This window comes from Mytilus galloprovincialis, chromosome 4, assembly GCF_965363235.1.
Source record: "Mytilus galloprovincialis chromosome 4, xbMytGall1.hap1.1, whole genome shotgun sequence".
In the NCBI taxonomy this organism is placed as follows: Eukaryota; Metazoa; Mollusca; class Bivalvia; order Mytilida; family Mytilidae; genus Mytilus; species Mytilus galloprovincialis.
In genome coordinates, this window is record NC_134841.1 from 40,499,616 (window position 1) to 40,557,900 (window position 58,285).

Below are 58,285 nucleotides of genomic sequence, written 5' to 3' on the forward strand. Positions count from 1 at the left end.
AACGAGTGTGATAAAACGCAATTTATAGGAGATTCGAAAAGAGTGAAAATGAACCAAAATGATAACTCCAATTCCGAAATAAATGAAGTCCAATGCAATACAAATGATAATACAATTGAAGACATTGTTGAAAAGGACATGATAATTGCGGTTTTGACCGACGATGTCGATTATGAGTATTATCTCTTAAAAGTAATTGCGGTTTTGACCGACGATGTCGATTATGAGTATTATCTCTTAAAATTGTCAAAAATACCACACATTATAAAAAAAAATATTTCAGATGACTGGGGTTGTTCATTTAACCAAGATTCTAAAGTTGTGAAAGGACTATATTACGAAAGGATAAAAGATCAACCGTTTATTTTTAAACTTGTGAAGCGTAGAACAGCGATTTGCTATTCATCTGCAATACGGTTCATTTGTGCTGAAATTGAAGAAGACGGTAAAATTGTTGTACCTGAGGAGTTACACCTCGATATTATACAAAGCATGTAAACATATCAGATGAATATAATTATTTTTTCACGCAATCATTCTCTTCCTTGATTTAATTACTCCGTTGTAAACAAAAGAAGTCTTTTTCATTAAAATCCGTTCACTTATCATCACATCCCCTCCCCCCCCCCCCCCCCACCAAAAAAAAAACGTTTAAAAAAAGATAAAAGATAAAAGCACAAAACACAAAAACTATGTTATTTAAGCAACAGGAATTACTTCCTCCCTTCCCTCTCTTCTTAAATTTAAACGGGCGACCAACGCATTATATAATATACTATAGGCACTATTTTCTCAACCAAATACCTATTTTGTATTGTTTATTTTTGCTTGCGTAACTACCAGTAGGAAACATTTCATACATATTCAAGACTTTGACGTATCCATATCGATCAAAATGATTACAAATAAAACGAACAAATTATACTCGATTACCGACGTAAAACGTCAAATTTTGACGTTACCAATTGGGACGCAATATCGTGCTTTACGTCACTACTATTAGCTTGTAAACTCAACCAGTTGATATCATTGTAGCAATAAAAGCATTTGTTAAACTTTTTTCCCTTAAATGTAATAAAGATAATTAAATGATTTCTACATGCATATCTTAGTCATATTCAAAATTGTTCTACAAAACCAAAATATGTTCTTATTTTGGCGCATTTTTGCAACTGTCCCAAGTTAGAAGTCTCTAGCCTTCGTTGGTTTTCAAATTGTATAATTTTTAATTTTAGTTCATTTATATTTTTTTGTAGTTTTGTGTGATGTTACGTTCATTTTCACAGAACGTGTACACATTTGTGTTTAGGTGCCTGCTGAAACTCGCCTCCGGGTGCGGCATTTTCTCGATGTGTTGAAGAGACATATTGGTGGACTTCGTCTGTTTTTCTGCTCTTTGGTCGGGTTGTTTTTTTTTTTTGTTGACACATTCACCATTTTCATTGTAAGCATTCAGACTGATAACATCGTTGTTCCAATGAAATTATTTCTCATCGAGACAATTTGTTTTTCATGTAAGTTTCAAACTATTGACACCACAGGGCCTATGTCACTGCTGGTGGACGTTTCGTCCCCGAGATTATAACCAGCCTAGTACTCATCACTTCGTTGTTGACATGAATATCAATTATATGGTCCTTTTTATAAACTAACTGTTCACAAAAGTATGAATTATTCGAAACACTAAGATGTTTCTCATCCCAGACATAAATTACCTCAGCCGTATTTAGCACAACTTTTTAGAATTTTGGGTCCTGCGTGCTCTTCAACTTTATACTTGTTTGGCTTTATAACTGTTTTTGATCTATGCGTCATTGATGAGTCTTCTGTAGACGAAACGCGCGTCTAGCGTATTAAATTATACGCCTGGTACCTTTGATAACTATTTACACCACTGGATCGATGCGTTTCGTCCCCGAGAGTATCACAATCCAAGTTCAACACGTCGTTGTTGACATGAATATCAATTATATGGTCTTTTTTATATAAATTAACTGTTCACAAAAGTATGAATAAATAAAGGCAACAGTAGTATACCGCTGTTCGAGAGTCATAAATCGATTGAGAGAAAACAAATCTGCGTTACACTGTAAAACTGAGGTAAACACATCAACTGTAAGATGAAAGGCAACGAAACAACAGAAACCCTTTATGCAATAAAAAACCAAAACGACAATGCAACTCTCACAGAAACGAACTATAAGATAATAAATGTCATTTTCCTTACTTGGTACTGGACATTTTAAGAACAAAATGGTGTGTTGAACCTGGTTTTGCGGCTAGTCAAACCTCGCGCTTTTATGGCATGAATATAATTATTCGAAATATTAAGGATTTTCTTACCCGAGGCATATATTACCTTAGCCGTGTTTGGCCCAACGTTTTGGAATTTTGGGTCCTCAATGCTCTTCAACTTGAAACTATTTTTGATCTGAGCGTCACTGATAAGTCTTATATATAGACGAAACGCGCGGCTGGCGTATCAAATTATACGTCTGGTACCTTTGATAACTATTTTCATTTGTGCAATTGAGTTTCTGTCGACCTCACGCTTATTGCAGATACTTTATTTCAACCAACTATCTAGTGTATTTAACATGTGCATTGGTTTAGAGCCATTACGGGGGTCAACTCTCCCTGAGGGATTTGTAACCTTGAATTTAGTAAGTTCTAAAATTTAGAGAAGTCCTTCAACTCATCTATGTTTGATTAAGATATACAAGGAGCATTTTTAAGAGTTTCTGTACTGATTTTCTCGACCTTTTCAATTTAATTATTTTTCAAATGAAATATTTTTACAGTATGATAAGAACAGGTTGGACTGGAGCAAGTAGCTTTCAACATATTTGGTGGTTGAACGACCGTTAAAACAATCATATCACAAACCATAGTAACTTTTCGAAGTGTAAAGTGATAATGTATTTTTAAGTCTGTAAAACCTTTTATTGTAATAAATTGTTTCTTATCAGTTTACAAATATATAAATATAATAACTTCTGAAAATATTAGTTTTTTTGTCACAAAACATACATGCTTCATTACACAACAATAAAAAAGATAATATCATACATTTTCACATAAATGCTGACTTTGTTTCATGTAAAAGCTATACAATACGACATTTATACAAAATGTTCAACATTCATTTGATACAATCAATGCTAAACATTTATCAGCTTAAAGCAAAAATATTACATTTGAATAAAGAAGTTTCAAATCTGAGGTTACGATCAAAGTCATTCACACTTTAAAACACAGGGCATTCACAGTGTGAAAAATCGTCTGTTGAATATCAAGTTTTAGGAAATTTTACACTAAACAAAAAACAAAAGAAAAATATTACTACAAGTTTCAAAAATGTGTCATATATTTTACTTTTTAAAAGTTGTAATATAAAAAACAAATCGCCTTAAAATTATAGAATTTAAAACTCCTTTCTAATTGATCATATTTTCTCTTAAACATTTAAAATATCTATAAAATGAAACGTCACGAAGGTGACATTTACTAGTTGTTAGCATTCAAAAAGGATTATTAAAAAGCTCAGTTTAAATTAACAGAATAAAAGTATAATGTTACCAAAGATCCCGAATAAAATCTTGATTCTTAAATGGGGGAACTTAAGAAACTTGGCTTCAACTTGAGAAAAGAGTTAAATATGTCTACTATAAGAATAAATACTGCAAAAGGAATATCATAAATTTAAAACAACCTTGGAATTTTCTTCTTGGTGATTTTGCCGCATGCAAAAAGCACACATATACTAACGAAAATACAAATAAATGATGACGAATAATTGTATAAATAGTTACCTACCATATCAATATATTAATTTATAGAAACTGGAATATTCAATGTATACTTTTTCGATTTATTTCATCCTAAACGATTTGCATATCCGAACCCGTAGTTTTTTTATCCGAGTTGGTCCAGTAAAATCGGCAGACGTTATTCAATAATATATATAAAACAAAACGCCATATGACATATTACTTTAGCATCTTTGTTTGTATTGCCCGATGTAGAGCCCTCTTTTTTTTTCTTATATTGTGTATATCAAATATAAATTTATATGATAAGAAAGCTTTAAATAAGCTAATTGTTTTAGTCAATATTACGGCTTAAAAATACAAATTCCCACATACATTTTATGGTTTATGTCATTTGAAGTAATATCTCTTTTTTTTTCAAATACCAATATACCGTGGGGCGCAAATAAAATCAAATGTATAATGGAAAAATAGGATAGAAATGGTCCCTTGAAATGGAACTTTATGTCATATATTTTTTTTTCTTAGGTTTCTGTTTCATAATATTCCTACAAAATATAATAACTATTGTTATATAATTTGTTTTCCGTTTCGAGGCTATTGTTTTATAAATTAATTTATATTATATTATATTAACTTAAATATTAAGAAATACATATAGAGTAATGAATAAATGTTATTTATGAACAATTCAAAATGTCAAAAATAGCAATTTGGATATTATTCATTACCAATACATTAAAAATGCAACACATACAATCACATGCAATGATAGAAAAACATGATGTGGTTAACTTCAAATAAAAATATGTGAGTACACAATTTTAAGGTGGTCATAAGATTTAACATTTTTCCTGATTTTACAAAAATAATATTGAATACAGTACATTAAAAAACCCATTTGATTTTCGAGAAAAAAATATATATGGTTACATTTTGGTGTTTATTTAAAAACATGTCAAGTCTTTGGTAATAATGAAAGACAAAGCAGAACAAAACAATTTGATTGTAACATCACATTAAAGTACAACTCAGAAAATCTGGACAAGTTGTACAAACAATGTCTAAATACAGAAAATACGAACGTTTCTCACAAAATACTATGTAATTTACAGTTTGTTATCCTTGCATAGTATCCTGAATAATGTAGATCACAACTCATGCCATTGTTTTCAAATGAAATCTCAGGTACGAACATACTCGGATTTACTTCAAGCTAAAACAAAAAGTACATGTATTATTATATCGTGTAAAATATAATAGATGAGATATGAATTGTATGTTTGTAAACTAAAGGTTCATTAGATGGAAATCCATGATACAAAAATCTTTTTTAAATCGACTATTTCCAGCGAAATATTTCCTAAATCAAAAAACCAAAAAAGATATTGAAAATGAAAATAACGACAAAAATGTTATCTGAAAATGTTGAAATAAAAAAAATCACAATCTTTAAGTAAAAGTTGGTCTTTGATTAGTGAAATACACTTGAACAGCGGTACATGTATTCAATTTTAAATAAATATAGATAGTCTGAATAATTACTAATCAGTTGTTTGTGTCTTTGTGTGGGTTTTTTTTTTTAATTATTTTTGTGTGTTTGTTGTCTCATTAACCCAATACAACACATATCTTTTTATTCACATCAAAAATTATGTTTGCTATTCACAGATAAAAAAGAGTGCAGAGTATGCACTAAACTCTACGATAATTTCAAAAATCAGAAGTTTGACTTGTTTTCATTTTGTTCAAAGAACTTTTAATACAAGAGAACATAAATTTCTTTCACATTTTTATCTTGATTTTAATAATTAAAAACCCAATATGAAGAAATGTCGTTATATTGAAAGCTGACTAAGCTAATTAAAAACCATAAAAGAAAAAAAAGAAATTATCTTTCAATCTCATTGCGTAATTGTTAGAGAGTAAAATAGGAAGAAAACATTATCTTAAAAGAGTGCACGGATCAAAGTGACTACAAAGCTGTATGCAGATCAAGATTGTTTTTTTATCCCTGACCTGAAGACCTATATATGTGTTTTAAAAGACAGAAGATAGTGCCCACAAAACAAAATTTAAATGAAATTGTTCGTTACGTGCAAGATCATTTCGATTTTAAACTACGCTACCATTATTAAGATTGAATTTGAAACCGTTTGACTCATTGCATGACTTTGTCAAACCGTGTATCTCTTTTACAGAATATTATATTATATTTAAATGATATAGGTCACGTTGTGCTCATAATAGTCTTTCCTTTTTCTAGTGCAAAGTACAAACCAAATTAAAATATTTTTTGCGTCGTTTGCAATGTCAGCAATTAGGTTAAAGACTGTAATTTTAATTCATACAGAGGGAAATATAAAGCCACTATTTTGAAAATTACAGATATTTGAACATATTGTTTACTGTCAATAATACTTTTGAAAGGGAAAACTACAAAATGTCTTTTTAAGACATAAAAGACAAACCAAAAAAATAACATATTGTGTTTCATATCTGATTTATGATACCGACAGTTTGAAACATTAGAGTATCAGAGACATTATATGAATGCTTCTCGCATTTTTTTATGCATTGTGTTGATATGGGCACTTTTCTATAATATTTTTTTTTGTTTTATAGTTTTCTGCAAAAAAAAAAACGACCCACATACTAATCCTTAACTATTAGGTGACGTATAGTGGTTAATTTCTGTGTCATTTGTTGGTCTCTTGTGGAGAGTTGTCTCATTGGCAATCATACCACATCTTATTTTTATAGTAAGTATAAAAGTACTTAGTAATACCTTAAATTTAAAATTTCCTGGTTTTAAGTCAGTAATATCTATCCATTGGCAGTCTATATCAGCCATATAGTTATCTGAACATCCTACTGATATACCTACAAAATAAACAAATATTTTAGAGATAGTTGCTTGATTGTTGCATGCTTAATGTTCAGTGGTAAATATTTCATGCCTATTCAGGACAAAAAGCTATAGACAAGTCTGAAAAGTAGAATGACAGAGATTCAGTGTGTGTAATTTAGACGATCACCAAAATATAATGGTATGTTTGATTGGAACCTAAATTTTGACTTTTAATACTATGGACCTACAAAATACTTGTTGGAAAGATTCTTTGTATAATTGTTACTGCAAGGTTTTTCGTTAATTGTTATTGGAGCTTATTTTAAAAAAAGATATTTCATAATGACTGTAAACACGAGAGTGACATACAGCTCAAACATTTCCCTTCACCAAGGTATTTAGAATTACGAATATGTCAAAGTACACGTATGTTCTGCATTTAAAAACATTTTCCAAAGTTTTGAAATATTCCCCATCTTTCAATTAAATAACGTCCCTGGATGTACAACAATAAAACAATTACCTTGTTCGCCATATCCTTGGCAACTAAATTTAGGATGTACACCTCTGTCGCAGGCAGAATCTTCTAAACAAAAACTAGCCTTTAATCCTTCTGCTACGCGATTACCATTCAAATCAGTGATGTCATAATGAGCAAATATTTCCATACTATGGTAATGCCTATAACCAAGACGTAAAATGGTTAATGTAGAGTTTTAACAAAATAACATAATCCACAGTATCATTCTTAAACTATGCTTATTTTTTTCAATTTTTAGAATATTTTGTGTTGCTTTATATTTTTGTTTACCGTGTAAATTTTGTTTGTCTTTTTTCTTGAGAACATCTTGTTGACATGCTTTCTTCGATTTTCATTTGTTTATTACCCCATGATATTTTAAAATTCCATTAACCATGTAACACATATGTATTACACATAAATTACTACTCTCTGTTAAAAACATTTTTTTGGCGAGTTTTAAATCGTTTCATTTAGTTATTTTCCTCATTGATGCACATAGAGCATCTTATTTTATTCACCTTTTATGAATATATATTTATGGAAAAGTGTCACAGCTTAAGATAGAGTCAAATCTGCTTAAGAGACCACCTGTATTAAACAAAAATCAAAGAGCAGATTGCTCTGAGGGATACGATTGCCATTGTTTTCATTGACACATGTATACATGTTGCTGGATAATATGAGGGTTTGGATGGAGTTAAATGATCAAAAAATAATGCCCTTAAAAAAGAATATTAGAGAATAACGGGCAAAAAAATTGAAGATTAGAGAAAAAAGGCGTTAATTTTTTGAAGATTAGAGAAAAAAGGGGTTATTTTTTTTAAGATTAGAGAAAAATGGGGTGAAAATTAAATGCTTACAGAATAACAGACACCCCCCCCCCAGACCCTCATAATATTATTTTCAAATTTTCAAAACTAATTCAACTGCACATGTGTAATCTGATAGACTGAATAGTTACAAAATAGCCAATCCCGGTTAAAAGTGTATTAACAATGTACTTCGTATCTTATCACCTATTTTCCTACGTTAATTCTAGGAGGAACCCCATTCCTAACTCTTTAAATATTTAATTTCCTTTGGGTTAGTGATCATGACTCCTTTCCGTACACATTCCTCGATTTGAATTGCGATCGTTTTCATATAATACGACGTTTATCGACAGAACGAATTAATTTTTCTCACCGTGTTGATTCAGAATTCACGGAAGTGACTTCCGGAAGGGAGACAACTCGAAACGATACTATGGAAGACCCCATTTCGCCTGAAGGGGTGTTGGTAAACCTTTACGATGTGGACTACATTTATTTTAACTAAAATGATGCATATGATTTAAAATTATGCAACAACAATTACCCTCAATAGCAGACATACATAGAAAGGATCCTATGAGTTATAAATTAATCAATTGAGTGGGGAATCCAGAGCAACCATTTAACCTAGTACCCCTTGAAGTCAAGAAAATTATACACATGCGCATTATTACCTAAACAAACCCTGTAGTAAGAGCGTATATTAAACGTAAATGGTTCTCTATTTTTTATGGAAGTCCAATATCAAATATCAGTTTAATAACGGTATATAAGTAAAAATCCACTTCAGTTCTTATATAAAGTTCTCAGTGGATATGAGCGTCACTGATGAGTCTTATGTAGACGAAACGCCCGTCTGGCGTACAAAATTATAATCCTGGTACATTTGATAACTACTTATATGACAGAAATAGATTTATCGGAATTCAGAGAACTCTCGCATTTTTATCACAACTGGGGAATTCCCTCTGACGTGTTTCTAAATTTATAAAAACACTAAATGTGAATACTGCTTGATTCTGATTTTCCGTGTTGCTAAAAACACGCATATAAGTCAAGGGAAATATCAAACATGAAGATTATGAAAAAAAAAACATTATAGGAAAGTGTTTTAAGTTCAATCCCTTTGTTTGTTTTTACCTTTTAAACCAAGACAATCATAAGAAGCGGAGATGGTCCTTAATGATTAGAATAAAACGGTTGACGTGAGGGCATTGTCCTGAGCCACTGGTATAAGTATACAAATTGCTTGAAAGCAATCGTATCCTAAAAAGCTGTGTTAAAAGACCATTTATTTTAAGTCCGTTTTTACTATTTCATATAGCTTGAACCTGAAGTAAAAGACCACTTTTTTTTATCTCCCTTGAGTAATCTCTTAAGAGCATACAATAAAGTTTCAGGGGAGGTGATGACTTTGCTAACGTAAATTGTTATTTTCGCGACGTCAAACTATGACTTATTGGGAAAAGATTCAGTTTTGGACTGAATTTTATCATTCAAACTTATCTAACTTGAAAACGAGTTCATGGACCCCAAATGCCATTTGGTTTGATTACGTAAGAAGATTATGTGTGTCAATTTTCATGAAAACGTAAATACGTTAAAAACGTGCATTTTTTTTAAATTTGATAAATATGCAACAAAAAATGACGTTTTTCTTCTACATTCGTGTTCATTTGATAAATATTAGTTATTTGAAAAACAAATTGCACAAATTTAAAGGACATTTATATGAAACAAAATTTACAAATAATTTAACAATAAAAAAGCTTGTGTTTATCTAAACGTTAAAAACAAAAAAAGTTATGTACTTCTGTCGAACGTCCACAAATCCGAATTTTGACCTCATTTCCCTCAAAAGTAGCACATGAAGGTATATTTTTTATTACATATTTAATCCAGCAAAAAATAGGTCAGCAAAATTTCAATATGGGGTCGGGCATACGATACAGGATCATACAGTTACACGGGAGGTAATGACGTTGCTAACGTAAATTGTTATTTTCGAGACGTCAAACTATGACTTATCTGGAAAAGAATCAGTTTTCGACTAATGAAAATACATTTTTTTTACATTCGTGAACATTTGATAAATATATAAAATTTGGACCGTATTTTACTCCAAAAGTAGCACATGAAGATATATTTTTTTTATTACATATTTGATTTAATCAGGTAAAAAAAAAGCCTATATGCAAATTGTCGGCAAAATTAAAATATGTGATCAAAACTGTATCGTATACCCTTAAAACAGGTTTTACTGTACTTACATATGACATGCATGCCATTCCCAATCAGCACGAGTACTTGTTGGTTTGAATTCAGCTGTCCCTTTATTTTTAACAACGCTGGAAAATCTTAAAAGTCTTCGTGTGCTTGTTCTCCAACCTAAAAAGTTAAACAATAATAGTTTATGTATAATTGTTTCAAAGGGCCAATGCTTTCTTTTTAACCTACGACAATTTTGGACTCGGAGGGGTCTTTGTGAAAAGCTACAGTAACTTACATAAGCTTAATAGTGCCTAGTAGGGTCTATATATGCTACATAATTTGCATTTTTTTAATACCCACCGTGCGAGGGCTGTATAGCCAGTGAAGGTCGTTAAAATCTTCCATTATCATTTTTTTACCAGGAATGTATTTTTACGAGCACTCATTATTCTCTTACTTTATTCACCATTGATATAAAAACAAATTAAAATAAAATTTTAAAAAAAATATTGTACCCCCCCCCCCCTAAACCTGTACCAAATAGAACATATGTATATGAAAGTTGGTGAATTGGTATCATATGTTTTAATCACTTTAATCATGAAGGAGGAGTTGATGGATTGATTGTTTGGTTTTTGACATATTGTCATTATTTGATACATGACTTTTGAAAATACATACGTGAACTAGTTCTTTTTATTTCATAAGCTGATTTAGCTAAACAATTTTCTTCCATAGCACATGTTAAATAATACATGTGCCTGTCTTGTAGAAACGAGGTTGTTTCTACCATATATGTGCTGGGCTCAAGGTCTGGCAAGTCTGTCAATGGTAAATAGATCTCATAAAACCACGATAGTACAAAGGTTACAGAGAAGTTAAAACAATAATATACATAATAACAAAAATAGAAATGCATTAAAATGCATAAAATTTCGGATGAGATAACATATTTATGAATATACAAAATATATATATATACTTATACAGTCAAATGTGAAAGTTAAAATTGTATAAAGAAATACTTTTTGTGTACAAGTATGATAAATAAATTATCGTTGTTAAGAAGGAGTGAGCTTACTGTTAATACATCGTATAAAATTGCAGAGGTTTCTTAGTGTCTTTGGTTATTTTGAATTAAACAGTGTGTTGAATTTGATAATGTCATGTCTGGGTATTAGTTAATAGGTAATAGAACAGTTAAGTAACAATCCACTTTCAAAAACGTCTTTTTCTAATAAATATTCATAAATTTCAATCAAAAACTTTAATTAAATGTTGACTGCATATTAATTATTATCATTACTTTTCATGATGTTCAAAATATAACATTTTCCAGATGGTGTCTTGGCAACCTTTTGATATTTTACAGTATAAAAAAAATGTAGGTACGAAGCGGATGTATCCTTAATTGGCCTTGACTTATGCGTTTTGGTTCGAACCATTTTGCAGCAGTAAAATTGCCATATGTTAAGAGTTTGCATCTAAATTTGGTACTAATATTATATAGATGTCATATTCCCATTTATTTTTGCAGAAGTAAAATACATATGGTTATATCTGGCATTATTATTTTGATATGAATTTGTTGGGTATGATTTTTAATCCCATATAGCAATGAAAATAGAAATTATATAACAAGGCAAAGCGATTGTTTGATAACATATTGGTTTCACTCCAAACGGTGCTTCCAAGCCAAGGTTTTTAGTTGTGTTCTGTTTTGCCAATGGTTAACTTTTGTCGTATGCTTGTCGACTATATGAGTTTTGATTGTTCCTCTTTTGTGCACATTCGTAGGACATGAATAACAAATAATATTCTGTTGCATTGAAAGGTCTTTAAAAAATGAGTCCGTTTAATTTCACAAGAAATCATTAAATCAAAATTTACTTTTAGAGCAAACAATAGCAGCAACAGCATCCGACCGGCCACACTGTACCATGCCATTGTGTTCTTCCCAAGTACAATGACCTAAGGTCTTCTCTGTTCCTTTACATCTTACACGGGAGTAATATTTCTTCTGATATTTTCCTCCAAATTGAGATGTCTGTTAACAAAGTAATAAATGTTTAAAAAGTTCTTTAACAAAAGGCAAAATCAAAACCTCAAACACAACAAATAATAGGAAATCAAGTTCCATATTCCATACTAGGTAGATGCATTTCCTTTTCGCAGTTGGAAAATCGATAACAAGATATTTTTTCGACGTTCTTCATGAGGACTTTCAGTAGACTTTTTTCAAAGTCAATTTATTTTAAATTTTAGAATTTAGCTCTTTTCTCACTTTTCTTTATTGCGATTTTATTTTCTTTTGTTTCTTGTGTAAGAACAATTATACATTTTGTACCTTAGCGGCTTGCAATGCATATCCTACTCCAAACTGTCTGCATGCTACCATTGCTTCCCTTATTGACCAGTGGTCACCACAGATAACACCCCATACATCTTGATCCGGTGGTAATACTTCAATTCTTCCGTCATTGTTGTGTCTGCCTCCAGATAACTTGACCTGTACCCTCTAAACAAAACGAAACAAATAAATAAAAAAATGCTACGGTTTGAAAATAAAAGTGTATACTTCAACATCTATCTATATGTACTAAGATACTAGTAGTTAGATTGGTAGACATTGGAAGGGAAAGGAATACTCTAATTACACAAGATACTTCTAAAACAGGCGTCATTTAAAAGCAAGCTAAAAGATGCACGTAGGTCAAAGGCGTCGACAATGGAGGTTCTTTTATATTCTCTGATAAGACGAATTCTAACACAAAATGTAAACAGGTTCATTAAATAAGAACACAGTTCACACACCCAAACGTAAGGGCATTGTTACAATTGTCTGTTGGTACATGAAAGGACGTGTTTGAATTCACGTAGTATCAATTGGTTCATTTGTAATGTAATGTAAGTCATGCATTCTGAATTATTTCAAAGGAACTGTAATTGATTACATAACTAATCAATTGTTACAAACAGTGTATCATGTTTCTTTCTGCGCATTTCTTAATTTTTTGCATAGCAAGCATTCACCTCCTGGTATACCAATATAGTTGTAGTATGTAATATATTGTTACGATCTAAGCAATATGTACATTATATCATGGGTCACAACAGTAGAAAAACAGGTTACATTTATTTCTGGTAATTGTATTGCGTGAGTCCTATTATAATGATGTAGGTTCAAATGTTCTTGTATCTGTTTATAAATAGCTCTAATAATATTTAATATCAATAAAATATCTACTGTAAATAGTTATCAACTATAACTTTCTCGATTAGTCTTAATTAATCCGGATCGATAACACTCAAAATGTTGACAGCGAGTGAAACTCAGGAGTAGAAAAATCAAAATGAATTTCAGCTAGCCAAAGGTTGAAGGTTTTTTTTTAAATGATTATACACTTTTTAAATATATGTAATAAACCCTCCAGGTATATGATCTGCCTACCCCTCCAGAGAAAATGAGTTCATCCCGATTTTTTATGGGGTGTGTGTTGCTCAGTCTATAGTTTTCATCTAGTGTTTTGTAGAAAGTTGTTGTTTGTCTTTAGTCTTTGTCATCTTTTTTTCCTGATTTTGTCGTTCTCTTCGACTTATCGGTTTTTATTCTCCCTGTGGTATATTTCACCTCAATTTACACCACTGCATGAATGGTACATTCAGAAAGTTTATACTTATATCACCTTTTTGAAACATATATATATATACTGAATCTCGCCTAATTTTTACTGTGAAAATAAATGCTCTATGAGAGTTGTCTGTATACTTTTGTTTTTCATGTAAATCTTTATTACATACATGTATAAAACATTTTTGAAACATAGATACTGAATCTAGACTTGATTTTTCTGTGAAAATAAAATATATTTGAGAGTTCTCTACTTTCTTTTTTCTAACAAAACATCTAAATGATTGCTCTGCTATTTTTAGCTTTGACATTGACAAGTTATAAATGTAAAAAGGGGTATGGAGGATATGGATACAAGCAATAAACTTTAAAACATGCAAGGAACCATGCAATTTTAGGATAAATAAACATATAAGAGCTATAAAACTAAACGGACGCGTGTCCATCATTTTTGTTGTTTCTCTGGGAAAGTTTTTGTCGTTATATAATACCTTATGTCTGTTGTCAGCTCTGTTACCATGCCCATGACGGTGTGCATGAAAGCCGCTAGGAAGTCCAGTGTTTACAGAACTGGTACCAATTCTCTCATTTACGTTATTTCCTTGGTTTGTGTTACCACCTTCAGGTACATTTACCAGTGTCCTACTTGGACTGTTGTCCAATGATACGAAAGGATCGTCATCTTGCGCAATTTGCCTCGGGTTGGACTGTCTATTCTGTTGACGAATAGGGGCTGGTGTTGTTGCCGATTGTCCCAAAATTTGTCGACGCATGTTGATGTATTCACCTCTGGTATATTTTGTCGGTCGTTCGCCTGGTTTTGAAATCATGAACTTTCCATCTCTTAATTTCAACACCCATAAAACAACCTCCCTGTCCAATACCCATGAACCAACAGACAAAGCTGGTAATCCATCTGCTCTATCGTTTATAGTGGATTGTCGTGTAACACGTCCTTGTGTTGTTCGTATTACACTTGTTGGTTTGGTTGTTGTCTTAGTGGTAGTTGTCGGGGTGGTTGTTGGTTTAGGAGTAGTAGTTGAAGTCGTTGGCCTTTTTGTTGTTGTCGTCATCGGTTTTTGTGTAGATGTTTTCTGTGTGGTTGGTAACGGAGAGGTCTGCTAAGGAATGAAGACAACCATGCAGTTATATAAATTATGCTATAAGTATAGGATTTATAATTGACAGAATGGAAAGCAGAAAAAGCTAGGAACAGAAAGAGATCGTTCATTGATCATTACTGTAAATTCAGAAATTATTGTGATGTTTTTATTATTGCAAAAAAGGTGACAGGGTTATAATCGCAATAATTCAAAGTCGCATTTTTAAGTCTTTTATATTTATAAAACAGAATTTTTCTCGGAATCTCAAAATTGCAATAATAAATGCACGCAATAATTCTAAATAAACAGTATATATTTTCAGTTCGAAACAAATGTTTAAATGTAGGTACGAGTATATATATTTTTAGATCTACTGCTACCTTCATATTTAACAGATTTTAAAAAAGGCATCCTAAAGGTTATCGTACGGCCTTTACCAATGAACAAAACCTATACCGAATAGTCAGCTATAAAATGTCTCGAAATGACAAATTTAAAACAATTCAAACGGGCCTATTTTATCAACTGTATAATTTGATATGTTGCAATGCTTCGGAAATGAATGGGTTTGAATGTGTATATACAGCTAAACTTTATTTTATCCAGTTCAAACGTTAACGCAGTGCTCTAATACTATAATAAGGCAAGCTTTGCATGCATGAGAATAATGGGAAAAGCTAACCTAAAAACTACATTCATGCGACATGCACTGTTAAATGATCATTCTTTCAATGCTATAAATATTTTAGATATTTAAGGGGGTACAGAACACCTAAGAAAAGATAACTCTTACTCATAGTCTGATTCATTGCTACGTTTTAAAATTATGTGCAATATGCAAGCTTTTAAAAGATCATGATCAGAATGTTTACATTATTGCTAAGACCAGCTGTACACCCTTTGCTATTCATTTAATCTTTTAATTCATTTAAAGTTACTCATTTTCCATAAATGAATCTTCAATGAGACATAATAGGGAAATTTCAAAGTGAAATAAATTTACCAAAAGAAAACCAGGACATCAGAAAAGGAGGGAAACAGAAAGAGAAAGGACCATAACTGTTTTCGTTTTTTACTTGGCAATGCCTAGGTCTTAAATAAAATGAAATAAAGTACAAAAATTCAAAAGTCTACGGATTCTACCATTTTATTTTAGGGGGGAGGGGGGGGGGGCTAGGATTTAAAATTTTGTCCTGTTTTTTTTTGTATAGTTGTAATATCATCATTATTGTCCTGCAATTTTTATTTTTCATTCTTTACGGACCTGCAATTTTCATTAGTTTACTGAAATTGTTTTCATAAATTGTCATCCTGCTTGTTATGCCAAATTACTGATCCTGCCTTTGTTTGTTCAAAAGCCTTTCTTGCCTTTTTTCAAATTTCATCCACGCCCCCTTCCTCAGGCTCAAATGAGGGTGGATAGAACCTTTATCGGGACTCCGGGATCGAGTGTTTTTAAGGTAGAGATTTAGGGACTGACACTTTCGAGATCCGGAAATTCTTTTTTTCGAATCTCGGGATGTCGGGATTTAAATTTATTTAAATTCGGGACCTCGGGATTTCGTGTTTTTAAGCCGGGTTTTCAGGATCAGGACCCCTCCTACCCCTCTCTCAAATGGTAGCTCCCTCTGACAATAAAATTTTAACCAAATAAATAAGAATCCCTGGACAATTACACAATGCTTATGTTCGTAGATCTTCTTATCAAATTGATTAAATCAAAACTGAATTGACTCCACAATACTTTTTTTTTTAAACGAAACATGTAGTTTTTAAAGAAATACGCCATGGCTTTAGAAATACATGTTAGTTAGTAATGTAAAAAAGATTAAGAATAATTTATAATTTTATAACTGCTGTCATATTTTTAAAAGTGCAATTGAATATTTTATTGCATGATTTATATTTCATGTAAAAAGTTAGAAGATAACCATAGGGATAATCAACCACCAGTGCATCATTCACATGTCACGGAACAAGGCAAAAATAAGAAAAAAAAACGTCCGATTCAGTCCAAAAAACACTACACATATTTTTACTTTCTTAATTCATCTGAATAAAAAAAATATATCTTTCTAGTATGTTTTTCCAACCTATCCTGACAGGTATAGAAGATTAACGGGTGTCTTCTATTGCGTCCGCAATTTTAGGAAAAGTAAAGTCTATATTTAGAATCATAGTTGAAATTGAAACTACACATGTATGATATAAATAGAACATGCCATTTTCGCCTTGTCAATTTAAATTTCGAAGGGATAGCAAAATTTGTTATTGTCTTTTGTTGTGCTTTTGTTATGTTAACTTGTGTATCTTTCCGAATTTTTTTTATCAAATGCAATTTTGAAATAAATATAAAAAAGGAAGTGTGGTGTCATTGCAAGTGACAAGTGAAAATGTTTCTTCTCAAGTCTCAATTCAAGATTATTACTGAATAGAGTAATCATTCTCTATAATAATAAGGGGCCCCAAAAATAATGTGAAACTTGTAACTGCCGTGCTTTTAACTAAAAACCAGTTGTATCTAATTTTCATAACCTCTGCAGAAATACTAAAAAAATTCTATGGTTAACGAACTTGATTTAACAGTATAATGATTTTGCACAGTCAGCTCTATTTCATCTCTCATGATCCGTGGTTCTTTGCACCAATGGTTTTGTCGTTAAGTTTTGAATTGTATATTTTTGAATCTGGCCAAAAGACCAATAAATTGAAAATCTTGGTCATGTAAAGCATCTGCCAGCTTTAAAGCTTTTCCCTATGTATCATGTGTATTTTTGGCTTGTCATGCTTTTAATTTCAACAGCTCGTTTCTCAAATCAAAAATCAGCTACATCCTTTTTTTTGCCCCTGCAACTGAAAGTCGGGGGGGGTAATTGTTTTACCCCTGTCCGTTTATCCTTCCGTCCTTTCCATTATTGGTATATAGTTATTTGGCATAACTCCTCCTACCGTTTGATTCCTAGGAAGTTTTCACTTTGCTGTCTGTTGAGTAGTTAAGTACGTACACTGCGCTTCAATTTAAGGTGGCGCGGTAGTATTGCATTCCAGAATTTAGGTTGCTCTTTTGTGTACCCTACTTAGGTAAATGTATCTAAACAGTGTGATTGGACAAAAAATACAGTATCAACTGAACATACTTTACCAAACTGAGGGATGAATCAGGTGTAGAAAAATATGAGATAATTTTACATACAGATGAAAATGAATTTTTGAGAATTTTTTTAAATTTTGTATTCACTGCACCATAAAAGACCTAAAAGTACTAGTGGCCTTAGGTTTTTAAAAATAGCAAAAAAAGTAAACGGTCATGAGACATATTCAAATTCATTTCTGAATAGTAAAATGAAAGTACTTCAGTTAACTGTGAATGTAGAATTTTTTGCAGTGTTAGAAAGTGGTGAAAATTCTAAAAAGGCTATCATTATCCCTTATGGGCCAGGAAATACTACCGTGCCACCAGAAACGATTCTCTTTTCAAACAATTTTATGTGACTACATTTCCATTATGTATTCCGTGTGCATTGAATAGGTTGACACGTCATAAATGTGTCTATATTGTTGTATGGTCGATTAAAGCTTGTGTAATATGATTTTTTAAAATAAATATGAATTCATTACTACATAAAAGTCATGGCCCGTACAAGTGTTTCTTACCAAAAACCACAATTATTGTCCTTGAGGTCAAAGTTCAAGGTCACATGAAAGTCAAAATTTAAGAAGGCACACCACCTCATGATGATACATCCACATGCCAAAGATGTACGGCCTAGGTCAAAAGGCAAAGAAGTTATGGCCTACATAGTTGTGTTTTTCACGGGAAAAAACCCATAAAGTTGACCTTGAGGTCACATTTGAAGTTCATACAAAGGTCATAATGATGCAAGACACTTAACCCTGTGATGATACATCCATATGCCATTTAGCTAAGGCCTAGTTAAAAAGACGAACAAAAATATGGCCATTATGTACTTTTTGAATAGATTTTGCTCTTATTTAATGAACCAATTTGAGGGTGGGGCGTAATTTAAACTTAAATACCAAAAAATCTAACGGTTAAATTCAAAAAAAAAAAATTGCAAGAACAACCGACTAGTATAGCACTCCAAATGCTTAGTTTTATGAAAAAATTAAACGACACATTTTTTTTTCAAAATAAAAATTCTTCTTCAAATACTAGAAGCACAGCATTCACTTTTCGGGGCTGATTCTGATACCCCCTATTAAAGTTCTGGCAAAATTTTAAATCCGGAATAAAAAACTTACAAGAAAGGGATATCAGTGAACTAATATTCACCTCAGCTATCATTATAAGCTATGCTATTGTCAATTTAGGATTAAATTTTTTTTTAACATATTCAACCCTATACCCATATTTCAGAAACTTCCAAATTTGGCCGATAATAGTATGTAAAAGATGCCATATTTGAGTTGCCAAATCTTTTAAACCTATGGTTCAAATCTTTTAAAATTTTTACAAGATGTTTAGGTTGGCCTAGTTTATCAATGAAAAAAAAATTAAGAAAAATTAAACGACAGGATTTTTTTGGGGTATAGTGTTGGGTACCCCCTTAAGAAGTTTATATTGACATAACGTTTGTTATGCAGTGAGGTCTTTAGTTCTTATTCCTGTGGTATGTAGTGGTATGTGGTGAGCCATATATTACCAAGTAGCTATGTTTAAAAAATGTGACAATTACGTTTTTTCAGGTGACCGTATTTGACAAAACTGTATTTACATGTAATGTGTAGTTCGTGAAGTCAAGTCATACAGCCTGGGCCGCCATTAGCTTTATGTCGCTAACATATCAAATATTTCAGCTGATGAAAGTATGAATGAAAAGTTATCTGCAATTGCGTGCTTAGAATATAAAACCGGCGTGAAAGTGGGCTGTGAATGAAAAGGTCTATTTGCTATGCATTAACTTATATATTGTTAAAAAAAACAGCGTCAAATGCACATTCATATGTTTGGAATGAAAATGCACAGTGCATGTAATATAAGTTATTTGTGATTCAAGGGGAATTTACTTTCGAACGTTAATTCTGCATGATGATCAATACGTAAAAATAACACTAAAGGAAAAAAAATGTTTGTATACTAGATTGTTCGAGAAACGCGAAACTCTTTCAAGTTGATTTGAGGGAAGTTAATTGAAATTTAACATCATATACAATTTGAATAAACCACAATTAATTTGATGCATGATCTTAAAAATCTGTTCTTATTTTTTAAGCTTAAAACCAAAATATTAGAATTCCAGATGTATTAGAATTTAGAATGTATTATGGAAATGGGGATAACAAAACTTAGGACCTTCTGTGCATATCCGTATGATAGCTATATGATAGCTGATAGCTGTAGTTATTTATGTTTCTTTAGATGTAGTTACAACTATTCAAATACTAAACATACCTCTACATTAAATGATCTATTGGCCAGGTCATCCTCGCTTACTTTCTCTGTCAACAAATCCTGAACTTCTTCGTCAACCTCATTCTTGTCATCGTCTTCCGATTTAATGACACTATTTGCACCTTCTGTTTCTTCTAACACTATTGCAGGGTCGTCTGCTTTCATACGTTCGCTTCTTTGATCTTCTTCCGTCGTTTCGTCATCCTGAATATCGTTTGAAATGGGGACAAAAGGAGTTGTGATCGTTGGTGGTTTCATTATTTCGTGTCTCATATGGATATACTCTTCTTTAGTAACTGTCTTTGTAGACTGTCCTGGTTTAGCAACTAAGAAACCACCTTGTCTCAAAGGCATTACCCACATTTCAGTATCTTTATCCATTGTCCATTGTCCTATCCGCATTCTACGAGGCAAGCGAGCTGCTAGGAAAAATATTGTTGTACCAGGGTTTGGTGTCGTTGTCGTTGTTGTCGGCGACGTTGTCGTCGTTGGTGTCGTCGTCGTCGTTGTCGTAGTCGTCGTTGTGGGTTTAGTTGTTCTTATTGTTTTGACAGTTGTTGTAGACGGTTTAGTTGTCGTTTGTTTTGTCGTTGTAGCGGTTGTTGGAGATGTTGTTTTTCTTGTCGTCGGTTTATGCGTTGTTGTTTTTGTTGTCAGTCTTTCATTTGATGCTCCTCCATTTAGGTCTGACACTTGAGTTTGTCGGTCAATGGGAATATTATTAGCCTCATCTCCTAGATCTGATACTTGTGTTCGTATGTCAAGGGGTACATTATCGGCTTCGTCCCCTAGAAGCACATTGTACGGTTGCGAATTAACGACTTCAACCCTGTCATTGTTTTGAACAACAGCACTTTCAATTTCATTTTCATGAATATTCGATGTTGGCGGTAACGTCGTTGGAGCAGGTGTTGGAATATTCAAACAGACAACACCTGCAGAATGTCTATGGCCTCCGCATGAATTCCGATGACGGCGATAAAATGTTCCCCATCCGGGGTTCCAACATGCTGAAATAGTTTGTTCAGACCCTCGGCAGTAGACATCAGCAAGCCATACTCGTCCTAAAACAGATAAATTATTGTGTCATATGTTTACGTAGTACTAGTAACGTATATTCAAACATTTGAGATTTTTAGTATAATCTGTTAAAATGCGTTTAATAACCAATCCGTTTATATCTTTAAATGTTAAAAAGGAATGAAGCTTTAAGGAACAGCTATTGACAAAAATCATATTTTTTTTATAAACGTTCCTCTTTTAAAAAATAATAAGCTTTTGTTTTTTGAGGGTTGAGTTGGGTTTGAGGAATACTCTCCGGTAAATATTGTATTAATGTTTTGTTTATGCGGTTTGTTATGGATAATTATAAAAAAAATATGTTAATGTGTTTGTAGACTAACTGCTTTCTTTTGATGTATCCAAGAGATTTTCAGTATAAAACAAATATAGTTTGGCAAGATAAAGAGCCGTTATAACTTTGAAGAATCATATATAAAAAAAGATATGCATCTAATATTGTTTTGTCTTTAATTGGTGTGTAAAAGAACCGAAGCACTTCCATTTTACCAATTTGTTTCTCAGCACATAAACAGAACAAAGAACAAAATGTAATTATATGTAACGTCAGAATCTAAATGAACATTTAGGGATTCAACTATAGAACCTTTAATACTTATTCCCTTACATGTGCAATCTTCAATAACATATAACGTTACAATAACATCGAATTTGTTTATACATGTATCGTCCTTCCCTTATCTGTATCACCTTGCTCAGATGCCCAGTAATTTTGGTACCACGGCTTTGAGACGTGAGCAGACGGTATCATCGACATCACAATGTCACTTAGTGTGGGGAGCAACGTCACAATGTTTGAAGAGAAGTTAGCAATTGTGTGGGGAGAAGTTACCAGGTACGTCACTTAGGGTTGGGAGAAGTTACCAGCTATGTCACTTAGTGTTGGGAGAAGTTACCAGCTTCGTCACTTAGTGTGAGGAGAAGTTATCATCGACGTCGCAATGTTTAAAGAGAAGTTATCAACGACGTCACAATGTGGGGAGAAATTAGCAACGCCGTCACAATGTGTGGGGAGAAGTTACAAACTACGTCACTTAGTGTTGGGAGAAGTTACCAGCTTCGTCACTTAGTGTGGGGAGAAGTTATCAGCGACGTCACAATGTGTGAGGAGAAGTTATCAGCGACGTCACAATGAGAAAAGAGAAGTACGCAGTGACGTTACAATGTGTAAGAAAAAGTTATAAGCATCGTTACAATAAATGAGGAGACATTATTATTTCGTCAAGCAAAAAAATGTCTTAAAAAGGGTGGAAAGAACAGGAATATAACTATGGATATTATCAGGTTTTCTATGTATAGATATCGATAAATATCAGTGCTCACTGGCCAAAAAGGCTCACATTGCTGTTCGCGGCAAATATTTTGCAATATCAATGTGTAGAAAAAAACGATAATCTATACGCACATGCACAAAAATTAATATTTCCATTGATATGTACAAATTCTTTTGAATTGTGACAATATGGCTCAGACCACCCACTCTTTCCATGATTTGCACATGTCTTTATAATAATTATTATATTGATACAGATCAAACGCTTGTAGTATTTTGTCATTGACATTGTTGTTAATCTTTGAACTTCGTATCATAATGCAATTCATTGTTGCATAAAGTGACATATAGAGACAACTCTTTAAATATTTATAAAGGTGTGCTAAGTGGATAAGAAATTAAATGTAAAATTCTATGTAAATTTCTCATTTACTCAATGTTCGGACCAATGTTCTAGCTCAATGTTGCACTTGTGAGAAAAGCAAAAATCGTTTACTCTATTCCCATAAATTTAAAAATATCATTTACTCGTTTTAACGAAATTGGAATGTAAATAGCACAGTTTTTGGATTTTTTAAATATGATTGAGTATGAAATAAACATAACTTTGATATAAATTTTATGTTACAAACTATTATGCTATGTGTTGATTACGATCGAGAAAGTAGAAATGTTTTCAATATATTGCAAAATTCGATTTCGCGTCTGGCATTAATACGAATTGTAATCCTGGTATCTTAGATGAGTTTATTTACAAACACTGGGTCGATGCCACTGCTGGTGGAGTTTTAATTCCTCGAGGGTATCACCAGCCCAGTAGTTCTGACATGAATTGTCATTGATAAAGTCATATTTATAAATTAACTGTTTACAAAACTTTTGAACTCTTAAAATACTAAAGGCTTTTCTACCTCAGTCAGGCTGGGGCGTAGCTCCATATACGCTGTCACGCCATGGCGTGCACATCGCGGGGTCTAAAAAAATAATTAACGCCGAAAAATAAAATAAAAATACGAACGACTAAAAAATATTAAATTTAACTTAACCAATCAAAGTAGAAAACGATACAGTATAACTATTTTAATAACGTCACAATAATATTTCCGTCTGTAAAATCAACCCTGACCGAAATCGTTTTTAATTTATTTGCTATAATTTTCTTCTGGTACTCGACGTAAAAAGTAGCATATAAAACATGAACAGTTCAAAGCGTGACAACCCTAAAGGGCAAACGTTAGACATTTTTTTCTCTCACAAAAACGCCTACCAACAGTGATAGTCATACAGAAACACAACCAGCAACAAATCAGGACAATTTAGACCCCTGAAACGTCAAAAATTGACGATGATTGATTGAACTTAGCTGCTACATCAGTGTCATGTCAAAGCCAGTACAAAAAAATCTGGGACCATCTTATCCAGATATTTCTTTGTTGAAAGATTCGAAATCCTTAGGAAAAGATATAAAGTTACAACTTTTGACCGACAAATGGAAAGATGTCCACACCTTCAAATTTCCGACAAGGTATATTAACTCCATTTCAATTAAAAAAATATATAATGCGCGTCGTTAATTGAACTAACAGGGCTGCAGGGGTTGTACCCACGTTTTTGTTTAGATAAGGGTTGTAAATTTCGTACATTATTTTGACAAAAAAATGACCAATTGACTTTTGTTCCATTTTTATCTCTTAACTTTGGATCCGACACTGAACAATTTAATGAATTACAGTAAACATTTTCAATGAGTTTGACTGTTCCTTTGGTATCTTTCGCCCCTCTTTTATATGTAAATTACGATAACGGTAAATACAAATCTGAATTCCCTCGTTAAATTATTGTTTTGAAAGGCTACTTCATATTGTTCTGTTTTGACACCTACCTGTCGAAATATTAAGGCGTCAATGCATTAAAAATAAAATAAAATAGCCTTTCAAGACTTCATCAAGTTCTGCAGTACTAGTCCGTAACTGAAATGTTGCGTTCCGAGCAAAATGATGATAATGTTTGGAACGAGCTATACCAAACCACTCTAGATATAGCAGAGCTTTTTGGTATAGATGAAAATGTTCCTAGGTGGTGTGGAAGACAAACCTCGAGTGCTAACCATCCAGCCGAAACCCCTAAGGATTACTGGCGAATTTCTCTCTACTAAAAATGTATCCGTTTCTGGGTCATATGATCACGGAACTTGATTCTCGACTTCTGAATTCAGAAAATCGTTTTCATGCACAATATCTTCTTCCGTGGTCGAACAAATAACTAATGACCAATTGACCAATACTGTGTGCCCTTTGTTTAGTGCTACAGCTGAAAGGTCGTTTAGCGTACTGAAACGTTTGAAAACGTACATGTATACATCCGTTCCACAATGAGAAATGACAGATTATCGGCTTTGGGTTCCACCGTGATTTTGAGGTCAATTTAGACAAGGCCATGGACGTTTTTGTTGCAGCTAAAAATACGAAGGGCAGATTTTTGGAAAAAATATTCAGGATGTTTCTCAATAAAAAAATGATCAAATACAGTCTTAATAATTTGCTAATCAAACCAATTTTAGGCCTTCAGAACGCACCATTTTGCATCTAGCCAAAAAAACAAATCGGGGGGGGGGGGGGCAATCCCCCCCCCAAACCCCCCCTGGTTGGCGTGCACTTCAAAGGGACCCAGCTACGTCCCAGTCAGGAATAGATTACCTTAACTTTATTTGGCAAAACTTTAAGGAATTTTGGTCCTCAATGCTTATCAATTTCGTACTTTATTTGGCCTTTTAAACTTTTTTGGATTCGAGCGTCACTGATGAGTCTTTTTTTAGACGAAAAATGCGTCTGACGTTAATACAAAATTTAGTCCTGGCATCTTTGATGAGTTTATTTCTAGCGTTCCTGTGTCGGTCATCGGGGATCTTCCAGTTAAAAGAATTAGCAGTCGCCTTCCGAAGAAGACAAAAATCAAAATGAGGATATGTTATAAGATTGTCAATGATATAATTATCCACCAGATTTTAAACGTGAATATAAGCAATTGTATGCCATGAAAATTCTAGCATTTATTTAATAAAAATGAATGTTATACACATTAATGCATCATAATTAGGCTATTCACTATAAACTGCAAAAAATATGTTTAAAAATTATTTGCTTCTGACGCATCTATTCTCAGGTAAAAACAAAAAAGAGTTAGTATATTCTAGTAGAATATATAGTGAATAAAATGTTAACACTGCTTTGAGTTTCGGAAATAGGTCTTTTTGGTATAAACAAAAGCTTTTAATTGTAGCTTGCAAAGGCAACGACCTTCATTTTTTCTTATTCTGTATACGTTTTATTTTTTTATCCACATTAAAAGACATTTTAAGATATCTTTTGTTTAATTTGTAAATTGATAAGTTCAGCAAAATTGTCAAATGTGTTTAATTATTTTTAACTAGGTACTTGTACAATATCTCGAAGAAGACACCAAATGATCTACTCCAAACGTTTTTATTATTCCTGTAGACGATTCAATCCTTATATGTTAAAATCATTTAGCTTGAACTGTAAAAAGATTTATAAGAAAATGAATCTTAACATTTAAAGAACTACGCGATCCATTGTTTACAAGTGTTTATCTTTTTATGAAAAATCAAACAGTTAACGATTTGTATTATTTAAATATATTAGGACAAATACCATCTCAAGGGATTCATAAACTATCTTTAACATATTTTACCAGTCTTAAAGGATTCTTGAACAGGTGTTGATAGTAAGAATCTACTTGACGTTAAATTAAACTGTTTGAGGTTAACCTCGATTATGTGACTTGATACAATATTGTTCAATGAATTGTCCTTTAACATGTTAAAATGTTTTGTTGTCGAACTGTAGTATTATAAATGCGTTTTTCTCCAATGATAAGAGAATTTTCAAATGTTTTGATTTTAAAAACTCGTTATTTGATAATTGACCGTTCTCTCCCTATATTTTAAATAAAAAAAGATCTGTGAAATTGGCCGGTCGGGATGAAGGGAAGTAAAATTGGACTGTCACTAGCAAAACGAGTGTAACTAATATGTTTTACAAGGGCAAACATTTAGCTTTGAAACAGGACATCATACAAATCTTTCAGATGTGTTGTATGTTTTTTGACGTGCAAAGTCCCGTCACCCACCAAGGCATTAGCTTGGACATCTTTATTTCGACCTGACGTGGCAGTGTACTTATACATCCTCAATATCCAAGCTGACGCCTCCTCAGAATGAATCGTGTTGTCGCAAGAGGAAGTCCATGTTATCTCTATTTTATACCTCTGTTGAGTTTACACTACTAGTAGTCAGAACTTTGACATAATCGATGCAACGGGGCTTACTTGGGTCCAAAGAGTACTTTATATTCAATGAAAATGAAAATATCACATTATACTTTTATTGCATGCAAAGCACTTATCGGAACTATCCATGTATCCTTTCATTAATAGCGCTCAAATCTTTAGAAACAAAATTAACAAAAGGGATTTATAAATATTTGAGGACCTATATGGCCAGGAGGGGTATAATTATAGAATAGCCAGATACCCTGTTGGTCAACTTTTGTCCAAAGGTGTTTATATTGCTAGAAATTATTTTCAATATAAAAGAAAGAAAGACATACCTACTCTTAGACACTAACACCTGTTTCATCTAAAACATCATTTACGCGAATTTATTATTTTTAGTCTTTTTGGTGTTAAATACACATCTTCCTATATCTAATTAAAAACGGTGAAAAACGAAAATAATAGGTTCTTTTCTTTTTTAATATTATTCTAAACATAGATTATGTCTAAATATATTGTACACTTTTAGAAAAAACATTATATCCGAACGTTTTGATGTTTTCTTTCGAATAGGAAAGCTATGTATAAAATGTACATTAGCATTTGATGCAATTAATAGAAACATTTATTTATTCGAAAAAAGCTGATGCCGGTAATCCAAACGATCAAAATAACTAAAACATCACAGATAACAGATTTATTGTTATCGAAATGCTTGAAAAAATTGGCATCTATCAAGGTTGAGTATCGTTAATAGTTGAATAATGCAATATCATCAAAAACAATCAAAGAATAAACAATCATTGCTTTTAGACTAGACAGATATAGGAATTATATAACATGGAAATAAGTATGCATATGAACAGATATGTTTACTACATTCACCAGATTTTTGCATTAAGTTTAATCAATTAACAGATGATGAAAATGTTAAAAGTCTCAGCTTTTTGTTTAAGTGTTACGTAATGTATGGGGTGCGTTTTATCATACCAGAATTATAGGCAATCGTCACAAATTAAGGGAAAAAAGATAACATGTTCTTTAACATCACACACAGTTTCAAGTTTCAACCGCCCTGTACTCAATGTTTGTCTCACTCAATGCGTTGTGAGAAATTATTTGTAAATTGCGTGATTTTGATTATAACTAGTGTTTAAAATATTGCATGCAGAGGTTCTTGCTTTTCTTTTGGAGCCCTGATGGATTTACCGATTTTTAATTGCACTTTTCAAAGTGAACTTCTTAGCGATGCTTTTTAAAACAAACAAATAATTTTCATTAATGAGAATTTAAACATATTGTTTAATCTTACTCATGATTACAGAACTTCTACATGCATTTTATGTTTATGTCTTATCAAGTAATTTAAGTTATTAATGCAATGGTTATTTTGGTGTCATTTGCAATTCAATTTTAGGATGTTTGTTTTCAACATGTTCTATTATATATAATCATATCAAAGAAAAACGAACAAAAGAACAAAAAACAAACAACAGTATACAAAACGCAGCATCGAAATATATAAAACCAAAACCAAAACCAAAATCAGGTGTGATCTCAGATGCTCCGAATGGGTAAGCATATTCTTCTCCGCATATAGCACCCGTCGTGTTTCTCTTAGAAGTCTAATATGGTGATTTCACATAAGATGAAAAGATGACAGCGTTATGGCTACGACATCCGTTGTCATAAGTGAAACATATATTTCATAACGGTGAAACAACTCATGATGGTGTCCGAAATTTTTCAGCTTCACCACTAGCAACCCTAAATGCATTGGTTTAATGGTTTCCTTGTAAGCAACAACCCTCTATCAAAGGAAACATGATGAAAATGCAGCTCTGGAGTATTAAACGGGATGTATATATTCCATACGCAGGCGCTGCTGGATCGAAATGGAAAATTCACAATTGTGAAGCCGAAATTATCTTTTTTGTGGTAAAGTTTTTTTGTTATCAGCCGACCTCATATACTAATCCAAACCAATCTTACCATCACAAGATGTCTTGAGTTTTGATGGCTGTTGTTTTTTTCTTGTTATTTGCAATTGGTTTTGTTTGTTGTTTTCTTTTTATACTTTTGTGTTTTTGTGTCTTTTGCGTAGACCCAACATCGTCTTTTAATCATAATGTTTCAAACTTGCTTTGAACTTCATTCATATAACAAATTAACAATGTCTACTCGTTAGAACGACATATCAGAGGAATCAGATACTAGTGTACCATAATTCCTATTTCCTCTAGGAACCCAACAGAGCAGACAAACGACAATAGTTTGTATAGACAGGAACTAAAATTGCATTAAAAACTTTTTAACACCCCCACCTGTGAGATTAGGCTCATTAAATAGTCAGCAATCTGGCACATAATTTTTGTAACGGATATAATGATGTGCATATGGCTCGTTATATCAGAATGGTATCATTTGGGAACGTCTTGTATAATTTAAACTAATTTTAGCTTATTAACAATAATTTAGCCACCCTCCTTATCGCTTTCATTTCCTTAGCCATAATAAGCAATAATAAGTGTAAATCATATCAGTTGTTTAATGGGTTAAACCCAATTCATCATATAATTCGCTACATAGAACAATGTTGAAGCTGTACTGTACCCTGTATATCATCTCATCTAACTCTCAATAACTTTGTCATGAAGCTAAGATATGTTTTGTGTAACATTCTGATTGTTTATATGATTATTGTCTAAAAATTGTCTTAAAATTTAAAATTTAAAATATGAATACATTGGTATAAGAAGATGTGGTATGGTTGCCAAAGTGACAACTCTCCATTCAAGTCACAAATAGTAAAAAGTAAACCAGTTCATGTCATAGTAAGGCCTTCAACACGGAGCCTTGGCTCACAACGAACAGCAAGCTATCAAGGGCACAAAAAAATGACTAGTGTAAAACCATTCAAACAGGAAAACCAACGGTCTATCAAAAACAAGAAAACTAGAAACACTTATGAACCACATCAAAAAACAACAACCGATGAAACCTTTGTATGGTTTTCTGGTAATGTAATAACTCCTTATTCGGAATTAAAAAAAAAACTCTATTTTTCAAAAGAGTGAAGAAAATATGTATAAAAAAACATCTATAGTACCGTTAGACAAACTAATTAGATATAAGATGATGTTGTATGAGTGCCATTGAGACAACTCTTTCATCCAGGTCACAATATTTGAAAGTAAACCATTATAGGCCAAAGTACGGTCTTCAACGTGGAGATTTGGCTCACACCGAAAAGCAAGCTATAAAGGACCTTATAAGCTTACTTGTAATGAAACATTTGAAATCGCTTTTTCATAATTACTTCGCTTTTGAACACCCCCAATAAAAAGAAAATATTCGACATTCCTACATAGATTTGGTACATCAAATAATGTGGGTCTCTTCTAATTTGAAATCAACAAGAAAAGTTCGATGTTGTTTTACTAGAAAAGTCTTCTCTACAGAAATGCACGATAGTCAAAACATTGGACAATCAATCTGAGATGATGTTCCTTTACCGTAAAATACGATAGAAAAAATAGCCAACACCATATCAAGTTATCTTTGTGAGTTCCGGTTGCAATCTAATTTTTGTAAAATTTTCAAATATGTTTGAAGATAATTTGTAAAATTGAACATTAATAATATGAAACTTCGACTTCTCTGTGCTGAGACTCTGTGGATGTCTCCGTCAGTAATGCAATAGGCCTTACCAACGGTTTGGAGGCTTCGTTAAGACTTTGAATCCAGAACAGCAATACAGGTGCTATTACTTTTCTTTGGAGCTCTGTCATGTGTCTGTGTTGGTGTTTTGTGTCACATATTTATATACCATATCCCTACTTTAACATTTAACGTTATGCAAAGAAACAAATATGATATAATTCTTTTTATATAAAACAAACCTTTTGAATGAAACAAATATATAATTACATCTTACGAAAACTGTTACTTTACTACAAAGAGGGCACTTCAGTAAAGGGTAAAATCGTTGAACTACTTCAACGTTAAATTGTTCTGATTTTTTTTTTCGTCTTACGCTGCAAGTTTACATTTTAAGAAAAGTTCTTTTGGGCAGGCCCTGTGATGCATTATGGGTGTTTTGTGTGTGTATCATCACATAAAAATTATATGTCACGATCATATTTAAAAAAAAACAATCTTCCATATGCTTGAATTTTATCATCCCAACTGTGAGTATCACGATCACAAAATGTTTAATGAAGACGGTCTTTGGACAGGAAATATGTCATGTACAGTAATGCTCTTGATAAAGAAATATGTATGTGACGAGATTCTTAAAAACAGTTTATAAACTTTGTAAGTAATACCATAAGAAATACTTCAAATAAAAACTTTGTCATTGTCCTTGCTAAGTGACCTTTGTATGTCTTTGTGACATTGCGTCAATGAATCTAATTAACCAACAGTGGCACTGTGCCATTATCTGTCAAAAGATTCAATCATGGTAAATGAAGTAATTACCAATTCCATTCTTATAGAATAAGAAGATTTATAACACATAAAACGTAATTTATAGGTCACTAGTACACGAGTACACTCATTTCAATGAGTAGTACTTCAAAGTATTTGGAGAAATATACTAAAAAGACTCTTAGAACTAGATACTAGAACTTGGCTGCATGTTAGATCTCAATATTGCTAAAGAAATAAATTGGTATGTCTGCATGTGTACTGACAACTGCAAATTATAACATGTTCATTGGATTTCCTATAATATTAGGAAATATAATGCGGCTGTGCAATGCTAGGTGATCATGACGTTGCTAAAGAAGTTAGAGGACAAAGTACAGGTTCTTGCCACAATTGCGGAGGAAGTAAAGAATCAGGAACCATTGTTAGTTTGGTTTCCTGTATATATTCTATCATTTCTATAAATATGAGTTTTTGAATAAGTTTGAACAAGAAAGTTTTCTTAACAACACATAAATTCATTTTCGAGCTTAACTGATTACAAAGTTGGTATTTCTACCATTATATTGACGATGACAAGCATATACATACACAGATGAATGAACTAGTAAATGTATATGGTGTATCATGAAATAAATAACTCATAACAGCTGCAAACAATACCTCTCATATGATCGTATAATCATACATGCAAGCTAGAAAGTACACGCATGAGCCGTGTAAATAACCACATCTGCTTGATGACAAATTAGAAATGCGAAAATGAATTTGGTTGTCGCGTGCAAGAATCTGTCCTGGTTGAATGTACAACGAGAGCTGTCATCAAATTTAAAATAAGTTAATTTCACACGGATTTTACGACTAAAAGATAAGAAATTTAATATATTTGTTTTAAAAAGTTTTAATTGTTCACCTTTTGTTTGTGTTTTCTTTCAAACATTTGCATAATTGAATTAAATTGAAAACCCGTATAATAAGTGACGGTAACGGGAAGGACACAATTGGCCACCTTAAGTAGTGTTAAACAATACAACTCAATAAACGTATTTTGTAACACTTTGTTCAAAGTCTAAAAGGTATAAGATAGGCAACATATTTAAAAGAGATTTTAGCTTAACTTGAGCTTTCTGATTGATTTTTCAGATCCGCTATTATTGCAGTTATCAATTGAAAAAAATTGCTATATACTTTTTTTAATCCATGTTTACATACGTATCTGTTTAATGAAACCAAGGATTTGTATAGTAAGTCTAACTATACAAATCATTGATGAAACGTTCATCAAATTTCTAAATCGTTTATCCAAAAATTACAAAATGTGTTACATTACATTAAAACACGGAGCTGAGGTATTGAAGGAGTGCATATGCACGAGACAACTATCCAACAGTGAATACAAAACCAGGATGTGAACACTTAAGGTCACCGTATGTTTTGGTACATCTATTATAAATTGTAAACAATTACTATGAAGAAGAAGACAGCCAACAGGACTAGATAAGATATAAAACACAAACACAAACACATTAAGGAAAACATCGAATGCAGTACAAACTTCAATAACACTTATTTCGGAGGAAATGCAAGCGGACGTACACTGGTTTAGAAATAAACTTTCCATTAGATAAAATAGAAGATCACACAATTTAAAGAATTGTTTTGCTGTTTCTGAAACAAGATCACATGCAGAGAAAGAAAACGCAGTTTTATGAAAATTTCTATACTGCATTGACTTTTCAAGTATTTTCATACAATCAAAACTTCGAGAAAATATATTAAAGTAGATATGTATATTTTTGTAGATTGTACATGTTGTATATATATCGTCATTATATTTGTTACTATATTTGATAAAAAAAAAACAAATCATTTATCTAAATATAAACCAGGAACATATCTGTTAGATATACTGTTCGCAGGATAAACTAACAACTTTTTTGATTCATTCATCAATCATGTTCACATATCAGAATGACTTCAGTTGTGTAGAGAGCTGAATACTGCATGCCATTGGTCGATCCATCAATGTACATTGAAAAAAAAGAGCAGGAAAGAACGGTCATGGGGGGTACCAAACGAGGCAAAACAAAAACTAGCAATTAGAACCTGGATGATTAAAGTAAGAAGCCACAGACAGGATAATGAAAAAAACCAAAAGAATACAACCAAACTGACGTCTCCCAAAATACGTAATGTCAAAAAGTGGGAGTAAGCATGCATATCCTGTTCCATGCGATATCCGTCGTATAGCTCAATGGTATTATTCGATAGGTATAAATGATCGAGTATGCGATGACATCATTTGATTGTCATAGGAAATCTAATAGAAATTGCTTTAAAAAAGACTTGCGAAATCGAGAACCTCCCCTTCATTAGTCGGGATAAAGTTCAGACACAAAAAACTATCTCAGTGTTAAAATAACTCTATAAAAATAAAAATGTATGTTGCTTTTTTTTTCAATCGCTTCTTTAAGTATACCCGTCGACGTATTGTTGATTTTAACCATCAAATGTCGAACTTGCATTAAACGTGATTGCAGGTATCAGTAACAGTTGTACAGGTGCTGGCAATTAAACTATATAAAACAAACATGATTGAATTATCGAATAGTAAGTGGTGATTATGTATTAAGTGATGACAGATAAATATTTCTTTCCTAACCTTAGGTACAAAAAATATCATAAAGTCTGGCACATGGCATGCATCTCTACTGTTTACAATTCATACAAATCAAATGAAAATGAGTCGGTTTAGTTTCAATAAAGATTACCATCTGAAAGTTGGGTTACAAATGCACGCAAGCCTTTTTCACAATGCATTTTATGTCAAAATGTAGGTATCAATGGTATAGTTTTCCTAATAAATGTTTTAATTTACATGTTTGATATCTGTTGCTTTTTTCATAAAGTCATTATACTGTTCAAATATTCATTTTTGAATTATTTTCTTGTTATATTCCGTAATAACAAGAAACTCCATCAAGAACAAAAACAAGTATATGAAACCATCAAATTTAGGATTACAAAATAGGTGACATAACAGTGCCTGGCCATGGTAAGATTAGACTCTTCTCTAAACAAGGCACGCTAGGTTTTTCAGTCAATGATTTTTTTTTCCAAACAAATTTTCATTTATGTTTAAAATACTGTATAACCACAGAAAAAATGACCACTTCGCATCAACCTTGCATTGACGGATTGGTTTATTAAATTATTACTTCTACGTAAACTGATTGATTGTATACAACATCTAACCTCGGTCACTTACGTGCCCTCGGATAGATAACATATGCAATGTAATCTATACATAATAACATTAGCGGTACCATTTTTTCTGCACCAGATGCGCATTACGACAAGTACATGTCTCTTCAGTGATGCTCGTGGCCAAAATATTTGAAATCCAAAGCTTATATAAAAGATGAATAGCTATAACCCAAAAGTTCCAAAAAGTATAGCCAAATCCGTGAAAGGAATCGGAGCTATGCATGAGGGAGATACATTCCTTAATTAATAATAATTTCTAATATTTTGTAACAACAAAATTAATAACACAAAAAAAATCCGTATTTTCATGCCAGTACCGGAGTACTGGCTACTGGGCTGGTGATACCCTCGGGGACTAACAGTCCACCAGCAGAGGCATCGACCCAGTGGTAGTAATAACATTAACGGTACCATTTTTTTCTGCACCAGATGCGCATTACGACAATACATGTCTCTTCATAAGTTGTAGCCTACTGCACTCAAATAATAAGCATACACAATAACACAAAGCATAAAGTATTTACACGAATATCAAGTGTATATAATTGTCAGAAAATGATATACTAGTATGTCACAAAAATAGTTAACGAGAGTCATTTAGCATAAAATGCTAACGTGTTCCTATCAAAATCTGAAACAAGGACGGTTACTATGTCAAGACAAACTATGCTTCTATAAAGCTTGTATTGCATTTAATTAAAACATCTTAAAAACCACATTAGATCAAAGTTACTCACTTAACTAACTACGTGGTTATATAAAAATGAACAAGATAAACATAGAAATAGACACTAGATCACCAGAACCCTGCTAACTGATACTTTACTCTTAGTTTTCTTTGAATGTACTAGTAATTCATTGTTCTATGTTCATTATTGTAAAACGAAAACAATGACAACAATATTCCGTTTGAAAAAAAAAATGCCTCACAAAATGCATTTTAAAAACGGAACAGTACCCTCCGTATCAATAAACTCTATAAAACGTTACAAAATCTTTTAAGTCTACCATATGTTTATTTTAATAATTAAAATACTTTTGAAAATTATCTTATGAATTTATTGTACAACTGAATATCCCGATAACAATCATATATGAACTATATTATGCAACGATTTACATAAAAGCATAAGCTTTTGAAGATGAAAGCAAAGAACGTGAGCATCACTTACATCATTATTTAAATTAAGCGTTCCGTGACGTTTGTTTCCTTGCCTTCCTTGCTTATACCCGGTTCCTATAACTTCTAATATCAAAGAATGCAGACAGGCAGAAGATGGAAGCAAAATGTTACAAACCTATATATAAAAGAGGTACAACTGAGAGGTACAAACGCACTCAAATTGAAACTATAATTGTTTATATAGTTGTGCGCATGTTAAAAAAGCGTTTTATTTATATACTGATTATAATATTCTTTCACAATTTAAGTATTATTTGACTGTATACTTTATAAACGTTTTATTACAAACAATGCAGTGTGAATGTTTTTTTTTTCTTTCTTTCATTAATAAAAAGCATCGCTGTCATGTAATCAGTTTTTACGTCGGGGTCATCGACTCTTTTATTGACCACTTCGCATTAGCCTTGCTTAGAAATTATTTTGGATAAGGCACATAAAAATAGCTTTCGTGATTGCTTAATTAAGTTTTGTATTGACGCTTGCAGATGATACATTTATAACTATAAGCATACACACAATATTGTTCAGTCGATATATACATGTACATACTTAAAATGGACTCGTCAGCTAAAACCAAAAGATTTCAAAATTAATAAAAAAGAAAAAAAAGAAGATGTGGTATGATTTTCAATAAGAGACCAAACGATGACACAGAAAATAACAACTATAGGGCACTGTTAAGCCTTCAAAAATGAGCAAAGTCAATACCGCATGAGTTCATTCAAAATGAAATTGACGTAAGTGTCTCTTGTTAATAAAAAAAAAAATAATTTAATCTGTTAAAATGAAATTCATCTATTTATGATTTGTGGGACATGCAGTCATATTGTTTTACTTCATTTACACATTTGTAAATTTTTAAGTTTTATTTTATTTTTCCATTTTTTTTATTTTAATAGTCAATAATGATAATAAAAATAGTAATAACAAATGATATCAATAAAGACCAACAAAATAATAATAAAAAATAAACTCACTGCGTCCTCTACCGAATCTACTCCCATGGACATACTGCAAGGCTCTAGGGTACCCGAGCTGACGACAGACCACATGAGCATCTCTAATGTCCCAATTATGGTCGCAAATTGATCCCCATTTATTATCATGAAATACTAATACTGTTCCCTCACTAGAGCTAGATCCTCCAATCAAACGTATATCTCCTTCAGAAAAAGGATAACACTTAATATAAGTAACACTCAGGATAAAAGCAAACACGTTGATTAATTCCATTTTGATTGAATAAGAAATAATAATTAAAAAAAAAATGGGGAGATCCGCCGTCAACTCCTTTCTCCTTCCTGCCTTGGTGTAAACCAACGTCTTAATGAGACATTTTACAGTATTTTAGTGCCGTGCATATGTCTTAATACAATATAAGCGCGTGCCACATGACCCATGATACGTCGGAGGTCATGGAAATTTAAAACTTTTTTTAACTTAAATTAGCAGTGTCTAAACACCTGAACTACTGAATAGATAGGTGTGCACAAAATGATCCGGAAGATTAACAAAACTTATCCTCAGAACTTATCTAACTATTGGTAAATGATTTTGTTAAATAAAGTCATCAAAGACATAAAAGGTGTCAGTAAATCAAGACTTCATCTTAGTTTCCAATCACCACTCACAGAAAAATCTCAAAATCGTATTGTTTAAATCATAACTTTAACATTGAAACATTAAGACTTAAAATTCCTCTCTCATTCATAACATTATTTACACTGCTTATACAAGCAAAACTCTCAGGCGGAAACATAACCAACTCGTCAATTTATAAAAATGTCAGATTCAGCATCTTGAAAACCTTGGAGGCGTTTTCGTGCACCTGCTTTTGCGATGTTGCGGTTATAAACTATAACTCATAACAGGAATATAAATTCCACGATGCACACTATGCAGTTTAGTATAACCTCGTAAAAAAAGACATGATGCAGTTTATTTATATATCACAACAAGACCCTATTATCCAACGATGTTTGTAAATTTACATAAGCGTACGTTGATCACGCTCATACTTAAAGGTATCTTTTGATTAAAATCATAAATAATATATAATAACTCGTAGGTAAATGTGAATTGGGGCACGAAAACTTCAATACGGAAAGACAACCTTGATCAAATATGTAAATCCATACTTATTGCTATACTGATCAGTGTCTATTCTGTCTACGTGTCCTTATGTAAACTTTTAAGTGTTAAAAATGTTTCTAATTTGGTTAATGTTATACGCCTCTATGCAAGGGCAAAATGAGTAGGGAATTTTGGTAAGTTCTCGATAAATTCTCTACGTTGGACTTCAGATCTATCAAATAGCATACCTTTAAAATTTGCAATGTGTGAGGAATCTCTATAATGTTACTTGTTATCGAAATTGACGTCTCTACTTTATATTTCACAAATGATTATTAAAAAATTAGCGAAAAAACTTATCATTTTTAAAGGGACGACTTTTTATGCTTGTTGATATTTAAGCTATTATATCGAGTATTATATAGACATATAAATCATTACAAATAAGTTTCTTTCGACATTAACCACAAATAAGTTTTGTGGTATGAACCAAACAATAAAATGACCATTTGAGGTTTGAGAGGTACTATCAAATAACCTTTAATGCATGGTATTACTTATGACTATAAAGAAACTTATGCACATCATATTTGACGAATCTTCGCCTTTATTTTACTTTAAACACGTAAGGAAAAGCGCATCATTTAGTTTTTGCTGAAATCAGCATGTTGACGTCCAGATGACTTTTGAATTTGTGTGTCATTAGGTCAATTACATAACCCAGTACATCTATATAAACTGTTTGACAATTTATAGTTTTTGACCTTGTCAATTAAACAACTACGCACAACATATACAGGAGAATTAGTCCTACCTCACTGTTACGTTCTTTCGTGGTAGTTTCAGTTTAATGGCATTGGCACTTTGAAATATATGCTCTGTAACATTTCGAGGCTTCACTACAGAATTTTGTATATTTTTAAAATGTCAGACTGTTACATAATGATAATTACTTTCTTATATAACAGAGAAATGTTAACAGCTTTCCCATACTTTTCTGACAGGTTTTCAAGCCTTAATAAGAAAGTTAAAAGATAATTATAAGGTACGTCTTTATTGAAAACAATAAAGTAAACATATACTGAGGGTGGTAAAGGTTTATTTTTGTGCATCGTGCTTTGACATTTGTATTTCACGTGCAGCCATGAAAAAGGATCGTTATTCACCGTGTTTCGTGAAATTGGTAAAAAGATTAACGTGCAAGAATTTTTTAATTGTTCGTTCATCGTGAAATGGCAATTTTATTTCGCTTTTCTTCCGTGCAGATACCCCCCCTTTAGGACACTTTATACTGTACGAATAAAAAAACTAAGCCTGTCTTTATAATAACGTTGCAAAAACATATTTTATCAACATTTTTACCATGAACATGAAAATAGTTTTCCGATGTCAGTTGAACACATCATAAATTCGGATACATGTATATATATAAAAAGAAACTGATATCGTTATGAAAGTGTGAGTCGGTTGAGTTGTATGTTTGTGGTGTAGGTTTACAGAGTTTAGGCTGCTGTATCCCAATTATTGTCACATTAACCTATTATGTATTTTTGGGTTTCTCACCCAATTTTGTCAATATGACAGGACTATAAACAATCGTCATACAAGTGATAGTGTTATGTAGCTATTAAACTAAAAAGAAAACGACAACCAAAACAAAACTACACAAAACATAACACAGAAAACTAAAGACAGAGTAACACAAACCTAACCAACAATTGTGTTTTAACCTACCATTTCTTCGGGAAATGCCGATACCAAGTCAGGAATATGGCAGTGGTTTTTCACACGGTTCATTGATTGGTTGATAATATTTGAATTAGTTTGGTGTTTTTTGACTTTCCCGCCAGTTTTGATTTTGCCTTGGAGTTTGGTATTTTTTTATTCGTTTTGTAACTCTTATGAGCGAAATTGGAATCGCTTGAACTGCTAATGATGTTTTGAGCATAAACATACGAACATAAACAATTCTGTCTAAACGTAAAACAGAGAAAAAAAAACAATATAAAAAAATAATATAGAATGTCTGCTTCTTGTTTTGTACGACCACTGTAACACAGAAGAACTTGGCGGATGTTAACCTTTTCAGAGGTAATTGGTCTGTTGCAGTGTTATAACATAGATGTAATACCCATGAGATGTAATACCCATCTATGGTTATAACTAACTAAAGACAACATGCCGTATTATATAGTTATACGACTAATCATATAACAAAACGCTTATTGACCAATACATCTCTATTGTCAGGAGCTTGTAATTCTTTGGTTGTTGCTTGCTTGTATGGCCGTCAAGTTGGTTACCTATTCCCTATTCCCTATTCGTTACCTATTCCCTATTCCCTATTCGTTGCCTATTCGTTACCTATTCCCTATTCCCTATTCGTTACCTATTCGTTACCTATTCCCTATTCCCTATTCGTTACCTATTCGTTACCTATTCCCTATTCCCTATTCGTTGCCTATTCGTTACCTATTCCCTATTCCCTATTCGTTACCTATTCGTTACCTATTCCCTATTCCCTATTCGTTACCTATTCGTTACTTATTTGATTTTTAATATCCTTCCCCCTTTTTAATTATGGCATGGAATAGTTTAATATGGCTGCCGTTACCATGGAAACTGCACAATTGTGAAAAAAATGAGCTTTTGGTTTTTGGTGAACTGTTTGGATATGCTTCAACTCATAATCATCATATTTTAAAACAATGTAGGTGCCCACTATATACAGGTGTTGGATGATTTTGGCGATCATTGGAACTACTATGTTGCCATGGAAACTACACCAAAATTTTCAAAATTCTAAAAATGCTCAAAACTTCATGAAACTTCACAGTAATGATGAGCAACATTGGAGTTGGAATTTCCATGGAAACAATGCAAAAAGGTCAAAAATTTCAAAAATAAGAATTTTTCGCAAACTGGATGAAACTTTACAGGAATGGTAACTGGCATAGGCAGAGTTGGATTTTGAAGTTAGAATTTTCAAAATGGCCGCTGTAACCATGGAAACAGCAAAAATATCAAAAATTCAAAATGTTCAAACTTAATGAAACTTTGCAAAAATGTTACTAGACATCTGTAGATGCTCTCTTTGACTTTGGAATTGTCAAAATGGCTGTCGCTCACCTGGTAATAGGGGGAAGGGGTGCCTTCCGTTATTGCTAGCAATTACAAATCTAGTTGTTAATAGTCTTACATATGGTAATAGTTCTGAATTGGTTGAGGTAAAATGATCTTTTTATGACCTATTTATATGTGTTTGTGCTCAACCGTTCCTTTTACTTCATGTTCGATACGCATTTGTTCCTTACTTGTTTTTTATACGTTCTACCTTTTAACTGCTTTATGTCCGTATGTTTGAAGATGGATCTTGGTTCGACGGGATGAAATCACCGTGTTAGCGCTTGCGTAAAGACGAAGATGTGGTATGATTGCCAATGAGAAAACACTCCACATTAGACCAAAATGACACAGAAATTATCAACTATAGTTCACTGTACGGCCTTCAACAATGAGCATAGCCCAAACCGTGTAGTCACCTATAAAAGGCCCAGACATGACAACCTCATACAATTCAAACAACAAAACTGACGGCCGTATTTCATATACAAAAAAATAAACGGAAATATGTAACACAAAAACAAACGATAACTACTTAATTTCAGGCTCTTGTCTAGGGACAGGCACATACTTACATAATGAGGTAGAGTTAAACATGTAAGCAGGGTGTACATCGTTTCGGAGCATGCTATTACCTTGTTTAATTCGTTCCATCACTCGCTTATAATTCGCTTATAATACGTGTATCTTACGTTGCACCTTTTAAAACATGATTTTCAATTGTTTTGTTGTCTCTGGTGGAAGATTTGGGCTCTTAGAGGTGATATAACTCTATAAGTGCATTTGTATCCGTTCCAGCGGTCGGATAATACCCTGTTAAATATTCGTTACTATTTCGCTTTTAAAAAGTTTGTTGTACGTTGCACCTTTTAGAAAATGATTTCCAATTGTGTTCATATCTCTGGTGGTAATAATGTGTTCTTATAGATGAAATACCCCTATAAGCGCATATGTACTCGTTCCAGCGATCGGTTAATACCCTGTTACCTATTCGTTACCTATTCGTTACCTATTCACTTATAGTACGTTTGGTGTACGTTGCACCTGTTAGAAAAGGATTTTCAATTAAATTCATATCTCTGATGGTAACAATGTGTTCTTAGAGATGAAATGACCCCATTAGAGCGCAGGTACCCGTTCCAGCGCTCGGTAAATAACCTGTTACCTATTCGTTACTTATTCGCTTTTAATGCGCGGGGTATACAGTGCACCTTGAAATAAATCGCTTTTTAATTGTGTTCAGGTCTCTGGTGGTAAGAATGTGTTCTTAGAGATGAAATTACCCTATTAGCGCGCATGTACCCGTTCCAGCGCTCGGTTAATACCCTGTTACCTATTCGTTACCTATTCGTTACCTATTCGCTTATAATACATTTTTTCATACGTTGCACCTGTTAGAAAAGGATTTTCAATTATGTCCATGTCTCAGGTGGTAACAATGTGTTCTTAGAGATGAAATGACCCTATTAGCGCTCATGTACCCGTTCCAGTGCTCGGTAAATAATCTTGTTACCTATTCGTTACCTATTCGCTTTTAATGCGCGGGGTATACGCTGCAACTTGAAATAAATCGTGTTTTAATTGGGTTCATGTCTCAGGTGGTAACAATGTGTTCTTAGAGATGAAATGACCCCATTAGAGCGCATGTACCCGTTCCAGCGCTCGGTAAATAACCTGTTACCTATTCGTTACCTATTAGCTTTTAATGCGCGGGGTATACGGTGCACCTTGAAATAAATCGTTTTTTAATTGTGTTCAGGTCTCTGGTGGTAAGAATGTGTTCTTAGAGATGAAATTACACTATTAGCGCGCATGTACCCGTTCCAGCGCTCGGATAATACCCTGTTACCTATTCGTTACCTATTCGCTTATAATACATTTTTTTATACGTTTCACCTGTTAGAAAAGGATTTTCAATTATGTCCATGTCTCAGGTGGTAACAATGTGTTCTTAGAGATGAAATGACCCCATTAGAGCGCATGTACCCGTTCCAGCGCTCGGTTAATACCCTGTTACCTATTCGTTACCTATTCGTTACCTATTCGCTTATAATACATTTTTTTATACGTTTCACCTGTTAGAAAAGGATTTTCAATTATGTCCATGTCTCAGGTGGTAACAATGTGTTCTTAGAGATGAAATTACCCTATTAGCCCTCATGTACCTGTTCCAGCGCTCGGTTAATACCCTGTTACCTATTCGTTACCTATTCGCTTATAATACATTTTTTTATACGTTGCACCTGTTAGAAAAGGATTTTTAATTCAGTTCATATCTCTGGTGGTAATAATGTGTTCTTTTAGATGAAATACCCCTATTAGCGCGTATGCACTCGTTCCAGCGCTCGGATAATACCCTGTTACTGATTCGTTCCCTATTCGCTTTTAATGCGCGGGTTATACGCTGCACCTTGAAATAAATCGTTTTTCAATTGTGCCCATGTCTCTGGTGGTAACAATGTGTTCTTAGAGATGAAATGACTCTATTAGCACGCATGTACCCGTTCCAGCGCTCGCTTTATACCCTGTTACCTATTCGTTACCTATTCACTTATAATACGTTTGTTGTACGTTGCACCTTTCAGAAAAAGGATTTTCAATGGTGTCCGTGTCTCTGGTGGTAACAATGTGTTCTTAGAGATGAAATGATCCTATTAGCGCGTATGTACCCGTTCCAGCGCTCGATAAATACCCTGTTACCTATTCGTTACCTATTCACTTATAATACGTTTGTTGTACGTTGCACCTTTTAGAAAAGGATTTTTAATTCAGTTCATATCTCTGGTGGTAATAATGTGTTCTTTTAGATGAAATACCCCTATTAGCGCATATGTACTCGTTCCAGCGCTCAGTTAATACCCTGCTTCTTATTCGTTCCTTATTTGCTTTGAATGCACGAGGTATACGTTGCACCTTGAAATAAATCGTTTTTTAATTGTGTTCATGTCTCTGGTGGAACGGGTACATGAGCGCTAAAAGGGTAATTTCATCTCTAAGAACACATTGTTATCACCTGAGACATGGACATAATTGAAAATCCTTTTCTAACAGTTGAAACGTATAAAAAAATGTATTATATGCGAATAGGTAACGAATAGGTAACGAATAGGTAACAGGGTATTAACCGAGCGCTGGAACGGGTACATGCGCGCTAATAGGGTCATTTCATCTCTAAGAACACATTCTTACCACCAGAGACCTGAACACAATTAAAAAACGATTTATTTCAAGGTGCACCGTATACCCCGCGCATTAAAAGCGAATAGGTAACGAATAGGTAACAGGTTATTTACCGAGCGCTGGAACGGGTACATGCGCTCTAATGGGGTCATTTCATCTCTAAGAACACATTGTTACCGTCTGAGACCTGGACATAATTGAAAATCCTTTTCTAACAGGTGAAACGTATAAAAAAATGTATTATAAGCGAATAGGTAACGAATAGGTAACGAATAGGTAACAGGGTATTAACCGAGCACTGGAACGGGTACATGTGCGCTGATAGGGTAATTTCATCTCTAAGAACACATTCTTACCACCAGAGACCTGAACACAATTAAAAAACGATTTATTTCAAGGTGCACCGTATACCCCGCGCATTAAAAGCGAATAAGTAACGAATAGGTAACAGGTTATTTACCGAGCGCTGGAACGGGTACATGCGCTCTAATGGGGTCATTTCATCTCTAAGAACACATTGTTACCACCAGACATGAACACAATTAAAACACGATTTATTTCAAGTTGCAGCGAATACCCCGCGCATTAAAAGCGAATAGGTAACGAATAGGTAACAGGTTATTTACCGAGCGCTGGAACGGGTACATGCGCTCTAATGGGGTCATTTCATCTCTAAGAACACATTGTTACCGTCTGAGACCTGGACATAATTGAAAATCCTTTTCTAACAGGTGAAACGTATAAAAAAATGTATTATAAGCGAATAGGTAACGAATAGGTAACGAATAGGTAACAGGGTATTAACCGAGCGCTGGAACGGGTACATGCGCGCTTATAGGGTCATTTCATCTCTAAGAACACATTGTTACCACCTGAGACATGAACACAATTAAAACACGATTTATTTCAAGTTGCAGCGTATACCCCGCGCATTAAAAGCGAATAGGACACGAATAGGTAACAAGATTATTTACCGAGCACGGAAACGGGTACATGAGCGCTAATAGGGTAATTTCATCTCTAAGAACACATTGTTACCACCTGAGACATGGACATAATTGCAAATCCTTTTCTAACAGGTGAAACGTATAAAAAAATGTATTATAAGCGAATAGGTAACGAATAGGTAACGAATAGGTAACAGGGTATTAACCGAGCGCTGGAACGGGTACATGCGCGCTAATAGGGTCATTTCATCTCTAAGAACACATTGTTACCACCTGAGACATGAACACAATTAAAACACGATTTATTTCAAGGTGCAGCGTATACCCTGCGCATTAAAAGCGAATAGGTAACGAATAGGTAACAAGATTATTTACCGAGCACTGGAACGGGTACATGAGCGCTAATAGGGTAATTTCATCTCTAAGAACACATTGTTACCGCCTGAGACATGAACACAATTAAAACACGATTTATTTCAAGTTGCAGCGTATACCCCGCGCATTAAAAGCGAATAGGTAACGAATAGGTAACAGGTTATTTACCGAGCGCTGGAACGGGTACATGCGCTCTAATGGGGTCATTTCATCTCTAAGAACACATTGTTACCGTCTGAGACCTGGACATAATTGAAAATCCTTTTCTAACAGGTGAAACGTATAAAAAAAATGTATTATAAGCGAATAGGTAACGAATAGGTAACGAATAGGTAACAGGGTATTAACCGAGCGCTGGAACGGGTACATGCGCGCTAATAGGGTAATTTCATCTCTAAGAACACATTCTTACCACCAGAGACCTGAACACAATTAAAAAACGATTTATTTCAAGGTGCACCGTATACCCCGCGCATTAAAAGCGAATAAGTAACGAATAGGTAACAGGTTATTTACCGAGCGCTGGAACGGGTACATGCGCTCTAATGGGGTCATTTCATCTCTAAGAACACATTGTTACCACCAGACATGAACACAATTAAAAAACAATTTATTTCAAGGTGCACCGTATACCCCGCGCATTAAAAGCGAATAGGTAACGAATAGGTAACAGGTTATTTACCGAGCGCTGGAACGGGTACATGCGCTCTAATGGGGTCATTTCATCTCTAAGAACACATTGTTACCACCTGAGACATGGACATAATTGAAAATCCTTTTCTAACAGGTGAAACGTATAAAAAAATGTATTATAAGCGAATAGGTAACGAATAGGTAACGAATAGGTAACAGGGTATTAACCGAGCGCTGGAACGGGTACATGCGCGCTAATAGGGTCATTTCATCTCTAAGAACACATTGTTACCACATGAGACATGAACACAATTAAAAAACGATTTATTTTAAGGTGCACCGTACACCCCGCGCATTAAAAGCGAATAGGTAACGAATAGGTAACAGGTTATTTACCGAGCGCTGGAACGGGTACATGCGCTCTAATGGGGTCATTTCATCTCTAAGAACACATTGTTACCGTCTGAGACCTGGACATAATTGAAAATCCTTTTCTAACAGGTGAAACGTATAAAAAAAATGTATTATAAGGGAATAGGTGACGAATAGGTAACGAATAGGTAACAGGGTATTAACCGAGCGCTGGAACGGGTACATGCGCGCTAATAGGGTAATTTCATCTCTAAGAACACATTCTTACCACCAGAGACCTGAACACAATTAAAAAACGATTTATTTCAAGGTGCACCGTATACCCCGCGCATTAAAAGCGAATAAGTAACGAATAGGTAACAGGTTATTTACCGAGCGCTGGAACGGGTACATGCGCTCTAATGGGGTCATTTCATCTCTAAGAACACATTGTTACCATCAGAGATATGAATTTAATTGAAAATCCTTTTCTAAAAGGTGCAACGTACAACAAACGTACTATAAGTGAATAGGTAACGAATAGGTAACGAATAGGTAACAGGGTATTAACCGATCGCTGGAACGAGTACATATGCGCTTATAGGGGTATTTCATCTATAAGAACACATTATTACCACCAGAGATATGAGCACAATTGGAAATCCTTTTCTAAAAGGTGCAACGTACAACAAACTTTTTAAAAGCGAATTAGTAACGAATATTTAACAGGGTATTATCCGACCGCTGGAACGGATACAAATGCAATTATAGAGTTATATCACCTCTAAGAGCCCAAATCTTCCACCAGAGACAACAAAACAATTGAAAATCATGTTTTAAAAGGTGCAACGTAAGATACACGTCTTATAAGCGAATTATAAGCGAGTGATGGAACGAATTAAACAAGGTAATAGCATGCTCCGAAACGATGTACACCCTGCTTACATGTTTAACTCTACCACATTATGTAAGTATGTGCCTGTCCCTAGACAAGAGCCTGAAATTAAGTAGTTATCGTTTGTTTTTGTGTTACATATTTCCGTTTATTTTTTTGTATATGAAATACGGCCGTCAGTTTTGTTGTTTGAATTGTATGAGGTTGTCATGTCTGGGCCTTTTATAGGTGACTACACGGTTTGGGCTATGCTCATTGTTGAAGGCCGTACAGTGAACTATAGTTGATAATTTCTGTGTCATTTTGGTCTAATGTGGAGTGTTGTCTCATTGGTAATCATACCACATCTTCGTTTTTACGCAAGCGCTAACACGGTGATTTCATCCCGTCGAACCAAGATCCATCTTCAAACATACGGACATAAAGCAGTTAAAAGGTAGAACGTATAAAAAACAAGTAAGGAACAAATGCGTATCGAACATGAAGTAAAAGGATCGGTTGAGCACAAACACATATAAATAGGTCATAAAAAGATCATTTTACCTCAACCAATTCAGAACTATTACCATATGTAAGACTATTAACAACTAGATTTGTAATTGCTAGCAATAACGGAAGGCACCCCTTCCCCCTATTACCAGGTGAGCGACAGCCATTTTGACAATTCCAAAGTCAAAGAGAGCATCTACAGATGTCTAGTAACATTTTTGCAAAGTTTCATTAAGTTTGAACATTTTGAATTTTTGATATTTTTGCTGTTTCCATGGTAACGGCGGCCATTTTGAAAATTCTAACTTCAAAATCCAACTCTGCCTATGCCAGTTACCATTCCTGTAAAGTTTCATCCAGTTTGCGGAAAATTCTTATTTATGAAATTTTTGACCTTTTTGCATTGTTTCCATGGTAACAAGACCTATTTTGGAAATTCCAACTCCAATGTTGCTCATCATTACTGTGAAGATTCATGAAGTTTTGAGCATTTTTAGAATTTTGAAAATTTTGGTGTAGTTTCCATGGCAACATAGTAGTTCCAATGATCGCCAAAAGCATCCAACACCTGTATATAGTGGGCACCTACATTGTTTTAAAATATGATGATTATGAGTTGAAGCATATCCAAACAGTTCACCAAAAACCAAAAGCTCATTTTTTTCACAATTGTGCCGTTTCCATGGTAACGGCAGCCATATTAAACTATTCCATGCCATAATTAAAAAGGGGGAAGGATATTAAAAATCAAATAAGTAACGAATAGGTAACGAATAGGGAATAGGGAATAGGTAACGAATAGGTAACGAATAGGGAATAGGTAACGAATAGGCAACGAATAGGGAATAGGGAATAGGTAACGAATAGGTAACGAATAGGGAATAGGGAATAGGTAACGAATAGGGAATAGGGAATAGGTAACGAATAGGCAACGAATAGGGAATAGGGAATAGGTAACGAATAGGGAATAGGGAATAGGTAACCAACTTGACGCCCATCTTGCTTGTTGTGTTAAATATTTGTTTTTCATTCGTTTAAATCAAGTTTTCTCGTTTGATATGTTTTACATTTGTCGTTTCGTGTCATAGCTGATTCTGTTATATGGGGTTTGCTTGTAGTTGAAGGCCGTACCGTGATCTATAGGTATTAATTACTGTGTCATTTGATATCTTGTGACACTTGTGAAGAGTTGTCTCATGTGTAATCATACTACATCTTCTTTTTTTATTGTAGCAAAAATAAGACGTTACTATTCATTTTTAGAGAATGACGCACTGAGTGACATCGTCTTATAGACATATCTCGTAGTGCTGGTGTAGAATATTGCTCTCGTTACAATTAAACAGACATTTGTGGTAAATAACAAATGCATGAATAAGATTCTGCCAAATAACGAGTATGCATAATGAAACATATCTATTTATTATTCTTCTCATCAAAATTCCTGATTTTGATTGGTTAATAAGAGGGAGGCATTTCACTCTATAACATGGCTCAGCGTGAGACAATGTTGTGAATGTCATCCACTCGTGCAGACCAACAAAAAGTCGAAAATTTTAAAGACAATTGTTTGAATGCTAAGATAATACGTCCCGTATTGGACCTTGTTCATTTATTGTCAATATTATAAACATATGCTTCACTTTTGTTATTTTTATTAAATGAATATAAGGTTGTATTCTAAATGTAAATGAACAATTTAAAATTCAGAAAATTAAGCCAATAATTATGACAGAACATTCATTATAATAACTCAAATAAAACATAGCTGAGAGTGTGATAGAGTGTACTGTTAACCCTCGAAAAAACTTGTTAACCTTGAATTTGCCTATGTTAACATTTGGTGGTGTGTTTTTTTAAGGGTAACAAATAATTTCGGCTTTCCTCCATACTATCGTCAAAATTATTTAAACAACACTTAAACTGTGAACAGCAAAATCACATTTGCATTTAGGTAGATCTTCAAAAATGCCAATATGATGATTATCATGAATTGACTTTTTTGCATATTATCTGGAACTTAAATTAAACGATTGAAACTGTAAACAGCATAAATTATCGTAAACATAAGATCTCAAAATGCCAATTATATGGTTCTAGTGTTGCCCTAAGAGACAGAGATTAGAAAATGGAGTTTGAGAATCTTGAGAAATATGACCCTTTTTTTTGTAAAAAATATCTTCTTACTCGAGGGGAAAAGGTCAAACAGTAAATGGATTAACAATTTCCAATATGTACTCGTTGTTCACAATTTTAAAGACAAAACAAATGGTTCGGCTAAATATATAAAAGTGCTTACGCATTACTTCGAAATAACATCAAATGTATTGTACATAAATAAACATGCTGGCAGACAGTTTGTATCCTCTGACCAAAGCAAATCCTGATATCGTACAGTGATATGTATGATTTCTTAATATAATAAATTGTCTGTTTATGTTTTCTGTGAAGATTTCTCATCGCAGCTTAACGTTTATTTTATTTGTAATCTGTAAAACTATAAATAAGTGTTTTTATACAACTGTTTTATTTCCTATTGTTTTATCTTGCTTCAGTTGGAGTCAGAGGCCTGACGAATGCTTGTATTTTTACATTTATAGGAAAATGCAAGAAACAAACTTCGCTATCTATTTTGCAACTATGAGGCTGCAAACATGGAGCTTTTATAAATAACCAACATTTTGGTTTCGAACGAATATGGTGAAGATTATACTCGTATCACATGACGCTCTGGTGGACTGTCAGTCTGAATGAAACTACAAGACTAGTAGTCAACGCTGCTTGCATGATTTGAATGATAAATTCTTATAAGATATTTTCAGTTGTTGAACGCTCATACTGAATTTAATATCATATACTGTTTAAATTGCACAGCACTACTCGCAATTTTAGTTTTGTTATGGTATATATGTCTTTCTGTGTTAGTGTTTTTAACTATTAAGGGGAAGAGTTGCATGCATCAGTGTACGGATTTTTACATTTCGTATAAAACAAAATAAGCATCCAGGCGCGGATCCAGAGGGGGTTGGGGTCCTGGGGTTGGAACCCCCCTTTTTTTTAGACGATCAATGCATTTGAATGGGGACATGTAATTGGACCCCCCCCCTTTGTCCAGGGTAAGGAACCCCCCCTTTTTAAAATGGCTGGATCCGCCCCTGGCATCCCTTAAGTTATCTGCTTCTATTAGTAAAACAAAAGACCAGAAAAGTGACTGACTACAGTGATTATCGATTTGCCTATGTATACAAGTATATTAAATAGTGTGTTATTTCTTAGTTTCGTTCGTTAATTATTCTCTTCTATGTATTTGTCTTGTTGTGTGTAATTGTCCTCTGCGGTACACATGTCTTGACGTTGTTTTCGTTAGCGTATTGCTTCAGATCTGCTGTACAACAATATTGCAGTTTGTGTATTGTCTTCTGTTTTATTGTCTGACAACATGTCTGTTTTTCGTGTTTTGTCTTCTGTGTACAAATGGTATTGTTGTCATTCATGTATTTCTTGTTCTATATCAAGGTACTATTGTTCGTGTTTTGTCTTCTGGTGTTCACCTGTCCTATTGTTTTCTGTTGTACAACGGTATTGTTGCTCATATATTGTCTTCTGTCCTGCTGTACAACCGTATTATTGTTCATATTTTTTTTTTACCCTGATGTTCATCTGGCTACCTTATTTTCGTTGTGTACTATCATCTGCTGTTCACCTGTCTGACACAGTTAAACTCAGGTGTTGTTGTCGTTCGTATATGGTCCCAAGCTGCACACCCATCTTGTTGATCCTATCCTTGTGTTTTTTTCGCGTTTTGTCCTCTGCTTTACTCATAACTTCTTGTTTTGCTGTTTTAATGCTCTTCTGTCTAGTGTATACTGAGGTACTTGAAAGGTACTAATTGTAGCACTAATACTGTGACTTTGATGGATAGTTGTCTCATTGTCACTCATATCACATTTTCTTATATCTATATAAATAAATTTTAAAACTGTAACAGTTCATATTTTGAAGTAGATAAATATAAGAGGTTACTGCATACAAACTACTTCGTTCTGAACTCTATCTAAAACATTTGCACATTCAACGCACCTTAAATAAGTTCATTTAAGTTTTTTTTTTTTTTTTTCTGTCTTAAAGTTTAATATATCTTGTGTCGTTTTAATTACAGCTGCCAATTACCAGCGTGTACTAAAGTGCACAACTATGCATCTATAAATCAGACACTTTTATCTGAGGATCTTGCCCCTTTTTGTGTAAATGATTTAGATGACAGTGTGCGAGATAAGACGAAATGATGATCTATAGGACTGATCATGGTCTGGCATATCATATTTATGAATGATCAAACAATTATATAACATATATAGACATATGTCATTATCCTTGGGGAAATGTAGGTCCTTACATTTTATTTTTTTTAAATTTTTAGAATTCGTATAATTTGATTCCTGATGATCAAATTTTACACACGCGAAATTCAAATAAATATTTCTCATTTCTTTGGATATGATATTTTCTCTTTCTTTTGTAGTTTACTTATGATTTCTAAATATTATAGTGTTTATGCAGTGTGATATATTATAAGTAGGTATTTTGTGAAGAACATAATATCATATCATATTATTCTAATATCATGGGGTCATTGAAGGATTCATAATTTTACTTTTCGCAACCTGTAACTGAAATTTTTCAAAAGTGAAAAAAATGTTTTTATTTTGAAATATGAATTTTGTGTAATGTTTTGTTTTATTCAAAATTTTACAAATTATATCAAAACACGCAAGCACTTAAAGACGCAGTTTCCAGTAACTCAAATTTCTTGATATATCATAAATCTTGATGACCCAACAAATACACCCCTAGCTCCAGCTACGAATGATACCTAATAATAATTAGCGCAAGGGAATGCAGACAATGGGTGCAGAGTATGTCTCTTCTTTTCATAAAAAAAATACATAAACGTAGAATAATCTAAAAATAATTGAAATGAGCTTCAACCATGATTGAAACAACATCTTATCTACATCACTATCTCGTAACCCCTTTTTGCTCATTACCAGATTCTTTGAATGAAAGGTCTTCCATTACAGAATTTTGGTGTTGTATGTGAAAATGAGACGTGTCAAGTTGCCCGTCTTACAACAAAGCAAATTGTTAATCATTACAAAGCTTTAAATTAAAGTTATGTTCTTGCATCAAAATGATAGTAATAATGAGAAAGATTTATGAGAAAAACTAGACAGGAAATGGACGATATCAAATTTGCTAACTGTACTTTATGAACAATCGGACAATCTTAAAATGATAATTGACAGTGATGTGCTGGATTAATTTCTCTCTCTCTCTATCCGTCAAGAAAATTGATTCAAAGAACAATCTGTCATTTTCCAGAACTGAGACTTCTATAACACGAAGTAGTCTCATTTCTAAAGATTACCTTATAAAATAAAAACCGACAGAAACTGACAAAAGTTAAAATTTAGTATTGAAAAAAAAACATAAAAATATATGAGAAACATGTTGATCGTAATTCAATTGCAAATCTGTATTAAATATACACAAAGCATATGGCTATATCAAGGTAAAAGTAATGTTTTGCAGCGTTCATTGAGAACTTCTGAAACAATCTTCACCCGCAACAAATACGGACAGATATAAGCATCGAGGGTTTAATGACAAAAAGATACCAACCTCGTCTCCTTATTTTTACGATAAAGAGGACAGCCGCAAACATCTCTGGATGACATTGTTTTTCATAGAGCAAATACACAATTTATGTTCATTGCCGAAACATTACATGCACATGCAGCTGTATAGCATACTCAAAAGCCAGATATATAAGTTGGGAAAAAAAACTATGCATGTCTTTACATGTCTGTGTCTTTTATTGCTGATTTATTGGAATATACGTACCCAACAACACTGTAAGCAAATGGACAGAAGAAATCACTTGTGTTCAAGGAAGTTTTTTGTCTTTATTAACTTATATTAAAAAAAAAAAAACATATATTAGCTCAGAACGACCTAATTTCTGGTCGATGTCCGAATCGTAGGCTATACATGAGCGCCTAGTCTCCACCAGTATAATACATGTATGATTAACTTTATAATAGATATTTAAAAAATTGACCAATTACATCATAGATACATTTGTCATTTATAAAAATCTTCGTTTTTTTTTTATCTTAAGTGTCTTAATCCTTGTATAGGAATGTTATTACGAAACTACTTAAAGTAATTCATTTCTAATTTCACAATTATAGTTGTGTTATTTTACTGCTTTATAGAATAATGTAAACCATCGAATCATACATGCAAATATGCAATGAATTTGTAGATATAAATTGATTTATAATAGAGCCTTGTTATAACAACATATCGTGGTTGACATAGACTCTTTATTGTGAATCGTGGTTTAAGTGGTTAACAATTTGAAACAGTATCGTCTCAAATACTATAATTGGTTATAAGCATTTGTGTCAAAGTGGTATTTTAAAAACCTAAACTCATTTAATACCACAGTAAATGATTTTTACAAAGTGACCTAACATACGATCAAAGCTTGTTAAGTATTCAAAACAACTCATTCACGAACATTACCCGCCCAGCTCTTTGCTACCTTTACGAGACGGTCGCTTTCATCTCTTACCTAGAGATTTTATCTGATAATAGATTTAAATCATGCCGTTAATAAGCCCAATCAAATGTAATGGGTAATAGATTTATATCCCTGTACTGTTAGTTTATAAAACGATGCAAGCGCCAGATAAGTGTCGTAGCAATGCACTTTATAGAATGATACGAAATACTATCCGCCTCCATACTTTATTTATTTGTAAATGTAGTAAATTCCAAACACGACTGATGTTCTTTATGTTTAGGTGATATGTACTTTAAGATAAACAAAGGAAACACAGGATATTTGTTAGACGATGACACAACAGTTTTTGTCGTCTTTGTAGAACTGAATTCATGTTAACGACCGCTTAGTCCTGCAGAAACATCGTAACGGCCAGTGTCTTTGCAGCTTGTCACATGTTTTCACCGATTCAAAAAAAAAAAAAAAGCTATTGACGTTGATGATATCAATATAGCAAATGAAAATCGGTCAAAATAAACCTACGTGTTTTGGTCCGATGTATATTAGCTAGACTTTTGCTATTTCAATTGTAACCACAAGCAGTTGTTTTCTTCCGAAAAGTGGCCTACCAAATAGCCTTATAACCAGGTGTGTACATACTTGAGCAACATCACGGGTGACACTTATGAGTTTTGATCTACTTAACATTCGGAAGCATATGAGATCATCACCAGTTTTTTTTCGGAGTTTGTGGTGCTTAGTCTTTACTTTTCTATATCGTGTTTTGTGTAATGTTGTTTGTCTCTTCGTATTTTTGGTTTTTGCAATGGCATTGTCAGTATGTTTTCCACTTCCGAGTTTGATGTCTATTTGGTATCTTTTGTCTCAATGTCACAGACCCTTGCGAATCGTTGTCAATCGTATCCTGCAAAAAATGTCTTTTCTTTTTCTGTGCGCTAGTGTGTTTTTGGTATATTGCTGTTTTCCTTGACATATACCAGCTATTCATTACCAAGCTTGTGATTTATATTACGTCGAGACGGCAGCTAGATCCGACAGATGTGTTTGAATTAAAACAGTTTGGAATGCCAGCTCAATTAAGAAGTAAAAGTAAATCAAACTGATAAATGACGTTTAGAGTTATAATTCTAAGTATAAGAAATTTGTCTTTTTTCTGGAAATTATGACTTCGAGTGAGATATCACTACTCAAAATTTGTAAAGTCATTAATATATAAAATCTAATTTACAGAGTTGGTAATACAGACGTGAATATTTAAAGTACATCATTAATTGAAAATTAATGGCATTCCATCCATTTACAAAACCCTATGATAGGTATATGTTGGTACGTGCACGTATTGCTAGTACGAGTATATAATATAGTCAAACCGTGTTTTTAAAAGAAAATGCGCAAAAGAAACACATAAGAATAATGCATTTCCTAAAATTAGATTGGATGCATATTTTATTTTAGAAACAGCGTCTAACTGCAACGTTAAGTTATTTTCAGAGCGAAAGGAACTTTCATTCAAACCACCCCTGCAAAAGACATTAAGGAAATAATTGTGTCATGATTTAATAATAGCTGACAATTTAATTACTCCTGCCCCTGCTGACTTCAAAATACTTGATGTCAGACTATCTTACACACACCTAGAATATTGTAGCATGACGTAATATATCAACATGGATGATGGCAATTGTTGCAAGAATCCAACTTCAGCGAATCAGTCTTAGTGCTCAATTACACTAAAAAAAATATTCTAAAACATTGGTAACATCAATTTTGATTAGCATTAACTTAAAGTGGTATAAATTTCCAGCATTTTAAATCATTTTAAAACATGAATAGACGTACAACTATTTTGCTTGAAATGTTTATATTAAAATAGCTTCCCAACACAACGGATTACATAAGTGATTATTTGGCTGATGGCTTCTGTCAAAGACCAACGTTTGTGATCTTGACATTTGAGCTGTAATTACTGACACATCCAATGATGGCGGTGTGTCTCAATCACGTAAAGTATTTCAAATAACATTAAAGAAATAGCAACATAATAAGCATTATTCCTGAGAATTGCAACAGCAACATCATCTCCCAGGTAGAGAGGTAACATAGGATCGGTCCATATATTTAGTTCCATCAATGTGGTTTAGACAAAAGTATATAAAGACAGAATTTAATTTCTACTTGGTGAAAAAAAACCAAAGAGGAATTGCAGTCATATGAGCAGTAAGATTATTTAGGAAAACTTTTAAAATTACCATGCATTGACCGTCTTGCACCTCGCTGTAAACTAATGATGACCTCATGTGCGTCAAAAGGCTTACCACCTTATTCAATATAAATAAGCAAAATTTTGAGTTTGATTGGATAAGACAAGCCTTTGAATCATTTCAGACTGGCGTGATAGATTAGTACATAGAATTTACAGCATTCCAAAAGTGAAACTAACAGATTATCTTTTATTTAGAACAATACACTGCTCAATGTGTTTGAAATATTGAATAGCTTATGATAGTCATGTAATAAACTTAATAACGAATGATGCACCAGCACCCGTGTTATTCATTTTCATATCATTTATTTAGAATGCTGTAGAAAATATGTTGGTGTTCTCTTATAACCCAACGGAATGTAACAAACATTTCCACTTAATTAGAATTTTACAATGCAAAAAAATATCTACGTGAGAGATGTTTCTGTGACATAAGTCAGAGATAAGATTATAAAAATATCTTATCATTGTGCCAATACCATTTAAACTACAAAGATAAAACGTCTGGCAAGAAATAGACCTTACTAATTGCCAAATTAACTTATTTATCATAATTGTTTTAAAGTGTATCTTATATCATTATTTATGATACTGCCCATTATATTACATTATTTGATGTTACGATTTTGTCGTCACGTAGGCCAATACTAAAGAAAGATCTAAGTCATTCATGTAGTCTTCTTTTGTTGACCTGAAAGGCGGATTAAACTCTGAAATCAAACATTTTCTACTGATTTGCAGTTATAAAAGAACTTTTTATACACATTAGTTTTGCAGTATCAATTAGCAGGCGTAAATAGTTCGTCAATGGTTATAACAATTTTTTCTCATCGATGTAATCGCATTCCTCAAGTCACATCTGCTTTTGAATAATGAATTGTTTATTTATTTAACAAATGCTTTGTAAATAAATTGTGTATCCTTCAATCAAATGCAGGCAGAAGTTAATATAACTTGATAAATGTATTTTCAAAAAACAAACGTATATTCTAACAAATCTAATGTAAAAGCATAACAGAAACAAAACCTAATATAATCAATAATCCATCGTTATAGTTCAAGGTCAATTGAATTCTGTCAGACGGACGGATTCTGTGTCATCGATTGTTACAATACAAACTCAGTGGCGGATCCAGAAATTTTCATAAGTAGGGGCCCACTGACTGACCTAAGAGGGGGCCCGCTCCAGTCACGTTTCAATGATTCCCTATATAAGCAACCAATTTTTTTCCCAAAAAGCCCCCCCCCCCCCCCTAAATTCGCCTCTGAAACTTTTCTTTTCAATAACCAGTATCTTAAAATCATTTTCATACCGAATACAGATCTGGTGTGTAACTGACTTGACCAATGTACTATGACAATGAGGTGTATGTCCAGTATACACTACAGATAAACTACATCTTACAATAATTCTATGCAATTTAAATAATTGACATTTTACTACCCCCGAAACGGATCTTTTATCTCGAAAACCTAGCATTGAAAAATTAATCATGAAAATGTGGTCAAGGTCTGCTGAATCC

At 33.1% G+C, this 58,285-nt stretch overlaps 1 protein-coding gene across 3 annotated transcripts; it reads right to left on the bottom strand.

The window, feature by feature from the left end:
- Positions 1-2,921: 2,921 nt before the first annotated feature.
- LOC143072142 (uncharacterized) lies at positions 2,922-37,355 on the bottom strand. 3 transcript variants are annotated; one of them, XM_076246953.1, is made up of 11 exons: positions 36,819-37,355; positions 36,391-36,408; positions 20,315-21,378; positions 14,290-14,916; positions 12,515-12,685; positions 12,058-12,214; positions 10,849-10,989; positions 10,227-10,344; positions 7,145-7,302; positions 6,559-6,653; positions 2,922-4,986 (listed from the first exon to the last, which is right to left on the bottom strand). In XM_076246953.1, exons 1-11 carry the CDS (start codon positions 37,072-37,074, stop codon positions 4,861-4,863), a joined length of 2,931 nt encoding a protein of 976 aa, XP_076103068.1. In that variant the 5' UTR covers positions 37,075-37,355; the 3' UTR covers positions 2,922-4,860. The 3 variants fall into 3 exon arrangements, with proteins under 3 accessions (XP_076103068.1, XP_076103067.1, XP_076103069.1); XM_076246952.1 differs by having other exon boundaries at positions 14,290-14,919; XM_076246954.1 differs by lacking the exon at positions 36,391-36,408 and having other exon boundaries at positions 14,290-14,919; positions 36,819-37,354.
- Positions 37,356-58,285: the final 20,930 nt, after the last annotated feature.

Excerpts from the sequence above, each read along its gene's own strand:
- LOC143072142 (XM_076246952.1), bottom strand. The coding sequence starts at position 37,074 with ATGGAATTAATCAACGTGTTTGCTTTTATCCTGAGTGTTACTTATATT. Across the intron at positions 12,686-14,289 it reads GAGCTGACAACAGACATAAG|AGGGTACAGGTCAAGTTATC; the intron begins GTATTATATAAC and ends CGTTTTGTTTAG. Across the intron at positions 10,990-12,057 it reads TGCTATTGTTTGCTCTAAAA|ACTTGCCAGACCTTGAGCCC; the intron begins GTAAATTTTGAT and ends TACCATTGACAG.